Source organism: Tachyglossus aculeatus, chromosome X4, assembly GCF_015852505.1.
Source record: "Tachyglossus aculeatus isolate mTacAcu1 chromosome X4, mTacAcu1.pri, whole genome shotgun sequence".
Lineage (NCBI taxonomy): Eukaryota > Metazoa > Chordata > Mammalia > Monotremata > Tachyglossidae > Tachyglossus > Tachyglossus aculeatus.
Genome location: NC_052098.1, coordinates 32,334,360 through 32,406,448, shown reverse-complemented (window position 1 = coordinate 32,406,448; position 72,089 = coordinate 32,334,360).

Genomic DNA, 72,089 nt, shown 5'->3' with positions numbered 1-72,089 from the left:
GCACCTGTATAGATGTATATATGTTTGTACATATTTTTTACTCTATTTTATTTGTCCCTATCTATTCTATTGATTTTATTTTGTTAGTATGTTTGGTTTTGTTCTCTGTCTCCCCCTTTTAGACTGTGAGCCCACTGGTGGGTAGGGACTGTCTCTATATGTTGCCGACTTGTGCTTCCCAAGCGCTTAGTCCAGTGCTCTGCACATAGTAAGGGCTCAATAAATACGATTGATGATGATGATGCTCGGCGCAGCGCAACCTCAGGAACAGGGGCAAGCATCTCTGGCGAGCAAACTTCCCCCAAAGCAGAGAGGGAAGCGATATCAAGTGGCAGCAGGGCGACGGCTTTTGAGCCCTCAACACCCCGCCAAAAGGGAACAGTTAGGAGGGCAAGGAAGGTGTTACCTCTCCAGGTTGCCCCACCGGTGGCCAACGTGGCTCTGTCCGAAGGGGAGCCGCTTGCCCGAGCTGATGCAGGAGGGAGCTGACCAGGGTCCTGGACTCAGCTGCCGCCAGCTGAACCTGCGGAGGCTCCCCCTTTCATCATCAATCGCATTTACTGAGCGCTTACTACGTGCAGAGCACTGTACTAAGCGCTTGGGAAGTACAAATTGGCAACATATTCCCCCTTTCCCACCCCCAGGCCCCCCGCTCGGCTTTGGCAGCGCCCGGCTCTCCAACCTCGGTCCCGGGCTCACTCTAGCGTACGGAAGGAGAACAGAAAAGCCGGCCCTCCCAGGCGAGGACCCTCAGCCCGCCTCCAACGGAGATCCCACTTCTCTGTGCCTCAGTTCCCTCATCTGTAAAATGGGGATTAAGACTGTGAACCCCCCGTGGGACAACCTCATCGTCTTGTATCCTTCCCAGCGCTTAGAACAGTGCTCTGCACATAGTAAGTGCTTAACAAATGCCATCATGATTATTATTATTATTATTATCCTAGCCCACTCACCTGCTGCAGCAGCAGCACCCCGGTCACAGCTCCCGCGACGTCCTTTGCTCCTTAGAGCAACGGAGGCTTCAGGCGGCAGTGCTAAACGGGAAACCGGACACGATTGGAAAAATCGATCAATCATCACGACGGACACGCATCCATAGACCCCACCCCGCAAGAGTGGTGGCGTTAGGATTGATTATGTTCAATTAGGTATTATTATCAAGGAGAGAGCACTACTCTCCGCTTCCTGCCTCCCACTTAGCAACATCGGCAGCATCTCGGGCAGCAGCACCATGCTAATTCCCACCGGAAAATATTTCCCCCGATTCTGCAATGGAATCGCAGCCATCCGAAGGGTTGGGGCCCGCCTATTTTTTTCTTCCAAAATATCTATCTATTTGGAAAGTTAGCCTCCCCCCGCTAACAATTCCGGTAACGGCATCGCCTCTTCTTACCTTGAGGCAGTGTGAGAATTCTCCTTTATGTCCTTAAACCCAACGAAGTGGATGCAGTGCACGGCGAAAAGTCCGGTGTCTTTCTCGACTTCCAAAACCCCAGTTCCTTTTTCTTTCTCTTTTTAATGATCAAGGGGCGAGGATGAAGACCACAAAACAGGGCAAGCACCTTCAAGCCTTAAGAGTCCGAAAAGAAGGGTTGGCCGTGAGATGGCCACCCCTCCTTAACCCCGCCCTTTCCCAACTTGACTGTATTCAATTTGCTTCTCTCCTTTAAGAAAATACACACCGAGCAATTCCCTGGGATTAGGCGGGACGCAAGCAAAGAGGCTCCCTGCTGCTGCTCCTCCTCTCTTTTTAATTGGCAAAACCCTTTCCTTGTTGCTCCAATTTGATGAACGGTTGTGAGGGAGGTGAGGGGGTGAGTGGGAGAGCGCGACTCCAAAGCAGAGCTTCCCCAACGCCGCTTCCAGTGCAGCCCGGTGGCGAAGCTGCCAGCACCGAGGAAACTTTGAAGCCCCGCTCCCCGCGCTAGGTGAGGATGAGGGAGGAGAAAAGGAGGAGGAGGAGGAAAAGGAGGAGGAGGGGGGAAAGGAGGAAGAGGAGGAAAAGGAGCAGGAAGAGGAGGAGGACGACGACGACTAGAAACAGGGACTAGAAGGCGCTTGAGGACGAAGGGCGGTGGAGACAGAAAGAGAGAAAGAGAGCAGCCCCTTCTCGGGTTATCCTCTACTCCGAGCCGGCAGCAGGCACACGTAAATCCAGCTCCGGAGGAAGGACAGGTGTCCAGGGATCAGGAGTGGATGGAAGAAGAAAAGGAAGAGGAGGAAGGAAAACAATGCAGATTTTCAAAGGAATAAATGAATCACTCCCACTAGTTATCGCGCTGCAAAAAGCGACCCAAGTCTTCTCCACTCCTCTCCCTCTGGCTGGTCCCGTCTCCGACTGCTACGGTTCGTTGGTTGAAGCCAGGCGGCGGATGGGCGGTTTAACCCTTTCCCCTCTGCCCCTCCACGAACCACCGCGAGCAGTCCGCTCTCCCTCCGAAGGAGAAGGAGGAGCCCTCGCCGCAGTTTGCACGGTAGCCGAGGGGGCCCCTCGCAGCTCTCAGAAGAGCGGCGCCGAGCCATCTTTCCCAGGCTGAGGCCTCATTTTAGCCCCCTTTGGTCCTCCCTACTCTCGCATCTCTCCAACAAGTCCGGCTGCCAGCCCTGTTGGGTGGTCGAAGCTAGAGGTTGACAGGGGCGGGGGTTTCCTCCTTTGTTGATTCCGTCGGTAAGCAGAGACGCTTCTGCTCTAAACGGGGCGGGAGCAGGTGCAAAGCTCCGCCGGGAAAGAGGCGGGGTTAGATACAGGAGCGACCCCCTTTAGCAGCCATTCCCAAGGCCGTGGTTGGGAAGAGCGCTGCGCTGGCTTCCCCCTCTTCTGCCCGTCTCAACTTTGTTCTCCCCACCCTGCCGCCGTTGGGCGGGGTCCCCGCCCAGAGATCCAGCAGAAAAAAAGGAAGGAGGAGACTTGGAGCAGAAAGCAGAAAGGATCTTCCAAAAGAGCGGGTTTCCCCAATCAGTTCAGGAGAAAGGCACCCTGCTCTCACTCAGTTCCTCTCGGACATGAATCCCTCGCCTCCAGCCTGCGCCCTCCCTCCAAGCCTAAATACAGTTTCGGAAACGAAACTTTGTTTTCTGGGGGGGCCTGCCTAATATTTTTCTGCCTAGTTCCGTTCAGATCGGTCGGGATCCCTGGTGCCCAAAGTGCTGTCTACAGAGGCGGCGGAGGATTCGGAAGATTATGCTGCAGCACGCTTTCCCCGGGACTCACCGCTCGGAAGCAGAGAAAGGAAAATAGCCAAACTTCATTTGAGCAGAGTTGGGGCCCTCCCAACCCTTGGCCTGCTGCCTTTTGCTCGGGATCCTGTTATCTTGCGGGTAGGTAAGCAGTGGTAGGTGGTAACCCTGCCTAGAGTTACCAATCCAGCCATCCGCCAACGAGTTTGGAGTTTGAGAGCACAAGAGAAGGGGAGATAGTTGACTGTAATCGATGAAACTCTGTAACGAATAAAAGAAAGGAACGGGAAGGAAAAGACTTTTTTTTGGAGGTTTATTTTCCAAGCAGGGCTCTTCTTCACTTAGGAGTTGTGACCTCTTCAATGAAGCTACTCCATCTCGTCTGCTGTTGGCCGGGGAAAGAAAGCAGCCCCGTAGCGCCCATCTGGATCCGAGCAGTTGACTTGTTTCAAAAGGTGGTTTAATTCGGCCCCGGCGAGAAACTTGAGGGTGAAGATAAGGTAGATGCCAGATCGGAGCCGTCCTGGCCGAACCACGGCTAGGTGATGATTAAGTACGCCCATTCCGAGCCACGCGTTCGTGCTGATTATGAAATAGACAATAGAGTATTGATGTGTGCGCGTTTGGTCCTCACTCCCTCCTTTCCAAAACTCAGGACGGAACAGGAGCTGTGACGCTTCTTATTTCAGGGCAGTACGTTGATAAAACAGGAAAAAAAGGGCAAGGGGTTTTAGGATCATATGTGTTTTTGCCTGAAGCTGGATTTTAGATATAATGCGTGAGAATGTATTTGGGACCTGATTTTTTTTTTTTTGCAGTGTCTCACAGCTATGTAAAAGGAACGTTTTTTTAAAAAAAATTATGAATGCCTTTAGATTGCAAGTTCACTGGATTGCATACTTCAGATATTTTTTGATCTGTTCTAAACTGATAAATGACTAGTTTTGTGAAGAATTTTGCTGTCGTGTTTCATTTCAATACAACCCATAGTTTACATTCATATAACAAAGGACACATAAAACTTGTCTTTACAACAAATGGGAGTTTACCTATGAGTAACAAAGTGTCAGAATATTATATATATATATATACATTACATATATATATATATATAAGTACATGCAATTATATCAGTCACTTGCCCAATGAAAACTACTGCAAAGCCATATAAAGTTTCTCAGCAAATAAGGCCTTAGATGTCATTCACCTCACCTACCTATTTTCATTTCCATGCACAGACAAGAAGTACATTCCCATCTTCAGTTGACTGATAGATACTAGGAAGAAAGAAAGGGCAAATATGAAAAAATTCATTACAAATTTTAATTATCAATATATTTAATTATGTTTCATGTTAGGAATGTCGGAAGCTTAATGGTAAAAGATCCACCTTGTCGTTCTTGACTAATTTTCCGATCGACTGTATTTTCCTGCTCTCTATTGAACATATTGCTCTTGGCAACAGTAGTATCAGACATACAATGCAAAAACACCAAATGGCTATGCCTCTTAGCTTTAAAACCACTTTGCAAAATATATTGGTAAACCCACTGTGTGTTTTTAATATTGTTTGTAAGTATATTGACAAACTCTTATATATCATAACATTAATGATGTGAATCTTCTTTCTGGAAAATTATTTCTCTAATAGTTGTGTGAATGCTTAGATCTGTGTTGATAACGATCTCCTAGCTTAAGAATTATTTTAAATGGTAAGAGACCTAATCATTGATTAAATGTAAGACTTTTTTTGGAAGGGAAAATGACTGACAGAATGTTTATAAAATGTAACAAAAATTTATGAAGATGTGTTCAATGGTCAACCGTTCATGTAGGGAGGGCGGGGAGGGTTGGGGGTGGGGGGAGACACTTCCTTGGGATCTATGGCTTGGGACCCCTTGGTCATGGTACAACTACCCACTTTGCTATTCCTCTGCATTATTAAATCATGACATACCTTCTATGAAGACATGCAGAGCATGCCAAAATAGAGGGTAGTGGCTCAGAATAGTTTAAAGGATCAGATGGGTATGGTGTATCATATAAATGAACAAGGTTACTCTGACATAGTCCTTGCTATCCTGGAGTTTACATTCCACATGCAGGTAAAGGGGCATTATATGAATAGGATTAGGGAGAAGAAAAACATTGGACTCAAACTGTGATTTTTAAATTGACCATTCACCCACTGCATTTTTTTTACCCCTTTATTTGACCGAGAAAAACAAGTATATATTTAAAAGCATCCACCCTTTTCTCCAAAGCCCACATACTGAAAGGGAAGAATGAATACCACATTTAGCTGAATTTGAGTTTTCCTTTTTAATGTACCTTAATCCCCAGTCACCACTCTAGCCACAAAACACACACACACACACACACACACACACACACACACACACACACACACACACACACTAAATAAAGGGACAGCAACAAGGTCTTTTGCCACGGTAAGGAATTCATCTGACATTAATCAAGAACATATCATTGCAAGAAGAAATCAAGTGCTTTCTTTGTAATAAAACGTATCACCTTCCCTTGCACAAGACAATTTTACATCTATAAATGCCATTTATACCTTTTCTATGGCTACCAAAAAAGTCCAAATTAGCAATCTCCACATCTGAAAAAGAAGAAACAAGTTTAAGAATATGTTGTTTTGGTTCTCAGTCTGGTTCATTTTTCTCTTATAACCCTCATTAAAAATGATCATTCTTCAAACCAACTTTTGTTGAAACTTGAACAACAACGTAAGTTTAGCAGATTCCCTAGGGTAAGGAATCACATATGGTTGGTTTTCTTGAGTGAAAGAAACCTTAGACATCACTACAGTTGGCACCCCACTTGACCGTACTGCAATTTGGTGTCTACAGATATAGATCCCCTACTATTCTACTCCCTTTACATGCAGGGTTTGGAATACCACTTTTTATAGCACACAGAAAAAAAGACCAAAGGTTCTAAGCCAATTCTGCTATCCTCCAAAGCTCACGTCCATGGCAGATGAACACAGTCACTGGGATGGAGGAATCCGGCAAGCATCTTCAAAGACTAATTTAGGGAATTGGGTATTTGGTCTTTCTGGGATGGGTGGTGAGGTGGCACTTAATATTGTGGAGACAGACAGTCTGGTCAGCTTTAAAGAAGGAACTTTCACCATTTAGGGACAAAGATACTTCCTCAATTGGACAGTAGACCAGGCACTTTATCCCCAAATCCACATTGACAATCAGGGTCATGCCGAGAGATATGACTAACAGGGAAGAGCAAGGGTCAATTAGTAGATATGCCCCTCAATATATTTGACCAAGGACTAGGGTATAAGGTCCCCTCTTGCCTTATTGTAAATTAAGAATCTTTGAGGCTTTGTCAGAGGATTTGGAGGCCAAAGAACAACAATTATCATTTTTTATCCATAATTAAAGGTGGAAGACTACTGAAAAACAATTGAAAATCTGAGTGCAAGCCCAGATCAAGCCTCCTGTGAGTCCCAGAACTATTAATTTTGCAAAGTCCCTATATGATGGGGAATGTCTTTACAACAGACTGAATATGACAGCATCAGAGCCCACCTCCCTGGCTTTGCAGTGAACCTACCCCAACCCAAAGTCACTCTCCAACCCCGTGCAGTGGAAGCTCAGGGGTCCCACTGTTATTAATGGTAATAATAATAATTATGCTATTTGTTAAGCAATAACTATGTGCCAAGCATTGTTCTAAGTGCTGGGGAAGATACAAGGTAATCAGGCTGTACCACATGGGGCTCACAGTCTTAATCCCCATTTTACAGATGAGGTAACTGAGGCATAGAGAAGTTAAGTGGCTAGCACACAGCGGGCAAGTGGTGGAGCTAGGATTTGAACCGACGTCCTCTGACTCCCAAGCCCGTGCTCTGTCCACTGAGCCACGCTCTTACCAACTGAAGTGGTGGTGGCTTGAGAAGCACGGTCCTGAGCTCTGGTTGAGGTCCCTTCCCCCTTGCTTCTTGTCCCTGCATTAGTCCAGTTCTGGCTGAGAGAGCATAATCTAAAGGAATAGAACATTGCCATATTGTAGAAGTCAACAAAAACATATCAAACAACATCCATAGTGCAACTTGAGCAAAACCCATCGTTTGTGATATGTGAAAGAATCCCTAACAACATTCACAACATAGCATAGGAACCCAGATCAGAGTAGCCATGCTGAACGTTTCATCAATGCAACAGGAATCCCAGTGCAACATGAGAGCCAGGAAACTGGGATGCTGAGATCAAGATACCCTTGCAAATTTGAGGTATGAGGGAGGGGGCTGGGAAGAATTAAAAGTAGAGTTGAAGTTTGTAGCACACGTGTAGAGGGCACTGCTTAATTCCATTTTTTGCAAGTTCTTTGTGGGTTTCAAGCAACTGTGTGCATATATGTGCATGTGTATGTATACACAGTTGTTTGCTTGATTGATATATAGTATTTGTAAAGCACTTTGTGTAAGGTACGGAGTTCTAATTGCTGGGGTAGATGCAAAATAATCAAGTTTGACACATTCCCGTCCCACATAGGGATCACAGTCTAAGTAGGTCGAAGAACAAGTATTCAATCCCCATTTTAAGATGAGGAAACAGAGGCACAGAGAAATTAAATGACTTGCCCGAGGTCACAGAGCAGACAAGTTGATGGAGCTGGGATGAGAACCCAGGTCCTTTGATTCCCAGGCCTGTGCTTGTTTCACTAGGCCACAGTGCTTCTCTGAAGAAGAATGCAGTGTGCATAGTGACTTGTAATGCTATGCAAGGGGTGAAGGTGGCTTTGTGAGTAGATGGGTGGGTTTGTAGCAGATCTACATCTATAGATGCAAAGTTGAATCAAAGCTAAATAGAGTGCTGTTTGAGGTATCTTTCTTCCTCTGCTGAATCACTCAACCAAACCAACCATATGTGATTCCTCACCATTGAGAAACTATTGATGGTTATGTTGCTATTGTGAAAGGCATCATAGGAATCTGTAGCAGAAACACACAACCATCTTCAACTGTGTATATCTGTGTTTGCGTGTGTGGGTGTGTGTGTTTACGAGTGTAAATGCATGTGGGTGTGTTAAGGGTATGACAATGCTCTGCTTTGCCTACCAGCTCCCGCTACCACTACAGCAAACTCAGAATCACAATATGGTAAGTCTCCACGTACTCCTAGCTGAACACCAAGTTGAACAGTGGGAATTGTGTCACTTGTTGTGGGATTCCATTATTTTACACTTTAAAGCACATGTAAAACTATGTTTCTCTTTCAAAGAGGAAAATCAGTTAAGTGGGTTCATACTGGTATCAGTCATAAAACATTGCAAAAATGCTCATATTTTAAAATCAAACATTATACATAGACAAGTGTCCTCTTTTCCAGTTGTGTTTTGTGTAGCTTTGCAAACATCAAAAAGACAAAATACTGCTCCTATTCTAAGTCCACTGGCAGCAAGATAAATGTAAGGTTTTCCAAAAGAGTGCTACTTCAAGAGTGTACCTCTTAGTGGATATAAAGCAACATAGCTGTAGACTCAGTAAGTGCTGTCTTAACCACGTACAATAAAGGTATGCCTTTCCCACCCAAAAGGAATACTCTTTGGAGAAATGAGCGTTTTCCATTGATTTGAAAATTAAAGTTAAGCAAGAAATGAAATCTAACTTGAAAGGTTACAGCTGTCCTATGATTATTCAGAAGATGATGTTGCGGATGGAGGGATTTATCAATGAGTTTGAGTGCCAGTGAAGGGCAGTCTCTTCCAAACTGTTTAGGCAAAAATAGAGTAGAAACATCTTCTAGCCACCTAGCCAATTGCAGTGAACATTGTTTTCATTTGTAAGGCTTCTCAACTCTGGCGTTACTATATCTTCAGCCAAGACCCCAAATCATCATCAATCGTATTTATTGAGCGCTTACTGTGTGCAGAGCACTGTACTAAGCGCTTGGGAAGTACAAGTTGGCAACATATAGAGACAGTCCCTACCCAACCAAATGGGGCTGTCTCCTTACAAAGACTTCAGGTTATAGTTGAGAAGTAGGAGAAACAGGATACTCTATTGCAGCAGGACATGAACTTGAGTTATTCTATCTGCTAATTGTGATGAGCTGCACTGAGCCATCCACATGTTCTTACCAAGTTGCAATGACTGAAAGAATAACTAGTACGGAACACAATCATTCTTTTAGTAGAGGACACTACTTTGACTCCACTTTGCACTAGGTACATACCCAGTATTGGGGAAGGATCTTTTTCTCGTACTGCTAAAAATTAATGGAATTTATCAATAATCAAAACAAAAAGACAAAATTAAAAATGATAGAGATAAGGTAGTTCATCATATGTGCCATTGCGTGCTTAAAAACTTTCCTTAAACACCAATCCCTCTTGAGAGATTCCTGACCAAAGGGAAGCAGTGCAGTCTAGTGGATAAAGGCACAGGCCTGTGAATCAGAGGACCTGGGTTCTATCCTGGCTCTGCCACTTGTCTGCTGTGTGGCCTTGGACAAGTCACTTAACTTCTCTGGACTTCAGTTACCTCATCTGTTAAATGGGGGTTAAGACTTTGAGCCCCATGTGGGACAAACTGCAGCCACCTTGATTAGCTTGTATCTTAGTACAGTGCCTGGAACACAGTAAGCACTTAACAAATGCCATTTGAAAAAATGATTTTCCCCTCACCCCTTCTAGCTACAACCTCACCCCCCAGCCTCTCAGGAACAGAATCCAGACTTTCCAGGGGTGCATGACTCCCTCTCCCCACCCATCACGGTACAGACCAGTCCACCCACCCAATTCTGCACCTAGAAATACTGCAAGTTGGATTTATAAAAGGAATTATTACTTAAACATATTTTACAACATATCACATTAATGCTCACCTTGTTGTGCCATGTATTCTATGGATCATAAAGACAGCTGTAGGGGATATGTGATTATTTCAGATATTTTAGTTCGACTTACAATAGATGTTTACCTAAAAGAGTGGTGGAAGAGAGATTAAATGGGGATCGATCATAGCTGGCTATTCACTCAAGCAGATAAGCAGATAATATTTTCTACATGCTCATAAGATCTATAATTCTAGACGTACTTGAGCATATTCCCACTGCTATGCTAATTTCTACCCTGACACTTTCATCAAATGAAAAAGGCAAGTCTGCTGGGGTAGAGAAGAACAGTACTTTTGTCTGGGTTTGAACGTATGCTGTATCTACTAACCATTACTTCTCTACTCTCCCCAGCAAGGCTATTAATTAACAACTTGATCACCTTGTATCCCCCCCAGCACTTAGAATAGTGCTCTGCACATAGTAAGTGCTTAACAAATGCCATCATTATTATTATTATTAAGTTTCTGACCAATCAACTGCCTCTTGCTGAAAATATGGAAGTGTTTTACCATCTCCTTCTTCTGTGCAGTAAACTTGAGTCTTTGCCCTCGATGCTCTCCCATGCCACTGCTGCCCAATATAGGTGAGTTTTGACTTATAGCAGATTGCCTTCGACTCGCTAGCCACTGCCCAAGCTAGGAACGGAATGGGTATGCCTCTGCTTGACTCTCCCTCCCAGAGCCGAGACTGGAGGAGTACTGGGAACTCTCCAGGTGCAGACCTGCAAGGGGAAATCAGATAGTAGTAGCATTAATATTAAACTTGAGGTTTTTCTTTCTCATAAAACATTGTGACCTGAAAAGGAAGAATGAATGTGGACAAGAGTGAAAATACCATTTCAACTGTAGAATAATCAGAATATTTATCACATGAGATACATGGTATTAAATAGAAATTCAAAAATGGAAAAATGTCACCCTTAATTTGACTTCACGGTTCATTTCTATGAACAGCTTTAATTTGCCTTAAAGAGAAGGAATAGTTTTGCCACTCCCCCTCCCCCTAACCCTGCTTGCCAGTTTATCTTGTACACAGTCATCACATTTACATTTAAGATACTGGCCCATTTGACCCATTAAAACAATCCAATAAATGAAACAAACAATTTTGCGTTTTCTCATGAGGAAAAAAAATGTTTTTTGACTTTAATTTTTTCTGCAGAAGCTCTCCATCATTTTTCTTATACTCATGTATTTCAGTGTAGTGCACTTTATTAATGATCATTGTATTATTCCATTAATAAAAATAATGAACTGGTAATCTATTTTTACATAAGTACTGTCCAATGTGCATAAGTATCATTCCTCATCTGCCAAGAGTTGACCAAACAAATGATCAAGCCTTATCTTTAATTTTAATCAGAGGTAGATACAACAAAAGAAGACAAAGGAGGCATCATGCCAACTGGCCAGGAACTGGGCATATGGAATGAAATTTTGCTCTGAAGGCAGTATCCTGCGCACCATGCTCTCCTCAGCACCAGACTCAGAACAAGGACAGGAGTCCTAAAGTTCAAATGACATGCAACAGAGAAGGCAGCAATTTGGACTTTTGGTTGGTACTGCTTCCCTGTGCCATCTGCTTGGCTTTGTGTGTTGCAAAGGGAGCTGGAGGAATGTAAACTTTTTCTTAGCCACACAAAAGCAAGAGGTCTTAGAGAGGGAGAAAATGTGGTCAGAGATTGATTGCTCCAAAAAGGTGGCTACCACTTTGCCCAACATAAAGCACCATAAGAATAATAATAATAATTAGTAACTGTATTATTTGTTCAGCACTTACCATGTGCCAGGCACTGTACTAAGCACTGGGGTGGATACAAGCATTATTTTCAGAGTTGGAGAAGAGTGGAAGGACAGACCTGGTGGGATCTTCTAGACTGTGAGCCTTCTGGACTGTGAGCCCACTATTGGGTAGGGACTGTCTCTATATGTTGCCAACTTGTACTTCCCAAGCGCTTAGTACAGTGCTCTGCACACAGTAAGCGCTCAATAAATACGATTGATTGATTGATTGATCGATTAGCCCTCCTGCTGTCCATTCCAGCCCATCTCCAGAAAGTGTTCCATACACTTGGCTCTTGCTGTGGTCTCCAATCTGCTCCACAAGACACTGAGGGTGGTGGAGGAGGATAGAAATGTTGCTGCTAATGGCAGTTTCATAGGCACCCACAATCAGTTGATCAATCAATTAATGATATTTATTGAACACCTCCTTTATACAGAGCAATGGATGAAGTGCTCAGGAGAGCACAACAAGAGTAAAAGACATGGTCCCTTCCCTCAAGGAGCTTATTATGTGGGTGACAGGCAGACAGAAATTGTATAAAAGTAGTAGGACCAATGTTGATAATGGGTGTATGGAAGATAAATAGATTACTAAAAGTGAAAATATTCTAAGTGTAAAATGGGGAATAGCTGTTACTTCTGCCTCTTAGACTATGACCTCAATATGGGATGGGGACTGCATCTTACCTGATTATCTAATTATGCACCAGAGCTTAGCACAGTAAATATTTAACAAATACTACTATGATGATTATGGTGATGATGATGTTTATTTTGCCAAGGTTTCGCTTACCCTTATGGTTTCTCTGAAATCTGTGGGATGCAAAGCAACCACCAGTTCTAATAATTGAATCTCATAAAATACATAGGGTTACATTGGACACAGGGCATCCCATTTGCATTAATAGTAGCAGTACTTGTGGTGGTAGTAGTAGTAGTAGTAGTAGTAATAGAAGTTATTAGCTTCCACTGGATGCAGTGAATTATACTGTGCTTGACACATAGTAAGCGCTTAACAAATACCATCGTTATTCTTACTGAGTGGTTAGGATGTACAAAACAAAAAAGTAACATATTCCTTTCCCACAAGAAGTTTGCACTCTAACTGGGGAGACAGACATAAAAATATTTACAAATGGACTAATCAAAAAAGTAATCAAATGTACAATTGATTAAGCATGTACACATAAGTGCTGAAAGTGGATAAGCAATGTGTTTTAGTGGAAAGAGCACGGGCTTGGGAGTCAGAGGATGTGGGTTTTAATCCTGGCTCTCCCTCTTGTCTGCTGTGTGACCTTGGGCAAACCATTTAACTTTTCTGTGCCTCACTTACGTCATCTGTAAAATGGGGATTAAGACTGTGAACCCCACGTGGGACAACCTGATTACCTTGTATCTACCCAGCGCTTAGACCAGTGCTTGGCACATAGTGAACACTTAACAAATACTATTATTATTATTATTATCATTATTAAATAAGTATATAAATAGTAGGGATGACTGATGGGTTTTATATGACTTGGGATGCTGGAAATTAATTTGGCAAGGCATGTTGGAGGAGGTGGAATTTCAGCAGATTTTTTAAATGGGGAGAGCTCTGGTCTGTCAGATTTTAGGGAAGGAAGGAGTTCCAGGTCTGAAGAATAGCATGAGTGAGGGGATGGAATTGGCAGAGTTAGAAGTAAAGTACTATTATAAGGTTAGCTTGGGAGCAATGAAGAGACCAAATTGGGGATAAAGGGTAAAGACTGCAGGTATGCAAAGCAAGATAAATTGGTCCAGAGCCTTGAAACTGATTCCGAGAAATTTTTCTTGATGCAGAGGGATACGGGAAGTCAGTACAGGGTTTTGAAGAGTGGAGAGATATGGACTGAGTCATGCTTCAGAAAAATGATCCATACAACAATGTCTAGTATAGACCGGAGGGTTCCATGAAAGATCATCATCATTTTGAATTAAGATCTGTTTATCTGGAAAGGTTCTTCGATCGGTTTCCTTATCTCAATGCCTCATCCATAGTCTAAGTGGTTTAAACAAGTTCATCGCCAGCCAAGATCCTCACCCCCGGATGAGGGGGTGGATCCAGGGAAGAAGGAGCTGGGACCTGTGGTGAACTCTGCTTCTACCCCTCCCGCAATGGCCTCTCTGTTCCCCTCCACCAACACCACCTGTCAAGGAGCCCCCCTTTGCCTATTCTCCATCCTCTGGAAGGGCGGGGCAATGGGGCTGGGACTTATGTAGTGGAATGCCCCATGCAGCAGCAACAGAAATGACAACTTCCCAAGGAATTGGTACGCAGCATGGTGAGGCTCACAGGGACAACCCCCTACCACCACCACCACCACCCCCCCCGCCCCATTCCCCTCTGCCAAGGAAGCAGGACACAGGCATTCTATAGTAAAGAGAAATTGCTGGACTGGAATTTCTTCTTGCCGACTCTAAAGACAAACAGCAATGGGAGAGGAAAACCTTGTGTGAGCAGCAGATGTTCCAATAAATCAGATCCTGTCTACAGGAAACCATGAGAGGATGTGACTCATAAGCAAACCATAAATCAACCCCTTCAACTGAGTGGAAGGTGATCAGATACAGGTGCCCAAGCCCACCTGTAATCCAATAAAACACACTGTAGGCAATTGGCACCCATATCATATACCCAAATGGAAGTGCTTTGCACATAGTAAGCGCTTAACAAATGCCATCATCATTATTATTATTATTGGAGGCAGGGAAACCAAGGAGGAGGTTTGAGTAAAGAGGAAGGGGTGGATCCAGGAAATGATTAAAGTACATGCTCTCTTCTCCCTCCATTCCCCTTCTTCATTCATTCATTCATTCATTCATATTTATTGAGTGCTTACTGTGTGCAGAGCACTGTACTAAGCACTTGGAAAGTACAATACAGTGATAAATCCCTGCCCACAACAGGCCTGAAGTTCCCTTCCTTTGTGTTATCTGGCAACATCATTCCCATAGAATTACAAATCAGAATTAGAGACTTCATTCTGGTTTGCAAAACGAAAATGTCAGAAGCCCAAACCCCTAGCAGTATGGTTGAAAAACAGCCCGGGCAGTGCCAGGAGAGGAAGGATGAGCACAATGCTTCTGGTGAGCATATTCTTGGGGGAGGGTGGGTATCACATTGCCTTGGAACCTGTCCTGGGCTTCCACTGTTTAGACTGGACATCACTGCCAATTTGCAGGAAGGTCCAAATTTAAGAGGTTTTTACCAGAACGGTCAAAGCTGATCCCTAAGAAAGCCTATCAGGAGAGATTTAAGGTGTTGAAATGAACAGTAGCAGGAGCCATGACTGACTGGATGACCTGCAGATACCCGGCTGCTGTGGTGTTGGCTACTGACTCGGCCTCACGCTGTGAGCTGGACATGTTTGTCTGCAGGATTGGGCAAAGTACTAGGTGGGACATTAATGACAGAAATTGTGTCTTCAAAAGCTTTGGCCAGCTGAACAAACCAGATGTTTCTTTCTTTTCAACTACTGAGTGACTGGTTTTTTTTTCTCTTTGTGGACAACGTTCAGTGACTCTCAATTATTATCCATTCCACTTCCTTATGGTTATGTGGGCCGAACTGTAGTTTGTGGACATGGTATGAAAATAGAGCAACCACTAGCAGCCCAATAGAAAATGATTTAGATTAAAGAATATTCCCCACAGAATCACTGACATGCTATTCTTTTATTATTTTGAAATTAAGATTACCGTTTTTAGACTAAATTACCAAATACAGTTTCTCCCTCCTTTGAAATCTGTAAGTAATCTGTGTATGGGTTATCATTGCTCAAAAATTGATCCAGAATATAAAACAGACAATTATTTACAGCTAACATCGCAACAAGTTGCTAAGGTAACTACGGTATGGCTAAAAGCATTTTATCACTTTAATAATTGTATAGATTTTCAGTAAGCAGTACACAAGACACATTAACTAAGATGTATCATTGTGAAAATTGCTTTACTCTAAAAACCAAGCTGCCTAGCACACATTTACAGTAGGTACATTTCAAGGACATTACTTCATAAGGATAAAAGACCGAACATGCCTAAATATGAATAAACATGCCACTTATGATGTAAGACAATATTAAAGTCTTGTTTTCACAATTTTGAAAATTGAACAGCCTGTACATTAGTAACTTGATCTAAACATATGACTAGAACACAGGATTGCTTTTAAAGATTTCTTCATTTAAAAACTCTTTGAACATACCTCTGCTGCCAAAATGAAGAGGGAAGGATGAAAAGCCTTCTGGTGAATTCAGGTAGTACAGATAAACATTCTGGATACTTCAGTATCCAAAATATAAGCTCTTTAAAGGGATAGGAGATAGGCTTCAAAGAGTTAATAAGCCAGAAAGCCACCATTTTTGACCCTGATCAGAAGTTTTCATATCTCTTCCAAGTCCCAGGGTGAGCAAAGCTAGGGGTCCAGCTCAAAAACCCATTGGGGTCCATTGCTCTCATGATGATGGTTTTTGTTAAGCGCTTACTATGTGCCAAGCACTGTTCTAAGTGTTGGGATAGATACAAGGTAATCATCATCATCATCATCATCAATCATATTTATTGAGCGCTTACTGTGTGCAGAGCACTGTACTAAGCACTTGGGAAGTACAAGTTGGCAACATATACAGTCCCTACCCAACAGTGGGCTCACAGTCTAAAAGGGGGAGACAGAGAACAAACCGAAACATACTAACAAAATATAATAAATAGAATAGATATGTACAAGTAAAATAAATAAATAAATAAATAGAGTAATAAATATGTACAAACATATATACATATATACAGGTGCTGTGGGGAAGGGAAGGAGGTAAGATGGGGGGACGGAGAGGGGGACGAGGGGAAGAGGAAGGAAGGGGCTCAGTCTGGGAAGGCCTCCTGGAGGAGGTAATCAGGTTGTCCCACGTGGGGCTCACAGTCTTAATCCCCATTTTACAGATGAGGGAACTGAGGCACAGAGAAGTGAAGTGACTCACCCAAAGTCACACAGCTGACCTTTGGTAGCTCTTTTTACTACCCCTAGCCTACAGCTGGGATACTAAAATGGGTGGTGGAACAAATGAGGTATAATCAATGGTTTAGCAAGCATGCTGGAGACCATCGAATAGCAAACTAGAACAGCAATTTTTCATTTTCTTTTTATGCCATTTTTTGAAGCACTCACTATGTGCCAGGCACTGTACTAAGTGCTGGGGTAGATACAAGCTAATCAGGTTGGGCACAGTCCATGTCCCACGTGGGGCTCACAGTCTTCATCCCCATTTTACAGATGAGGTAAATGAGGTCCAGAGAAGTGAAGTGACTTACCCAAGGCCACACAGTGGCTAGGTGGTGGAGTCAGAATTAGAACCCAGGTCCTTCTGACTCCTAATCCCAGGCTCTAGCCACTGCACAACACTGCTTCTCAATTGCACTAAGGTTGGATCTTGGCCTTTCATTTTCTGTGTATAAGGGTATTTTGAATGTTACCAATAGGTGATCTGGCTTTAGCAGACAGTCTAAATCTCTGGTTTCAAGAGCTCTCAAAAATTTTTAAAAGGACTTTTCGAAAGGCAGAACATGCCATTTTTCCAACCCATCCTTATAATGAAAATCATTTTCACAATTAAGAACATGATTTAAATAGGTAATAATAATTGTGGCATTTGTCACTGTACTAAGCGCTGGGGTAGATACAGGATAATCAGGTCCCACAGAGAAAGTAAGATGGAGAACAGGTACTCAATTCCCATTTTGTAGATGAAGGAACTGAGGCACGGAGAAGTTAAGTGACTTGCCCATGGTCACACAGCAGATAAGTGGTGTAGATGGGAATTTTTTTTTCAAGGTATTTGTTAACACTTACTTTGTGACAGGAACCATACTAAGTGCTGGGGTATGCTAATCAGATTAGACAAAGTCCATATCCTGTGTGAGGCTCACAGTCTTAATTCCCATTTTACTGATGAGGTAACTGAGGCACAGAGAAGGTCACATTGCAAAAGTGGCAAAGTTTGGATTAGAACCCAGGTCCTCTGGCTCACAGGCCTGTGCTCTTTCCACTAGACCACACTGCTTCCCATCCATTCTTTCCTCTCCCTTTCACAGTCTCCTGCCAATATTTTTTTAACTTCTTCAGAAAGAGTTTTCACTTCCCTGTAATAGCTATTCCCCATGGAAGCCAGTAAATATCTTCTTATAAAATATAGTCAGAATTTTATGCAGTTTAATCTACAAGATAGCAAAAAATGACAGTCCCATACAAATGAAAGACAAGATGAAAAACGTTCCCTCAATGTAATGATGAATCATTTGATTCTAAAATACATACAGCAAAACTCACATTCAAGATTTTGTTGAGAGTGAAAACATCCGATTCAGATGCCTCACTCTCTCTGGTTTATTTGAATAATAATAATCATAATAATGGTATTTGTTAAGTGCTTACTAGGTGCCAAGCACTGTTCTAAGTGCCAGGGGGGATAGAAGGTAATCAGTTTGTCCCACGTGGGGCTCACAGTCTTAATCCCCATTTTACAGATGAGGGAACTGAGGCACAGAGAAGTGAAGTGAATTGCCCAAAGTCACACAGCTGAAAAATGGCAGTCAGTATTAGAACCCACCACCTGTGACTCCCAAGTCCGAGATCTTTCCACTGAGCCATGCTGCTTACCCTCACATGGAAATCCTGAATATGGCTTTGCTCTCTTGGACTCTCGGGCACTCTGGCTTGGTATACTCCCAAATTGGCCCTTATAACCAATGGCCCCAAGCACTTGTACCCGTTGAGGGAATGGTTTCACTCAAATGGTTTCAAATAATTTCGCTCCTTAAACTCATTCATTCATTCAATCGTATTTATTGAGCGCTTACTGTGTGCAGAGCACTGTACTAAGCGCTTGGGAAGTACAAATTGGCAACATATAGAGACAGTCCCTACCCAACAATGGGCTCACAGTCTAGAGGGGGAGACAGACAACAAAACAAAACATGTGGACAGATGTCATCAGAATAAATAGAAGTGAAGCTAGATACACATCATTGACAAAATAAATAGAATAGTAAATATGTACAAGTAGAATAAATAGAGTAATAAATCTGGACAAACATATTTACAGGTGCTGTGGGGAGGGGAAGGAGGTAGGGTGGGGGGTATGGGGAGGGGGAGAGGGAAACTACTTCCCTCTGCTCATGCAGATATCAACCATCCTGCATGGAGTGACATCCCTGACTTGGTACACTCTTAGGGACATCCCTATCGCCACACCATGAGAAGCACTGTGGCTCAGTGGAAAGAGCATGGGCTTTGGAGTCAGAGGTCATGGGTTCAAATCCCGGCTCCGCCAACTGTCAGTTGTGTGACTTTGGGCAAGTCACTTAACTTCTCTGGGCCTCAGTCACCTCATCTGTAAAATGGGGATTAAAACTGTGAGCCCCCTGTGGGACAACCTGATCACCTTGTAACCTCCCCAGCACTTAGAACAGTGCTTTGCACATAGTAAGTGCTTAACACATGCCATCATCATTACTATTATTACATAAATACCAGGTAATAACTATGTGAATAAAAACAAAAGAGCAGAGGCTTAGGAGTCAACTAATCCTGGGTCTGGCTCTGCCACTTGCCTGCTCAGTGACCTGAGCAAATCACTTAACTTCTCAAATCCTCAGTTCTCCTTTCCCTTTAGACTGTGAATCCCACAGTATATGTCCCACTCAATTATTTTGTATCCATCCCAGCAGTTTGTACAATTCTTAGCAATGTTAGTAAAAACTTAACAAATACTATTATTATTATTGTTGTTAGTAGTAGTAGTAGCATTTTTGATGCAATGGGCAAGGATGACGGTTTGTGTTTATAATCAACTAGTGTATAATTTTCTTTAAATTAACAAGATTTCTACTTACAGTTTTGTATTGGATTAAAAATGTTTCTCAGTGCATGAATATATTAATATATTCATTCGTTTAAAATACAATTTTTATCATGTGTGGGCATATTTCTAGGTTCTAAATCAACATGTTTTATTCCCAATAATTATATCAAATGTTAAAACCTAGGGACTATAAAAGGGTAAAACTTACTTTCCTATTCTGTAGATTTATTCTTTTTGTGGTTCACTGTATGCTGGAGAAGTTTGGTGCTGCTAAACAGGAAAGAAATACAGATCAAAAAATGATTTTTCCCCCTCATATGAAATTCTATAGAGCTCTGACTGATTATTCTGGCCCAGGGATTGCACAGGAAGGAAAGCTATGAATGATAGAAGACAGAAACAGTTATTACTGCAGATTCTTTATTGGAGAGAGAGGCCATTCCACTGGGACAGTGCTAGCTGTGCTCGAATACTGGGTCACGTTTAATGTAGCTTGTTTTTCCTATAACAACAAAAATGACAGTAGGAAAGTAAAAAAAAAAAAAAAGACCTAAAACACTATTTCCTCTTTAAATCTCAAAGGTATTAGCATGTGAGTGATATTAATAATATAAATCAGTGAAAATCGTTTAAGTGTTCACTATACTATTTCCAATGAGGAAGATTATTTCCATGAAGGAAAACAGAAATGGATCTTTTCATTTATAATTTCAGGTTATAAGTAAAGATTAAAATGCATCTAGTACATAGATTTTTATGATGAGGATTACTGGAATGGATTATTATGAATGCTAAAGGGTTTCATATTAAAATATTGAAACAGGACTTGAGTGATATATGGTTCTTTGACCTCTAAATCATTGTAACACTTTTCAAGTATTTGTCTTGAATCTAACAATTTTTGGTAAAGTAAATAATTGGACCAATGTAGGAATATTAAGCTCTTTCCCTCTTGAATAAACTGTACCCTGACTGGTAAATACAGTTTTATAAATGCAAAGCCTAAATGGGAATTATTTTGAGCAAAAACTCAATAGTCATTTAGTCCTGATTTACTGTTTCCCAAGTACAGAAATGGGAAACATAAACATCAAGTCCAGGTTCTCATGGCCTAGCAGAAAGAGCATGGTGTGAGAGTCAGAGGATTTAGGTTTAATCCTGACTCTACCGCTTACCTGCAGTTGTACCTTGGGCAAGTCATTTAACTGCTCTGTGCTTCAGTTTCCTCATCATAAATGGGGACAAAATACCTGTTCTCCCACCCTTTTAGACTGTGAACCAATATGGAACAGGGATGGGTCCAATCTGCTTACATCGTATCTACTACCTTGACAATTAATATGTACAGAGAAAGTGCTAACAGATACCACAGTCATGATATCTTCAGCAACCACTAAAAGTAGTTCCACATTGAGTTTTTTTATTTATTAACACTATGATAGTACCATTTCCCTCACATACCCCCAAATTATTTTGAAGTATTGATTTATTTTTCGTGAAAAACCTCACCTTTAACCATTATTATCTGTCTAGTAATTGAGGAGTGAAAAATCAAAGCTATAGTTTGAGGTTAAATCACTAAAGGACAAAAATTATTACTAGAATAAAGAGCATTAATTCTAAAGTTCTGTACTTGCCCTGAAACAACATTATTTGAAAACAAAAATAAAAGTATCAACTATCCAAATAATATGATTGATTCATTTCCTTTAAAACTAAATTTGAATGATTTTTTAACTCTAAATATACATTATAAAGAGGAATATATCAGTTCTATTTTATTCATCTTCAGAATACTGCCCTTAAAATAGCATAAGTAGGATTTTTTCTAAAGTAAGCCAATGTGTTCTTTGAAAAAAACATAAGAAATATTATGGGTCATCAAGATGGATCCATTCTTCAGTTATCTGAAAGAAGATTGTATTAGACCTATATCAACTTCATTGCATACATTATAATCAAACCTTTAATTTTCTACTGATTGCAGTTTGTAAAGCAAATTTTACTATCTGGTGGCTACCAAAATACAAATTTCATGATTGATGACCTTTTGCTCCTTTCTTGTTGTTTTAATGACACTACTTGAACAATTCTGTTGTATGGCTTGGTTCTAAGAGTACACAGTCCATTTTTTGAACACCGATTTACTATATTATGCTTCTTGCCAAGAGGCCAAAGGTGAGAAGTATAGGGTTATCAATTGGTCAGATCCTAGAAGTGGATAAATTTCTCCATAGATGTAAATGAGGCATTCAGGGCTGACTTCAGATGTAAACCCAAGAGGCATCTGATTCAGGGTGCACTTGCCAAACTGTTTCATGGAGTTCTTGAAACTTTGAGAAGCAGTGTGGCTCAGTGGAAAAGAGCACAGGCTTTGGAGTCAGAGGTCATGGGTTCAAATCCCTGCTCCACCAATTATCAGCTGTGTGACTTTGGGCAAGTCCCTTAACTTCTCTGTGCCTCAGTTCCCTCATCTGTAAAATGAGGATTAACACTGTGAGCCCCCCGTGGGACAACCTGATCACCTTGTATCCTCCCCAGCGCTTAGAACAGTGCTTTGCATGTAGTAAGTGCTTAGTAAATGCCGTTATTCTTCTTCTTATTATTATTATCATTGAGAGGGTGCAGACCCCATTCACCTGAGTTGGAAGTGGGATTTTGATTAGCAGGGACCTGGAAAGGGAATGCAATGGCTCTGGAGCAAGGTAGGAGGTCAGGGATAGTCCTGATGAAATGCTTGAGGTTTGGGGTTGCAGGTGGACTTCCATATGAAGGTATTATACTACTCTGCCTCTATTACTTACCTTAGGGAGAGGGAGTCAATTTTCTTCCACTTCCAAACAAAAATTTTGCCACCTTCCTAGAAAATATCAAATCACAGATTTGATGCTATTGATGCCTGTCTACTTGTTTTGTTGTCTGTCTCCCCCTTCTAGACTGTGAGCCCGTTATTGGGTAGGGATCGCCTCTATCTGTTGCCGAATTGTACTTTCCAAGTGCTTAGTACAGTGCTCTGCACACAGTAAGTGCTCAAGAAATACGACTGAATGAATGAATAATGTTATCTCAAATCTTTGATTTCTTAGATTATTTAATTTTGCACTGTGTTTCCCCTGGGTTATACAGTCTCTAATGTTCTTTTCTTGTTGAAGAAATGCCAGGGACTTTTGTTGGCACCCCAGATGTCTGAGAAGGAAGTAATGCTCACCTAGGAAAGGGGCTTAGAAAAGGTCTGTTTAGAAAGGGCTAGAAAAAGTAAGGGGCTAGAACAGGTCTTCTCTTATATTTTTGCAGGTGCAGGGTAAAAAAAGACCATTTCAATGGAAGTTCCACATACTGATGGAACTATATTGTCCAAAGCATCTTCTTTGAGCGCAATAAACAACTCCCTCTGCTATAAGATGCACAAACAATAAAAATCCAAAGAGCACTATATTCTGTTCTCAAAATCCACACAAATGCAATGTTTTAACATTTATAGGGGTCTGAAGTCTTCTTATTCCTGACAGCTTCTTACGTTTTAACATAACAACATTTTTTCTTCTTTTCCCAATTTTCTGCAGTTACTACTCTGTTCAATATTTAGGGCCATCTATAAAATGTGTATTCTGGAAGATATGATTCTGGAAGATTTCAAGTGGAAAAAAATGGTAAGGGAGTGTTAAAAACATCTCCCTATTAACCACACAAAAAACGATTAGAAAAGGCAGTGCGTGGTGTAAAATATTTGATACACAAACAGCTGAAAATTTGTTCAGTAAAGAGTGCTTGCACTCTTGTTCTAGTAGCAAGTGTTCTACAAGCCAGCTGAACCTTTAAACTCATCTCAGGCCTCATCAGGCAGCTTTGATAAACAGCTTTTCATGATTAGGAGGAGGATGCTGGAGGCAAGTTTGGGTTCTAGGGCAATTGAAATGCAATGACTGTCACAAATCACTGAAGACCAGTTGTGTCATTTTGTTAGCTCTGAGATAGTAGAGGCTGAGCTATTGTTCTGCTCTCAGACACAGCTATTTATATACTGGGACAGTAAACACTCATTTTTATCTTGGTGTTCTGCCACTATGTTCTAAGAAAAATAGTCCATTTTAAAGAGAGCAGAGATGCTTTAAGATTTTCTGCATTTGCCCTTCTCTTTAGTACTAACAAAGAGAGAAGACCCTCATCCGAGGAGAAACTAAAATTGATACAAAAGCAGATTTGGCGGCCAAATAAGGAAAGGAGGAGAAATTCACCAAAATAAGTGCTCTCTATGGAATAGGAGAGATGATGTGGCATCAACTAACAAAAGCCAATCATAATTTGATTCACTTTTCTAAAAGAAGATTTGCATTGACAAGTCAGTTGAAATGTTCTAGTTCCCAGAACATTATGCTAGTTAGAACATATAACGAGCATTAGTAGCTTAAAGAAACATGGTATCGATGTTGTACATCCTTGCATTTAAGCTTTGCCTAATTCTTTTTGAGGTCCTGGTTCTGTGAGAGTAAACTAAATTTATAGGGCTAACACCAATTCCTTATTTATTCTTTTCACTCCTGGAAATTAAGGCATTCTCAGAGAAAGCTGAAAATACATTTTGAATCCATTTGAACATGATTTGGCAGCTCTTACACCCAACTCTCCTTTTCATTGAGGTTTCTTTCATGGGCTCCTCCTCTGTCTCCAACCCCCTAACTGTACCCTCAAGGTTCAGTTCTGGGCCCCCTTCTATTCTCCATCTACACCCACTTCCTTGGAGAACTCATTCACTCCCATGGCTTCAACTACGAGCTCTATTCAGATGATTCCCAACTCTACATCTCCAGCCCTGATCCCTACTCCTCTCTTCAGTCTCCAATTTCTTCCTGCCTTCAAGACATCCTTACTTGGATGTCCTGGGAGCTTACAGTCTAGAGGGGGATACAGACAAAATAAATTATGGATAACGAATCTAAGTGCTGTGGGGCTGAGGGTGGAGTAGGGTGAATATCAAGTGATTAAAGGGTACAGATACAAGTGTATAAGCAACGTATATATGTTTGTACATATTTATTACTCTATTTATTTATTTATTTATTTATTTTACTTGTACATATCTATTCCATTTATTTTATTTTGTTAATATGTTTGGTTTTGTTCTCTGTCTCCCCCTTCTAGACTGTGAGCCCACTGTTGGGTAGGGACTGTCTCTATATGTTGCCAACTTGTACTTCCCAAGCGCTTAGTACAGTGCTCTGCACACAGTAAGCGCTCAATAAATATGATTGCTTGATTGATTGACTGATTGATTGACAGGGAGTAGGGGAAATGAGGGCTAAGCAGAGGAAGGCCTCTGGGAGGAAATGTGATTTTAATAATGCTTTGAATGTGGGGATAGTGGTGGTCTGTCGGATATGAAGCGGGAGAGGGAGGATATGGGCAAGGGGTGAGTGGCAAGACAGAAAAAACTGAGGTATAATGAGTACGTTGGTGTTCAGGGAACAAAATATTCGGCCTATGTTGTAGTAGGTAAGGGGGGGATCTGATTGAGTACCTTAAAGCCAATGATAAGAAATTTCTCTTGATATGGAGGTATATCGGCAACCATTGGAGGTTCTTGAGGAGAGAGGAGACATTGACTAAACATGTTTTCAGAATAGTGATCTGGGCAGCAGAGTGAAATACAGACTGGAGAAGGGAGAGAAAGGAGACAGGGACATCAGTGAGGAGGCTGATGCAGTAGTCAAGGCAGGATGTGATAAGTCCTGTGATAGTAGCCATTTGAATGAAGAGGAAAGGTGAAATTTTAGCAATGTTGTAAAGGTGGAACTGACAAATTGAATGAGAGAGATGAGACAAAGATAAAGTCTTGGGAGACAGGGAGGATAGTGGTGTTGTCTACAGTGATTGGAAAGACAGGGAGAGGACAACGTTTGGATGGGAAGATGAGGCATTCTGTTTTGGACCTATTAACTTTGAGGTGTCAGTGGGACATGCAGGTAGAGATCACCTCAAGGCAGGTGGAAAGGCAAGACTGCAGAGAAGGAGAAATGTAGATTTGGAAATCATCTGCTTAGAGATGGTACTGGGAGCTGTGGAAGCAGATGAGTTCTCCAAAAGAATGGGTGCAGATGGAAAATAGAAGTGGACCCATAAACAGCATGGCCTAATGGATAGAGCATGGGTCCTGGGAGTCAAAAGGACCTGGGTGCTAATCCTGGCCCTGCCACTTGTCTTCTGCATGACCTTGGGCAATTCGCTTAACTTCTCTGGGCCTCAATTACCTTATCTGTAAAATGGGGATTAAGACCGTGAGCCCCTTGTGGGACATGGACTGTGTGTCCACCCTGATTAGCCTGTATCTACCCCAGTGCTTAGTACAGTGCCTGGCCCATAGTAAGCACTAAACAAATACCATAAAAAAACAAAAAAGAAAACCAAACTGAGCCTTGAGAGCCTTGAGAGGTTGAGGAGGATTAGGAAGAGCAAGTTCATTGCTATAACTGAGAAAAAGACTTGAATGCTATCGTTTAATCTCATTTTCATTCCATTCAGTCATGGTAATTTACGTCTTTATGCCAATAATCAAACTGAGAAGGGCACTAATCAAAGAAATTTCAAATTCTCTAAAGAAGGAAGATTTTTAAAGAGTAGTTGATCACCAAAGACTCAAATAATTTCTGATATGCAGAAATGAATTTGATGAGGAAAATAAGGATATTGCCTTAAAAGTAAAAGATTTGAAATGTATCCTTTGGAATTTTCGTGCATTCCACAAATAAATGATTATAGTTAAAATGGGTGCCTTTCACCAACTTTCTTTGCAAGCCACACATTGATATACAGTAAATTTAACTAATTATGAGCATTTGGCATAGGTTATAAAATATATTACAATTACTAAATATTTATTGATTTGTTGCATATTCTTTTGTATATTTTCCTGCCAGCCATTCACATTAATATTAAACCTTGCTCAAAATAAGAAACATCTGTCACTAATACAACTCTTAATTTGCATGAAATGATACCTAACTTCACATTACCTCCCTTGATGGATGATTGGAAGAAGAAAGTCAATAGAATGCTGAATTTAATTCCTTATAAAAAGTACAGTGCTCTGCACAAAGTAAGTGCTCAATAAATATGATTGATTGATTGATTTATTATAACTACAATTATTCATTCATTCATTCAATCGTATTTATTGAGCACTTACTGTGTGCAGAGCACTGTACTAAGCGCTTGGGAAGTACAAGTTGGCAACATATAGAGACGGTCCCTACCCAACAGTGGGCTCACAGTCTAGTCATGTGTAAAATTATTATATTTTACACATGAATATGATACAGAAAATTTGGGTAAATACTGAAATATATATTTTGGGAAGCATGTTAAAGCATACACATATCCATTTGAAGTTAGCTATTGACAGGGAAGTTTTATCACTGTGTTTGGATGTAGTGATTACATCAATCAGTGGTATTTATTGAGTGCTCACTGTGTGCAAATTAATGTGTGACTGTTAACCCTTCCTTATCTATGCATATGGAGATTGTCCCTGCCCTGTATTTAAATTTTTTTTAAATTGCATTTGTTAATGCTTACTATGTGCCAGGCACTGTACTAAGTGCTGGGGTAGATAGAAGATAATCAGGTTGGACAGTCTCTCTCCCACATGGGGTTCAGAGTCTTAATCCCTATTTCACAGCTGAGGTAACTGAGGCACAGAGAAGTTAAATGACTTGCTCAAGGTAAAACAGCAGACAAGGGGCAAAACCAGGATTAGAACAGAGGTTCTCTGATTCCCGGGCCTGTTTTCTTTCTACTATACTAGGCCATGCTGCTTCTCTAATTTTTCATGACTATGCCATATCATCTGAGGTTTTTGCTTCATTCTATATTTTTCCTCAGAAACCTTGCACAGAGTCCCATTCAATTCTCAATTTACAAGCACTCCATTTGGGAGCTCATGCACTCCCATGCCTTCCATTGCCATTTCTACACAGATGACTCCAGAGTCCACCACTCTAGTCCCAACCTCCCTCCTTCTCTATAGTCTCGCCTGATCTTTTGCCTTCAGAACACCTCTACTCGAATGTCCCACCAACACCTCACATTCAACATGTCCAAAACTGAGTTCCTCATCTTCTCTCTCAATCCCTCTCCTTTCCCCCACTTTCCCAACGCCATTGACAATGCCACCATCCTCCCTGTCTCACAGGGCTGCAATATTGTAATTATCCTTGACTCATCTCTAGTTCAACCTCCATAGTCGGTCATTCACCATGTGCCTGCTGATTCTATCTGCACAACATCTTCAGAATCTATTCTATCCTCTCCTCCTATACGGCCATCTCCCTGGTCCGAGCACTCATCATATCATAGCTGGACAATTGTACCATCAACTTCCTTGCACTGAAGCAGTATGGCTCAGTGGAAAGAGCTCGGGCTTTGGAGTCAGAGGTCATGGGTTCAAATCCCAGCTCCACCAACTGTCAGCTTGTGACATTGGGCAAGTCACTTAACTTCTCTGTGCCTCAGTTCCCTCATCTGTAAAATAGAGATTAAGACTATGAGGCCCCCGTGGAACAACCTGATCACCCTGTAACCTCCCCAGTGCTTAGAACAGTGCTTTGCACACAGTAAGCACTTAATAAAATGCCATCATTATTATGTCTTGCCGGTAACAGAGAGCTGTGGGATTCCTCCAAGATGGCCTCATTAGACTGCTTTTGTGCTCTTTGAATAACTATCAATGATATTTCATTGGGTACTGTACTGTGTACAGAATATTTTACTAAGCACTTACTTGGAAGAGTATAGCAAAATAGATTTGATTGACATGACCCCTGCCCTTAAGGAGCTTAGGAGTTTTATAGTCTAGTTGGGGAGACAGGAAAATATGTTACAGATAGTGGAAACAGCTGAGTATAAAGGCATATGCATACTTGCTGTGGGGCAGGTATTCATTTGTTTAAGAAGCAGTGTGGCTCAGTGGAAGGAGCACGGGTGTTGGAGTCAGAGGTCATGGGTTCAAATCCTGGCTCTGCCAATTATCAGTTGTGTGACTTTGGGCAAGTCACCTAACTTCTCTGTGCCTCAGTTACCTCATCTGTAAAATGGGGATTAAGACTGTGAGCCCCCCTTGGGACAACCTGATCACCTTGTAACCTCCCCAGCACTTAGAACAGTGCTTTGAACATTGTAAGTGCTCAATAAATGCCATAAAAAACCACTCCCCCAAATGCATAGATGATGCAGAAGGGAGGGTGAATAAGGTGGGGAAATGAGAGGGTAGTCTGGGAAGGCTTCTTGGAGAAGTTGTGATTTTAGAAGGGTTATAAAGATGGGGAGAGGAGTAGTCTGACAGATATGAAGGGGGTGGGAATTCCAGGCTTATTGATAATGGTGACATCTTTGAAGTCCTTTGAAATTTCCATAACCAGGTGGTTCCCAACCCAGCTCATGAAGGGTTCAAACAGCAGCAGGAGACCTCTGGGACCCAACTACACGGGAGAGAGTCTGCCCCATCCCCATGCCACTGGGACTCTGATCATGCATGGATGAAGCTGAAGAAAGGCTCGTGCAGTGGCAGTGTATTGTTTCAACTTCTAGAATGGTGGGAAGGCCACCACCATAATCACAGCTGTGACTGATGTTTTGAGCTGGGATGGAGCCTGAAATTCATTCAATTCATTTGAGCATATTTATTAAGCATTTACTATGTGCAAAGCACTGTATTAAGCACTTGGGAAAATACAGTGTAACAATAAAGAATGACAATCCCTGCCCACAGTGAGCTCACAGTGTGGCGGTTATGGGTGGGCAGAACAGACATCAATATAAATAAATAAAATTACAGATATTTACAAAAGTGCTGTGGGGCTGGGAGAGAGGGAAGACCCAAGGGTGTAAGTCAGGGTGATGCAGAAGGGAAAGGGAGATGAGGAAAAGCGGGGATTAGTCTGGGAAGGCCTCTTGGAGGAGATGGGCCTTCAGTAAGGCTTTGAATGTGGGGAGAGTAATTGTCTGGCGGATTTGAGTAGGGAGGGCATACCAGGCCAGAGATAGGATGTGGGCAGGGGCCGGCGGCAAGACAAGCGAGATGGAGGCATGGTGAGAGGCTAAGTATGCAGGCTGGGTTATAAAAGGAGAGGAGGGAGGTGAGGTGAGGGGCGGGGCAAGGTGATGGAGGGCTTTAAAGCCAATGGTGAGGAGGTTTTTTTTGATCTGGAGATGGATAGGCAACCCCCAGAGATTTTTGAGAAGGGGGGTGACACACCCTGAATGTTTTTGTAGAAAGATAATCCGGGCAGCAGAGTGAAGTATGCACTGGAGTGGGGAGAGGCAGGAGGTTGGGAAGTCAGAAAGGAGGCTGATGCAGTAATCTAGGAGGGATAGGATGAGTGATTGTACTAACATGGTAGCAGTTTAGATGTAGAGGAAAGGGAAGATTTTAGCGATGTTGTGAAGGTGAAACCAACAGGATTTGGTGATGGATTGGGTATGTATGTTGAATGAGAGAGCGGAGTCAAGGATAATACCAAGATTATGGGCTTGTTAGAAAGGAAGGATGGTGGTGCCGTCTACAATGACGTGAAAGTCCAGGAGAGGAGAGGGTTTGGGTGGGAAGATTAGGAGCTCTGTTTTAGACATGAAGTCCTACTGCTCCTTTCATGTTAGTCACTGTCTTTATCTCTCATATGTTTGTTGCTCCTTATGTGGCTGTTGTCAACCTCCTCCCCTCTTTCTTAGATTGTACGTAACTCTTGGGGTCAGGAATCATATCTATAGCTCATTCGTGTACTTCTTCCCCAGGGCTTAATACAGTGCTCAGCATGCAGTAAGCACTTAATATCATTACTACTACCAGAAGAAGAGTCTATCCATGTGTCTGATAAATTCATCCTTAGCCATGGGTGAAAGTAAAAAATTCCTTCTACTGGAACAACACACATTGGGCAATTGAACAGGCCAGGAGGCACTGCTGCCATGTGCACGACCCCGAAGTCCCGAAGGAGAACTTTTCTCATTCACTACCTGCCTCCCTTTCAAAACTCATTTCCTGGATCCTTTTCCTCTATCTGTTGCTACTCTTACAACAGCTGGAAGACCCTGGGTCCCGATTCCCCTTCCTTTCCCCAGCAACCTCTGTTGCTGCAGGTATGCCGCTAGAGATGGGGCCTTAAATGAAAAGGGCAGCTCCAGACTTGGCTACCAAGGAGGAAAGAGAGAGAAGGGGCCTTCCTCTACAAAGGGAAAGAAAGCTATTTTACATTACTTAAGTGATGGGAGCTGCCTTTCCTCTCCCTTCCCCACATAGCCTGTTCTTCTTTCCTATCTGGCCACTCCTAATAATTGTGGTATTTGTTAAGCACTTATTCATTCATTCATTCATTCATTCATTCATTCAATCGTATTTATTGAGCGCTTACTGTGTGCAGAGCACTGTACTAAGCACTTGGGAAGTACAAGTTGGCAACATATAGACGGTCCCTACCCAACAACGGGCTCACAGTCTAGAAGGGGGAGACACACAACAAAACAAAACATGTGGACAGGTGTCAAGTCATCAGAATAAATAGCAGTAAAGCTAGATGCACATCATTAACAACATAATTAGAATAGTAAATATGTACAAGTAAAATTAATAGAGTAATAAATCTGTACAAACATATATACAGGTGCTGCGGGGAGGGGAAGGAGGTAGGGTGGGGGGGATGGGGAGGAGGAGAGGAAAAAGGGGGCTCAGTCTGGGAAGGCCTCCTGGAGGAGGTGAGCTCTCAGTAGGGCTTTGAGGGGAGGAAGAGAGCTAGCTTGGTGGATGTGCAGAGGGAGGACATTCCAGGCCAGGGGGAGGACATGGGCCGGGGGTCGATGGCGGGACAGGCGAGAACGAGGTACGGTGAGGAGGTTAGCGGCAGGCCAGGCACTGTACTAAGCTCTGGGATGGACACAAGCAAATCGGGTTGGACACAGTCCCTGTCCTACTTGGGGCTCACACTCTCAATCCCCATTTTACAAATAAAGTAACTGAGGTACAGAGAAGTGAAGTGACTTGCACAAGGTCACACAGCAGACAAGAGGCAGAATTCATATTCATCAGCTCCTTCTTTCCCCATCTCCCTCCCTTACTGTACACTACCCAGAATAGGATGGGTCAACTCCAGTGGCTGGCTTCCCGTCACTGAACTGAGCACTAAATGCAGCAGAATCCCCACCAAGGGAACAAATGCTACAGGGGGTGAGCCACTTAATCGGTGTATTTACTGAGTGCTTACTCTATGCAGAGCACTATACTAAGCACACTTAACAGTTCTTCACCACTGGAAGTACACTTCCTCCTCTCCTGTGCTCATGCCATGGAGCACTACTGGCAGAAAAGCAGAAATGGCCTGACCTCGTCCATCTAGAACTCATGCTCACCTGCTATAACTCTGCCCTGTCCTCTCTGCACAACAACAATACCTCTCCATCCTTATTGACTCCCAAGCCCTTTGTTAAAGTATGTTTTTCTGGTGCATAAAAACACTGTACTAAACATTTAAGCTTACTCTACACTTTCCACTGCAAACTGGTTCCAGTTTACACGCAGAGTAACCCTGAATATAAGTATCTCAAGGAAGATTAGACACCTCACTTGAATTCCCTGTGAATGATTAGGGATTCCCAACCTTTTCCCAGTCCAAATATCTCCAAAGTCACCGTGGAAAAGCCCTTAGATTCCTGGCAATATTCCCACTGTCCTGAAACACTCAGGTTTTTCTCCCTCCAGGATAGTTGTAGTGTGTACAAGTCTCTGGAGAGCCCCCCGCAAAAAAACTATCCCCTCAATTCACTGCTTTCACCTTTCAGCTCTTTCTTCAGATATGTACCTTCAAAAGGCAAGGGATCATTTTTGTTACAGCCTGCCAGTCCCTCCTTCCAGAGGTCTGGGTGCCATCTTCCTCTGCCTGTTACCATAGTAGCACTTCTCTAGCACAAGGTCAAAATCCTACACACACACATACACACACACACACACACACACACACCAAAATTAGTTACAATTGTTTAACAGATAGTGCACAGAGCATATTTAGATTAAATAACAAGAGAACAAAAGCCCCAATCCCAAATCACCTATCCCGTAAATGTTCATACAGTTATTACAAAGTCAATCTTCTCGCTTTCCTAACCCAGACCTTGGCAATTTCCTTGGAGGTAGCTCTCCCCTGATCTGCCAGCCCAGGATCTTTCTGGACCTCTAACTTCAATATATCACTTCGTCAGTGAAGCCCAGCTACTCATGCTTGCTCTTCTTTCTTCAGGATTACAAATGATCCCAAGAGTTTCCCTTTTATCTGGATCCATCCCCCTCCACACAACATCCTCCTCTGCTTTATACCACAGCCAATACTCTTCCTCTTGTTATCTACACCACATCCCTTTCCCGAATCATTTCTCAGACTGGTCCTTTACTGATGGACCAGATGGTTTCCCAGATAATTAACACACACTGTTGATAAACTTTCCTATTGAAAGTGGGCACTGTGGTGTGAATAGCCTCCTCTGCTAAGGAGATTTTCCCTGGGAATGATAATGATAAGTGTGGTATTTGTTGAGTGCCACCCCCCATCCTCCAACACTGCACACACCTTTATGGATTCTCTTCTGAGAATAGTCTTGATGCACCGGGAAGCCATAAGAAAGATGATTGAGCCTTTTGTTCTTTAACTCCCTTATCTATAGCCTAGGAATAATGTATGTGCTACTTACCTAAAAATGATTGTGTGGTGTAATTAGATCATGTTGGTGAGGACTCATAATTGAAGTAAAGCACTTTAGGCTGGGAGTCCAGGGTTACATATTTTAGTAATTTATCATTCCTTTCCTGAAGTAAATGAAGCAGATATTTCTGTAGGCTGAAACCAGGATTGAGCTGTAAAAGTCTACCACACTACAAAGATACTTTCCTTTTACTTTCTATATATCATCTATATAGCCATGGAAACTGTTTTGAACACACACCATTGTTTTTACTTTGCTTCATGGGCAGAACAAATTTTGTGTAAATTTATTGTGTAAGCCCCTTGAGGTCAGAATCATTCTCCTCATTCTATCATACATTTCCAAGCATTCAGTACAGTGCTCTTCACACAGTAAATGCTCAAAAATACTACTGATCAATTGTATCTATTCATACTATTTTAATTATTGTATATTCATTAATATATGCCTGCTTGCCTTCGCCATTAGATTGTAAAAATCTACAAGAGGAGGAATTATATCTTCAACATCATCTGTTTGGCCCCAAAGCCTAATGTAGTATTCTGCACCCAATAGACTCTTACTATCACTAAGCTGAAATAATTTTTAAGAGTAGCATTTCTTCCAACGCAACCACCAAAAGCATAATCACAATGGGGATAATGGTTTCTGTATCCCTTCTCTATTCTACCTCAGGAATAAATAACAATAATGAGAAGGAAACTGCAGTGGAATGGTGGTTGGACTATAGTTATTGGCATAAAAAGGGTAAGAGAATCAATCGAGGGCTTATTGTGTATAGAGCAGTGTATTAAGCACTTGGGAGAAAGTACAATACAACAAAGTTGGTAGGTAAGATCCCTGCAGCGAGGAGTTCACAGACTAGAGCAGGAGACAGACATTAACATAAATTACAGATGAATATGTACATAAGTACTAAGGAGAGACTAATCCAGCACTCAGAACAGTGCTTTGCACATAGTAAGCACTTAACAAATGCCATTATTATTATTATTAATACCTTGGAACAAACTAATATCATGTTCTTTAAGATAGTTTTAGTATTTCTAGAAGGAGCCTAGCTATGTTTTTTTAATTGTTAAATGCTAACCACAGTTATTCGTGGGAGAACACAGTAGCATGAAAATTACTTAAAGAAAGAGAGAAAAAGCTTGCAGCATTCTGTGATGTGTGACAGGTATTTTAAATCTTTGAAAAGTACTATTCATACCAAACTATTCCTCCCATTTTATCCCTAACTGTTTATGAATCCTAAGTATCTTTAGTTAAACCATATGCCTTTGAATGGAAACTCTGGGGGAAATTCAATGTAAAATAAGAAATCGAATCTGTAATCCTCAATTCATTTAGTGTCATCACAAGCATTTTCTTCTTATATATACTCTTCTACAAGCAATACACATTGCATTTGAGTCATTTTCTTCTAGTAGTTCATGCTGCATTTAAAATTATATCTAGTTATATGATGATGATGGCATTTGTTAAGCACTTACTATGTGCAAAGCACTGTTCTAAGAGCTGGGGGGGGGGATACAAGGTGATCAGGTTGTCCCACGTGGGGCTCACAGTCTTTATCCCCATTTTACAGATGAGGTAATTGAGGCCCAGAGAAGTTAAGTGACTTGCCCAACGTCACCCAGCTGACAAATGGCGGAGCTGGGATTAGAACCCATGACCTCCGGCTCCCAAGCCCGGGCTCTTTCTGCTGCGCCACGCTGCTGATCAAACATCAGCAGGGTTCAGGTTAGTAAGGTCAGGAGGCTCCTCATCCTCCACGTACCCCACCACATTCCATGCCACCTGCTTCCTTGACTTCTTGCTCAACCCAACCCAGTGGTGATGCTGACTGAGGTAGAGAGTGGCTGACCTGGAGTGCCAGCACGTAGAACAGTGCTTGGCACATAGTAAGCGCTTAACAAATGCCATCATCATTATTATTATTATTATTATTATTATTATTATTATTATTATTATTATTATTATTTCTGGCAGAGACTGGATTGGGGAAAATAGTGATGATCTAGCATATAGAACTAGTACTGTATCTCTCTCCATCTGAGTAAACGCTGAGCCTTATGGCTAGATGTGGCAGCGGCAAGAGATGACATTGACATTCACACACTCAATGGTATTTATTGAATGCTTACTATGGGCAGAGCTTCCTACTAAGCACTTGGGAGAGCAGGTGGGTCAGAACAGCTATGTCCTCATTAAGAACAAGTCCAAACCTACTGATTTCACTGAGATTGGTGGCCCGCCATTGCCAAGCATTTTTCCCTCAGGTAGAAAATACAGTGTTTCCCTGAGAAAGCACCGTTGTACTGTTCCTGGGAAGTAAATTACTTTCATGATTTGAAAAATGTACTACTTCCTTGCGTTTAGTTGGAACTCAAAGTGATGGATTTTTCTCCATGCTCTAGCTTTCTTTGAAGATATAATCATAAACACCATTCAAACAAATAAAGGCACATCAATTCAATGTTATGATCTTAATGTATTTATTCATTCATTTAATGGAAATTATTGAGTGCCTATTGTGCACAGAATGCTGTACTGGAAAGCCTTTGGAAGAGTAAAGGAAAAGTAAAGGCACGGTCTCTGCCACTGGAGAGGACAGGCAGACATAAATAACTTGCATGCACAAATTGTCTACAGTTTTTAAAAGTGTTGGAATCATGAGCTAGAGTAATGTAGGTATTACAGAAATAAGCCTCATGTTTCAAAACATGTGCATCAGTCTTTTGGCTATCAGGCTTGGATTTCCACTTTTTTTATCCTGATTCCTCTGCTTGTGAATATTTTTATGTCTGTCTCCACCATTAGAGTGTAAACTTCCTGTGTGCAGCTAATAGTATCTTGTGTTTCTGTCATATTTTCCCATGTGCTCAGGACAGATAGTACACTGTATTCAGTAGATGCTCTGTAAATACCATTATCACTACTGATGGAGATCTTGCTTTGTATGTATCTGTTTTCCTGGTGCAAACTGATACATTAAGTGTTTAGTTTCTTCATACTTATTGTTTGTCCATAGGACCTGGTTGATTGTCTTCTCTGGGAAGCAGCCTGGTGTAGTAGATAAAGCATGGACGTGAAAGTCAGAAGTTCATGGGTTCTAATCCCAGCTCTGCCACTTCATTCATTCAATCAATCAATCAATCGTATTTATTGAGCGCTTACTGTGTGCAGAGCACTGTACTGGTATTTATTGAGCACTTGTCTGCTGTGTGACCCTGGCCAGGTCACTTCACTTCTCTGTGCCTCAGTTACTTCATCTGTAATATGGGGATTGAGACTGTGAGCCCCATGTGGGACAGGGACTGTATACAACCCCATTTGCTTGTATCCACCCCAGTGCTTAGTACAGTGCCTGGCACATAGTAAGTGCTTAACAAATACCATAATTATTATTATTATTATTATTATTCTCTGCAATGACTGTCTCCCAGACCTCTGATAATGGTCACAGCCTGTTGTCAATGTTCTGCATTCTAATATTAGTGTTGGGGTCTTTTGTATCCTCCAGCATGATGGCCTAGAATCAAACAATTAATGGTGTTTATTGAGCACTTATTGGATGCAGAGAACTGTACTAAGTGCTAGGAAAAGTACAATACAATACAAAAGCATTGGTAGACATGATCCCTGCCCACACACAAGGAACTTATGGTCTACAGGGGGAGACAGACATTTAAATAGATTATGATCTAGCCCTACTACACGACCCAGCTTTAACTCCTTTGGCTATGGGGAATGGATCAGGCAGGGTATCCCTAGCTTTTACATGATTAGTCATGTAAACAGAATCTTGATAATAATAATAATGATGGTATTTGTTAAGTGCTTATTATGTGCAAAGCACTGTTCCAAGTGCTGGGGAGGTTATAAGGTGATCAGGTTGTCCCACGGGGGGCTCACAGTCTTAATCCCCATTTTACAGATGAGGTAACTGAGGCACAGAGAAGTTAAGTGACTTGCCCAAAGTCACACAGCTAACAGTTGGCAGAGCCGGCATTTGAACCCATGACCTCTGACTCCAAAGCCTGTGCTCTTTCCACTGAGCCACGCTGCTTCTTCATCAAGCACACTACTTGATGATCTTCTAAGGAGAGTCAAATTTACAGAGCAATATCCAGAGTCCATGCAATTTCCAGTTGAACTGATTATATCAAATGCTTTCGATAGGTTTATGAAAACTGCTTTGTTGCCTTGTGTGTTTCCTGTCTTTTGTCATATGAGATGCTGAAGAGATCATACTGTTTGACACTCTGTGGTCTGAAGCCACAGTAAGATTCCAGGAGCATGCAGTCAACTATATTTTTCAGTAGAGTGGTCTAGTGGAAAGAGCACTGACCTGAAAATCAGGGGACCTGGCTTCCAATCCTGGCTCCACCACTCACGCTCTGACTTTCCCCTCACTGTTGACACCACCACCAACATTCCTGTCTCACAAGCCTGCAATTTTGGCATAATCAATCGATCACGATTATTGAGCACTTACTATGTGCAGAGGATTGTACTAAGCGCTTGGGAGAGTACGATATAACAGAATTAGTAAGCATGCTCCCTGCCCACAGGGCGCTCCTCAACTCATCACTCTTACTGAGAAGCAGCCTGGCCTAGTGGATAGAGCACAGGTCTGGGAATCAAAAAGACCTGGGTTCTAATCCTATCTCTGCACTTGTCTGTCGTGTGACCTTGGGCAAGTCGCTTCACTTCTCTGTACCTCAGTTACCTCATCTGTAAAATGGGGATTAAGACTGTGAGCCACATGTGGGACAGGGACTGTGTCCAACCTGAGAGCTCACCTCCTCCAGGAGGCCTTACCATACTGAGTCCCCTCCTTCCTCTCCTCCTCCTCATCCCCCTGCCTTACCTACCTCCTTCCCCTCCCCACAGCACCTGTATATATGTATATATGTTTGTACATATTTATTACTCTATTCATTTTACTTGTACATATTTATTCTATTTATTTTATTTGGTTAATATGTTTTCTTTTGTTGTCTGTCTCCCCCTTCTAGACTGTGAGCCCGCTGTTGTGTAGGGACTGTCTCTATATGTTGCAAACTTGTACTTCCCAAGTGCTTAGTACAGTGCTCTGCACACAGTAAGCACTCAATCAATCAATCAATCATATTTATTGAGCACTTACTGTGTGCAGAGCACTGTACTAAGCACTTGGGAAGTACAAGTTGGCAACATATAGAGACAGTCCCTACCCAACAGTGGGCTCACAGTCTAGAAGGGGGAGACAGAGAACAAAACCAAACATATTAACAAACATATTAACTCAAAAAATACGACTGAATGAATGACAATGAATGAACCTGATTATTTTGTAGCTACCCCAGCACTTAGAACAGTGCCTGGAACATAAGAAACACTTAACAAATGTCATAAAAAAGTGCACATTCAATTTGTCACAAAATGCTGTTGGTCCTTTTATAACATCTCTAGAATCTGCTCCTTCCTCTCTGTCAAAACTGCCACTATGCTGATCTAAGCATTTACTATATTCTGCCTTGATTACCAAATCAGCCTCTTTGTTGACATCCTTGACTCCAGTCATGCTTCACTCTTCAGCCTTGATCGTTTTTCTAAAAAAAAATTGTTCTCTTTATATCAACCCACCCCCCTCTATAACCTCCAGTGGATGCCCATACATTTCTACATCAAGCAGAAACTCCTCATGATCAGCTTAAAAGCACTGTCAGCTGTCTCTCCCTTCTACCTAGCTTCACTCATCTCCTACTACAATTTAGCCCACATACTAATACCAGCCTACTCAGTGTGATTTGATCAGGGAGTCTCCCAACGACCATGGATAAGCTGCATTGTTTGAGAGTGTGCTTCCCATGTCTTTAAATCATTTGTTCTGCCCTCTCTGCTTTAGTATGCCTCCTTAAAGATCACCAAACTAGAGCAGCTTTGTTGGGTTTCAGAGCCTCATTTTGAGCACTCTCGTCCTTTCTTTTGAGTGTGCTTGTAGAAGATACTGGATGTGTGAATGCTGAAACTTCAATACTTCCTTGACTCTTCAACGTGTCATACAATTTGATGCCACCTGTGTGTGTTTGCACACATGCATGTTTGGGTCCACCTTCTTGGCCCTGACTATATCTGCTTTTGTGTGTGTGTGTGTGTGTGTGTGTGTGTGTGTGTGTGTGTGTGTGTGAGAGAGAGAGAGAGAGAGAGAGAGAGAGAAGTGGTAATTGAGGCATAGAGAAGTGAAATGACTTGCTCAAGGTCACACAGCAGACAAGTGGTGGAGCGGGGACTAGGTACTTCTGACTGCCAGGCCTATGGCTCTATCCACTAGGCACACTGCTTCTCCAATTAAGCCTCCCCCTCAAATTCACCTGAACAAGGGGGAAAATATCAGGATAAACAGGTGAACAATGCTGTTTTGGTTTGTTTTCCACAGACCTTGAATTTTACTGGTGCGAAGGAAGCCTGGCAAACTTTAACCCTTCTACTGTACTGTAAAGTTGTTGGTTTCACCAAACATGGTTTTGCCAACCACAGACACTTTCAGGATCCCAATCACAGCAGTTGGCAAGGGGAATTTGTATTCTCAACGAAGAGAATACAAGATTACAAACTACTCCTTGCTACTATCCAAAGACTTGACAAATTTTGCCCAAATTGATACTGAAAACATTTGTCTTTTCTGGTGCTATGGCTGAAGAATTGCTGCTCTTACAAAGTGCCTTTCTGTCCTCTCTCAAAGAATGGTGGTTACAAATGAGGGTTTGGATACCTAGAAAACAATACACTTAGTTATTTCTTTTCGTAAAAAGAGTTATAAATCATTTTACTCAAACAAAAGGTAAATTTGAACATGAGATTAAGAACCAAGAAGCAATGTACAATTTAACAAGAAAGGATAATGTCATTCTGGACAAATCAATGTTATTTATTGAGCACTTACTATGTCCAGAGCAATGTACTAGAGTTTGAGGGAGCACAATACAACAGAATTAACAGAAACATTCCTTGCCCATAACAAGGTTACAGTCTAGAGGGGGAGACAAACATCGATATAAATAGTTTATTATATATATGTACGTAAATTTTGTTGGGTTGGGGCTGGGTATTTATTAAATGTCCAAAAGTCACAGTTCTGTGCACAGAAGGGAGAGTGAGCCAGGGAAAAGAGGACTTAATCTGAGAAGGCCTCTTGGAGGAGATGTGACCTGGATAATGTTATGAAGGTGGAGAGAGTTGTGGCCTGGCATATATGGAGGGAGAGACAATAATTGGGGAAGACCTCTTAGAGGAGATGTCACCTTAATAATATGCTTTGAAGGTAGATAGAGTGGTGGTCTGGCACATATGGAGGGAGAGGAAGTTCCAAGCCAAGCGGAGGACGTGGAAAGGGGGTCAGCAGTGAGAGAGACGAGATCAGGGCACAGTGAGTAAGCTGGAGCTAGAAGCAGAGTTTGCAGGCTGGGCTATAGTAGGAGATCAGTGAGGTGAGGTAGGATGGGGCAAGCTGGTTGAGTGCTTTAAAGCCAATGATAAGGGGTTTATGTTTGATGAAGAGGTGGATGGGTAGCCATTGCAGGTTCTTGAGGATTGGAGAGACAAGGCCTGAATGTTTTTTGTGGAAAAATGATCAGTGCAGCAGAGTGAGGTATGGACTGGAATGAGAGAGACAGGAGGTCAGCAAGGAGGCAGTGGATGTAAACAACTCTCTCAAGAAGTTTGAAGGGAAATGGTAGGAGGGAGATGGTTAAGTTAGGGAGGTACATAAGCGTGTTTGAAAGCAATGGGGAAGAGGCTGTTAGAAAGTGAACAGTTGAAGATGGCAGCCAAGGAGGGACGAAGAGAAGGAGCAAGTGTTTTAAAAAAGATATGAAGGGATGGGGTCAGAAACACAGGTTGGTGGGGGGGGCAGGGTAGATATAGAGAGGAGGCAAGAGAGCTCATCTTCAGTTACTTCAGGGTATGGAGGGAAAGTCGAAGAGGGTGCGCTTAGTACAGTGCTCTGCAAATAGTGTTCAATAAATATAATTTATTGAAATAAGATGATATCCCTGCTCCATAGGAGTTCATAGTCTAGATTGGGGAGGACATATACATATAGAAGAGACATAAATTACAGACAACAAGAGCATTTGAAAATATGAGAATCAAAAATTTGGACATGGTAAGAAGATGAACAGTACTTTGGTGAATTCATCACCATTGTCAAAGACCAGAAGCATTATTAAACTCCTAATTTGATTGTGTACCTGCTGAGATCAGCTTGCAAGGGAGGTATGTACTATTGAGACACATTTGTAGATTTTACTTCATCGTAGGGAACACTATCAAGATATTTTTGTGGGAATTTTCTAATAGAGAATATTGAGGGCATACCATAGGATGTCAAAGAACTGCAATTATTACATTTTTCAAGACAGACAGACAGACAAGAAAACTGACCAGAAACAATCCTAGCAGGTCACAGATCTTATTAACCATGTGCCTCCCTTAAACCACAATGCAGTGCAGAGGACATGATCTTGCAGAGAATTACAATATTACCTTTATACCTTAGTCATCAACTTCTGAAAAACATTTTGATACAATTAGTAAACGTGGGCTCTGGTGGCTCCTGAACAAATCTGAGTACCTTGAGAAATTCACCAAGATTGTGAAACTCTTTCAAGATGGCATTTCTGGTTATACCAGAGGTGAAGGTGCCCTAGCTGAAAATTTTTTTGGCCTGGCCAATGGTCTGAATGCAACAAACATTAACTGAGCTCCAGGGTTGTGGGGTCGAAGCCCAGTAAAATAACTAAGAGGTCAGATGACAGCTTGACTTTATTTCTAGGGTGAGAATCCACTACACATGTGATAACAAAATGAGAAGGAGACGTTTAAGCCTGAGGGCAAAGGTGCTCTCACACATGGTGGCCAGAGCACGGGCCTGGGAGCCAGAAGGTCGTGGGTTCTAATCCCGGTTCTGTCACTTGTTTGCTGTGTGGACCTGGAGCAAGTCACTTCTCTTCTTTGTGCCTCAGTTGTCTCATCTGTAAAATGGGGATTAAGACTGTGAGCCCCATGAGGGACAGGGACTGTGCCCAACCCAATTTCCTTGTATCCATTCCAGTGCTTAGTACAGTGCCTGGCACATAGTAAGTGCTTAACAAATACCAGAATTATTATTATTATTATCATTCTTAAATGCATGATGGAGGCCCATAACCTTCCACTTCTCAGAGACCTGAAATGGGGGTGGGTGAGAAGGAGGACAAATTAGGGTCAACAAATATAATCACATTTGTGTGTACATATATATGTATTATCATTATTATTATTATCATGGAACTTGTTAAGCACTTTCTACATGACAAGCACAGTTCAAAGCACTGGGTTAGATATACGTTAATCAGGTCAGAAATAGAACCTGTCCCACATGAGGCTCACAGTTAAGGGGGAGAACAGGCATTGAATCTCCATTTTAAAGATGAAGAAGCTGAGGCACAGAGAAGTAAAGTGACTTACCTAAAGTCACACAGCAGGCAAATTGTGGATCTGGAATTAGAACCCACATCCACTGGCTCTCAGGCCCATGCTCTTTCCACTAGGCCAAGCTACTCCTCATTTATGTAGTCATGTGCTTCAAACTAAAACTCTCAATAAAATCAAGCTTAGGACTTTTACTCTTTTTTTAATGGTATTTGTTTAAGTGCATACTATGTGTCACGTGCTCTTCTAAGCACTGGGGAGATACATCAGCTGTGTGACTTTGGGCAAGTCACTTAACTTCTCTGTGCCTCAGTTACCTCATCTGTAAAATGGGGATGAAGACTGCGAGCCCCACGTGGGACAACCTGATTACCGTGTATCTATCCCAGTGCTTAGAACAGTGCTTGCAAGGCATATAGTAAGCGCTTAACAAATACCATCATCATTATTATTATACAAGTTAATCAGATTAGACACAGTGTCTGTTCAACATGGAGCTTGCGATCTAAGTAGGAGTGAGAGCAAGTATTGAATCCCCATTTTATGGCTGAGGAAACTGAGGCACAGATAAATTAAGTGACTTCCCCAACGTTACACTGCAGACAAGTGGTGAAGCCAGGATTAGAACCCAGATCCTATGACTCTTAAGCTCATGCTTTTTCCACTAGGCCACACTGCTTCCCATCACAGAAGAAGCTATGTGACCCCATATATATTATTGTGTGTAGCTAAATAGTGTAGCTAAAACCATCTTCAACAGAGACAAAGACAAATTCCTAGACAGGTGGTACACAGAGCATGGTGAAGCAATGGGAGAGAGATGATTATGGAAAATAATGGGGAATCTCACCATTTTCCACTCCCAGCAAGATCCTGGCTAGAATCCGTCTGAAGAGAAAGCTTCATAACTTAGTCAACTAGGCACTCGGTATAGTTCTTCTGTGTGCTTAGAAGATGCCACTATGGATGAAATTCACCTACTGGAGCGTGTGTGGGACAGGCTGATAAAGCCAATACACAACTCTCACTGTGTTCACACAAAGAGGGTCTCTTGTTATGCTGCTGTCATGATTGTTGTTTGCAACTGTTTGTACTATTTTCACTTTTGAACACCTCCCTGACTTGAAATTCTTGCTTGTAGAGAGCTACTTCGCTTTTTTATTGCAGTGCACCAGGCTAGTCTACCTGCGGTAACTGATTTTCCATTTTCATCTGAAATGCAGCACTGAAGTTCGTTTTATTGTATCCTTAAAATGCTTTTTCTCTTTTCCTTGCCTTCAGTTTTCCACTTGCAGCTTACTGCACATTGGCTGTTTGGATAGCCTACTGTTGTCCATTTTCCTTACATGGCCCAGCTAATGCAAGATGGGTTGTGATAAACACAGCTTCGATGCTAGGAGATGGTTATCAATCTAGGACTTCCTTGTTTGTGATTCTGTATTGCCATCTGATGCTAAGTATAGCCCAAAGCGATAACGATTGAATTGCGCAGGGAGTATTAAACTGTGCCCTACCTGAGTCACAATGTGATTTTAGACCCGAAACCCAGGACAGCAAATATGATCTTTGCAGCATGACGTAAACCGGAAAACTGCCAGAAGCAATAACTAGACCTGTATACTGGGTTCATTTACCTTATGAAAACATTTAATACCATCAAGAGACCAGGGCTCTGGAAGCTGCTAAGCAAATTTGAGTGTTCTGAGAAATTCACCATGAACTTTAGGCTACTTCGTGAGGGTTATGGTTGGACAAGTCCAACTAGAAGTTTCCCCCTCTGATCCTTTCCCTAACACCGTCAAAGTTAGACAGGGTTATGTGATAGGCTCAGTCCTGTTCAAACTGTCCTATGGTGTCATACTTGAAAATGCAACTAGAGATCTTCTACCTGGCATCAGGATCTATTTCTACACTGTAAGCTCATTGTGGGCACAGAACGTGTCTACCAATTCTGTTGTATTATAGTCTCCCAAACGCTTAGTACAGTAAGTACAGTACTCTACAAACTAAGCACTCAATAAATACCACTGATAGATTGATTAATGTACTTCTGGAAAATGGGAAACTACCAGCTAAACGGGCTGTGAGCATAAGCAAAAATCACTGAGTCACCAGGAACTACTATATGCAGCTGTCTAAGCTCTATAGGTACATATCCAAAAAGTCTTATAAATGATTACAAATTGCTCTGCAGATTCAGCACAGCACTCTGGAGTCTTGGAAACAGAAACAGGCCCAGCATATGACGAACCCATTCATGTAGGAAAAGACTACCTTAACATATACACTATTGAGGTGGTCACAAATCAGTCTTTTCACTTACACCCATGCATGTGGCTAAGAACTCACCATCATTAGCATCATCTTTGAAAATAAAGGACAGCCACACATGCATACACACACATGCACATACATACACTCATTTTATACATGTCTAAAACATTGTGGATATTTTAAAATGCCTTAAATCAATCAAATAAAGGTTTTACGCTTCCTGCCTCCCTACTCCCTATGATCTATTAATATCTTTCAATAGCTCCCCAAAACACTTTCTTTGTTATGCATTATTTACTTAACTTTCTAATTCGTGCATTGGCTCAGAGCTATTGATTTTCCCAAGTTTTTGGTTCTAGGTCTATCTGTAAATACCCATGAATAGAAGGGAAATTATTTATGTACTTCCTTTAAGATCAATACCTTCTAAGTCTGAGTGATTCCCTTCTTCAAACACTGCAATATTTCATCATGGAAATCTGAGAATAACTTTGTAGGTGCTGCATACAAAATTCTATCAACTATCAACTTTCTGATGTTTTTATTTTCTATTTATTGTAGAGAGGTACCTAAGGAGAAATGTAGGTCAAATACATTTTTGTTGTTGTTGTTCTCAGAGGGAGAATCACAAAATCATAATCACTGTATTTTGCTCTTCTAGAAAGAGGGATGACAAGTGAAAGGAGAGGGAAAACTGTATTTTTACTGAGCTGATATTGCAAGTACTGATAATCTGAACTTTGTATATTATAATGGATTCCCATTATCCTAAGCTCATATTGATTTCCTAAGGTGGGCTAGCCAAGCCAGGCAGGGTAGGAGAATGCTATCTCCCATGGGCTCATGGGTGAAGAGTCACTCGTGTACTGTCCACTGGCACCATGGTCAGTGATAGTGATCATGAGTGGGCTAAGTACTAGGCTGGAAAACACAAGAGCAGAGGTGAGTTCATCTGCTGTGAAGGGGCATTGCAAGTAGTTATTACAGGTCCGATACAATCCAGGTGGCAGTCAAGTTAAATGGTGGCAGTGAAGGTGAAGAAGAAAACCAGATATAAATTCAGTTCCATATTTCTTCTTCTTTCCTTGCCCTCCACCCCATATCTCTCTCTCTCTCTCTTTCTTCTCTCCCTTCTTTCCCATTCTCCCCTTTGTACACATGCCAGTAAATCAAAATCCCCCAAGCCCCTCCTCACCCACCTTCTGGCACTACTATTGACTGGTGGTTTTCCCTCAATCGGTCTAGAATTTGCTGGAGTGGAAAAATGATAGGAGCGGGTGCTGTGGCCTGGATCTATAGTCTTTTGGGGTTTTGCACCTGACCTCATGAAAAAATGGCAGTCTCTAGGTGGGCCTCCTGTTGCTAACTCCCTCAAACAGTGGTATTTCCTGAGGCACTTACTACGTGTTGAGCATTCGTACTAAGCACATGCATTTAGTAGACACGATCCCTGCACACAACCTCATCATACTCTTCTCACCTTTCCCCCACCCTTTTTTCCTCTTCTGTCTTTCTCTTCCCTTCTCATCATTTTCCTTTCCTTTACCATCCCCAGATTGCATATAGTTTATGTACCTTGGAGGAAGCAGGGCAGGCTCAACTAAAAAAAAAGGGTCACTTCTGAAGTTCCTGAAACAGAAAAATTTGCTGCTTGACGGTTAACTGTAATTCTCTCTACTTTTCCAATTTTGATATAACTCAAACAAAGGCAGGTACAAAAACACAATCTCTCAGCGTAAGCACTATCCCTACAACATCTGATAAGTGTTGGAGGGTGGAAGGGGGCAGGGGTAGAATATTTGAAATGGTGAACAAACTGCTAACAAAGAAAGCTTGCCTCTCTTTATAGTCCAACATCAGCTACAGGGGCTGAAACAGTGAGAAACAGTGAACTAACTGCTAACAAGCAAGTCAGTCTTCCCTTAATAACCCAAGGCTGGCTACTGTACATAAGGCTTTTCCTATATCTTGTCTTTGGAATAAGAGAGACCACAGGGGGAAGGAAGCTACACAAAAAACACAGTAGCTGCCCAGCAGTGACTGAGTCATCTTAAATAGAGATTGGTCCTGTGCAATCTCTGTAGCTTTGCATGTTGACCAGAAAATTGGGGATAAATGTAATTGGGGAGGATAAAAAGATAGAAGGTACAGCCTGTGAATCTATGACTCCCTCGATAATGAATGGTTTCTGGGCAACTTTTGTTTTTCTAACTCCTCCAATTAAAACATTGGTTTATGATCTAGCCCTCCTGCCCCTTCCTCTGATTCATGAGCAAATCCTGCCTGTTGGGTGCTTGCCATGCCTAGGCCAGATCAGATTGCTGGGCAAATCTGCTTGTTCTTACTGCTGCGCCAGTAACCCCATCTACCTCTAGTTGAATGGTGGAGGTGCAGCAGTAGAGGGGCACCATGGGGCTGCTTATTTTGGGATTATTTCACCCCCTTTCCTTATACACTCTTGTGTCCACTCTTACAAAGTGTCCCTCCAGACTGCCAGCCTAGCTCCCTCCCTCAAATACACAGATCAGGATCTTAGTCTCAGTCGTCCCTCTATCATATCCTGCTTCTCATGTTAGCAGAGTGAGTTTGAGATGAATCACACTAGCTCAGGACCCAGGCTTCCAGCTCATGAAACTTTGAAGTAAATGGGTGGCCTCCAGGGAGATGGGGGTGGGACTGAGCCCCGTTCCCATCCAAGGTGAGTTTAGAAGAGCCTGACTGATAGTTTCTTCCCTCCCGCGTCCCCTCAAATCTCCCAGAAAAAGCTGGGCTGGTTGCCTGGCTGCCACTGCAGTTTTCTTCCTTGGCTGGGGGAAGGGCTGGGGAACGCAGGGAGATGTGAACAGTCTTACATTTCCAGGAATACTGGGGATATATGGGTGGTCTCCAGGGAGGGCGGCCCTGAGGCAGAGGTAGCAGGGCTCTATCCCACCCTGCCTCCTCCCTCTGTCCCCTCTTTGCTAGGAATTCCAAAATACAGCCCTATAACCTTAGTTCACTTAAGCAAAGGAATAATTACTTTAAGTAATTTAAATAATTACCTTGAAAATCCACCTCAGTCTTGGGGAATTTGCCAAACCAGAGGATCTCTGCCAATAAAGTTGGATTAGTTTATGGTATCTTCAGGGCTTCCTTTTCCTTGGTATTTATTTAATACTTAATGCTAGCATCAGAAAAATTTATGAAGCAGACCATAGTTGAAATTAAAATGATATTGGTTAGCATCCCTATATCCGTTCACAATAATCAGCATCATATCCCACAAAATGCTGAACTTAATACATTCCATAGATTGGGAAAGCTGAACTGCATAAATCTGGGTCCGAATCCGATGGCTAGTCTAGATTTTTCAAATACTCCTTCTATTTCCCATCCCCAATTTCCCTGATTATGAATGGAACACTGCATAGGGTTCTTTCTCTCCCATACTCAAAGCCTTTCTAAGCTATGTGAGAAGCAGTATGGTCTATTGGAAAAAGCACAGGACTGAGAGTCAAGAGACCTGGGTTCTAATTCTGATCCACCACTTTCCAACTGTTTAACCTTAGGCAAGTCACTTAATTTCTCTGTTCCTCAATTGTCTAATATGTAATGTGGGGATAAAGTGCCTGCACTCCCTCCCCCCTTATCAAGCAATAAATGGTATTGAGTGTTTATGGTGTGCAGTGCACTGTACTAAGCATTTGGGAGAGCACAATACAATAATGTAGGTAGACACAATCCCTGAACACAAGGCAGTTATAGATTTAGACTGCAAGCCCCATATGGAACAGGAGCTGTGTCTGATCTGACTGTACTGTCTCCAACACTCTGACACTTAGTACAGTGCTTTGCAAATAGTAAGTGCCACAGTTAATATTATTATCATTATTATTATCCTAAAATCCAACCTCCTCCAACAAGTCTTCCCCTATTAATTTTCCAGCATTCTAAACTGTATATATCCATCAACCAACTCTAGCATTCATGAACGTATTTACACCCAATCCTCAGCACTCATGCATAAATGCTTATTCAGTTATTTATTTTGACCACTCTTATGTACGATCAACCTTTTATGCCTGTCTCCCCTATTACAGTGTAAGCTCTTTGCGGGCAGAGAACATGCCACTTCTCTATCCTGGACTATTTCAAGAGCCTAGTACACTGTGCACTGAACCAAGAGGTGACTCAATACAGGTACTTTCCAGGGGATAGAACGGGAGGAAGTTTAAAACAAGAGCTGGTAGCTAGACATCGCCTTCCCCTTCTGCCCTCCCCCCAAACCAATGATTTATACTATCAATCACGGTTTGCCACTGCTCCTCTTCTCTATGCCTATTATAAGAAGCTTAAGAATGCTCAGAAAAGCTCTCATGTCAGAGACCAAGGAGGTATCTGATACTGGGGAATACAGTTTGCCCTGTGGACTAGTGTAAGGCTGATTAAAGAGGAGAATCAGTGAAGGGAGAAAGATCCTCTCCCGCTGGGCTGATGGGAATGTGCAGTTCCCAATGTGAAGAAAATAATCAAGCACTCTTTTTTCCCCATAAACATCGCAAATAGAGATCAAATTCTGAAAACCTTCATTTGAAAGGTTGATTTAGGAGAATTTAGAGCCCTAGTTTCAAATCTCAGAGGCACAGGTATTTATAAACAAAGTTAATTCTCCCCGTTGTTTTGAAGTACCTATGAATTTCTCAGATGAGGTATTGTTACTTGGACAAGTTTTTGAAAATATAAACACAACAAAGAACATCAAACCACTTCAACTGCACTAAAATTAGGTAAGATGCATGCTTGACCCTGCAAGCTTGGAAGAAAACACCTTAATACGGGTCAAGAACAGAAAAATTACATCAGCATACCCAAATCAGACTTTTGGCTATTAGCTGAGGTGAGCCATTTAAATATACTTGGAATGCCAGTCAGCCTTCTTGAGACTGAATTTGTCCATCTGGAGCCCTCACCAATAGGAAGCTGCCTTTACCATTTCTCTGAAGAGTCAATTAATTGATGTTTCCTGGATTGACTTCAGAGCATTTCCAGACCACTTCTTCATCCAGGAGGAGGCCAGGCAAAAGCCGGAATAGCTCTCATAAGGTGTAGGAGTAACCTCATGGAATCATGTTCTCCATGGATTTTGGATGATTGAGAAAATTACAGGTAAAACTGAAAATAGTTCCTGAGAGGAGAAAGAGAACAGGTTTATTTTTAACTTCTTCAAAATGTACCAACAATTTCAGATTCAATGACATGATCCATTTCACTAATATCCAGTTTGTATCTGTCAAAGCTAGTGAGTAAACTTATTACAGTGCTGTCTCGTGAATCGCTCTGACCACTAAAAATCTCTTTTTGAGTGGCACTTGTTATTAACTCTGTTTTTTGCTGTCAAAGTGCCAAGTGGTAACTGTACATCTTCCATTTTTTTCTGTAAATAAGTTTGGTTTAGGGTTTTAGACTATGCACTTTCACTGAAATCTTTTCATCAAAACCACTGAATACATTTCTATGACAACCGTTCTTTAATTGGGATTATTCTTTTTGCTAATCTCTGAGATCAATTTTGAATTCACAAAACACTATCCAGCCCAAGTACTTTCCTACTTTAGCAGACAAGGAAAAAATATACTTCTCTGGCGCTGCCACTGATGAGTCTGTGGGTAATAAAAGCACATAGTCTGTTTTTTTCCAATCACTTTGTCACATTAAATATTCTGTAAGAAGAACACATATCCTCAAATGTTTCTTCGTTCACTCCCATTCTGCCAATTATCTTCTGCAAGGCTGAACAATGTATTCTTATGAGGTGAAGAGGTGAGATTAGTTTCCACTATCATGTCCTATATTCTCTACTGGAAAGGCTTTTATACCTTCCAGTAGAGATTTATTCTTAATAACAATAATAATAATGAGGGCATTTATTAAGCGCTTATTATGTGCAAAGCACTGTTCTAAGCACTGGGAAGGTTGCAAGATGATCAGATTGTCCCCTGGGTGGCTCACAGTCTTAATCCCCATTTTACAGATGAGGTAACTGAGGCACAGAGAAGTTAAGTGACTTGCCCAAAGTCACACAGCTGACAATTGGTGGAGCTGGGATTTGAACCCATGATCTCTGACTCCACCGACTATGCTCTTTCCATTGAGCTGCGCTGCTTCTTTTAGTTTCCATCTTTTCTTTTTCCACCTTAGTTCCTGCACATTTAGCTCCTAACCATGCATTTGGAAGCTGTTAGGAGGAAAGACAATGAACTGTGAGGCTGGATGCCATGCCCCTACATCTCAGTTTACCCCTGAAATACTCCAACCAGTGCTTGGACTATTTCATGCCCAGTGCAGGAATATGGTGTTTTCCCACCTCCGCTTAAACATGTGGAGGGAAAAGATTGCACCTCCAGGCACCTTCAGCTCTCCATGGAGAAAATTGGACTAATTATTCTATTTATCACATGCAGGTTAAGAAGGGTCTTTCTTCTGACTGTGGTGCTGAATTAAAGAATCTGAATTCACAAGCTTCTTTCCCAAAGACTTTGACTTTTCCATGGCTCTTCCAGTATTACCCTCTCATTTCGAAGAGGACAGTTATATCAGAGGTTCTTTGGAACAAGAGTGTTTTAAGATCCACAGGTAGTTTGTGAAATTATCATTACTCTATTTCTACTTGTCAAGTCAGTGCAAGATTTCAGGATTCCTATTTCAAACTATGAAAAAGATGTGCTTAGCTAGCATATGCTCTATGTGACCTTGAATAATAATAATAATAATGGCATTTATTAAGTACTTACTATGTGCAAAGCACTGTTCTAAGTGCTGGGGAGGTTACAAGGTGATCAGGTTGTCCCACAAGGGGCTCACAGTCTTAATCCCCATTTTACAGATGAGGTAACTGAGGCACAGAGAAGCTAAGTGACTTGCCCAAAGTCACACAGCTGACAATTGGCAGAGCCGGGATTTGAACCCATAACCTCAGACTCCGAAGCCCGTGCTCTTTCCACTGAGCCACCCTGCTTCTCTTCAGGCAGCAAGAGGGCAACAAGGAGAATGAGCTGCCTTTCTCTTTACGCTGGCCTTTTCTTTTGACTTTGACGTTACTATATTCAATTGTAGGGTGTAGATAACATTGAACTGTCTTGTTCAAGACAAAGTCAGGAGAATATAGAAACCCAGGCACATTTGATAATGAATCCACTGCCCAAATGGCCAAAGACATTTGGGTTTTTAGGGCCAAGGAGATGACTCACCCAAAGAGAGAATTTTTAATGTATATACAAAGACTATTTTGTCTTTTAAAACTAAGAACTATGAACTGCTGATATTAAAATTCACATCACTGACACTATTAGACAATCTATATCTATTTTTATCTACTATGTTAACAAAATAGAATTTGCCAATGTAATTTCAGAAATGAAATTCTTGAATTGACCTCACCATTTTCTTCTTTCTGACTTCCTAATTCACAAGAACCTAAAGAACTGCAATTAAAGAAACAAGAGGACTCTACTAAAGGTGAAGAGCTCCAAACCCACAAGTGACACCACTGTACAATATTAATTGCCACAGGAACAAAGGGAAGAGGGAACCCCCCTGCTCTCTTATATTATTGAGATACAATATCGGTGGTTCAAGAGGCTAAACTAGGGCTAACGCAAGAGAGGCTCACCAGTTACTAGCATTAGAAGTGGGATAATGCTTGTAAGAGACCTTGAGTCTTAGTCTCTGCTACCATGAAGAAAGTTAATTTGGCAGTGTAAGGCCTTGTTTCATTGGAGGCTTGTCACATGGAAATGACAGCAGCTACACCATGGTGCAGAAATACACCTCTGTGTTCAATGGTCATATGCTCCAGGCTTAGTCACAAAACCATTTGTCCACCATTTACAGACCATCTGGGATGTGTTGGCTTCTGGTTCCACTCTAGGATATCCTCCTTTTAGGTTTTCAGTCCTTGATCTTGTCCTTTTTCAAAAACCAATAGAGCCATCTGTTTGAACCAAAAACAAACATCGATAATTATGTTAAAACTTTGCAAGTCTACAAATCAGATGTCAAAATATAAACCGAGACATGTAATTTTAAATATAAATACAATGGTTCTTAATGAAGACAACATATTTATGAGCATGAAGCTGACATTTGCCTGGTAAATACCAAATAATAGAATCTTAATCTGAGACTCTCAAAAATTGTCAATTTTTATTTTAGAAAGAACGAGCCTTTGGATTCCTGTGTAGTGTATACAAAGTATATTGCATACTTTGCATTTCTGGTCCACAGGTTTTCTTGCTTTAAACCTGCATGACCCTTAAGGTCAACCTGACAAAATTGTCATTTTTTTCATGGTATTTCTGATGAAATAAAAAAAATAAAAATCTGTGCCCCTGGGGTATATGAGGTTTAGGTAATAGGTGATGGTCACAACAGTAATTAAAAGGTATTACACATACATATGTTGTAAACTTTAAGAAAAAACATAATTCAGGGAAAGATACTTATATAAATATATGGATATTTATGTGTATATCTATGTAAAATTCAGCCAATTTTTCAGAGGAGAAGGGGACAGAAAAATAATTACAAATGAATGAATTCCACACAATATCTTCAAACTAGGTTCTAGCTACAATTTCAATCCTCATCTTTTCCCCAAATTTTTTTGAGAACTGCTTAAAATGGGGTGTGGTCAATAAGTGTTAATCTCAGAGTTAATGACCATTCAATAAATTGATCAATGAACTGTCTCTATGGAGTGATTACTACACACAGAGCACTGTACTAAGTTCTTGGGAGAGTAAAACATAACAGAGTTGGTAGATATGCTCCCTGCCCATAAAGAGCTTGCAGTCTATAGGAACCATTGTGTAGCTTCATTAGTAATCAAGCAAAACCTGCCAGTTTTATTAAACTATTATATTTGTTTTATTTACATGATTTAATTATAAACAACTGAGCCTCTCTCTTGTTCAGTTTTGTTGTTTTTCCCAACTCCCACAACATTTCTTCTCTCAAACTCCCTCTTAAAATGAAATTATCCAAACGATTTTACCCTTAGAAATATAATTGATATTATCCCTATCTATTATTGTTGTTGTTGTTGTTACATATATTAAGTGCTTACTTTGTGTCAAGCTCTGAACTACATAGCCCCTGGTCTAGTGGAGGCTCACAATCTTAAACAGGGAGAGGGTAATGCCAGACATACTGTGAAAGAGAGGACAGGGAAAATTCTATCTAAAATAATATTTCAACAACAATAACAAGAAACCATAGAAACCATAACAATAATGGAAGAACTGTTAGCAAGGTTACAGACTGTGGCAGAAGATAGGACGTTTTGGAGAAAATATATCCATAGAGTCTCTATGAATCGGAAATGATTGAATGACATTTGATGATAATAATAACAAGAAAAAAGCCATGCATCTCAACTGGAGAAACAGTCTTTGGAGTTATCACCACTCCACTCAGATCCATCCTTGTTTTGAACAGTTACAGATACGTTGGCAGCAACAGCTCTCTCCGCCCTCTTCCCCCCACACCACCAAAAAAAAAAAATCCTCCAAGATGTATGTAATGTAACACATGCTATTCCGGCTCACAGTGTGACATGGGGACGTCACACAGATTCCACTTTGTGGAAATCCTCTGGATGGGTCTGATCGACCTGAACATAGAGAGTTTATGCCCTTTCAATTCCTCCACAACCCTTGCAATCCCCTTCCAGGTCTATGTTTAAGCTGGAAAGACATCTGAGCTGCAAAGATAAAAGTAAAAAAAAAAAAATAGATGTAAAAGCTACTATTATGTCAGAACTGGATAAGGGACAGACCACCTGAAAACTAGACTGCCCAGTATAATGCTGGACCTCTGGCCACCCTAGTCACAACCTACAGTGTTTGAACATGCACTGGTGGGTGGGGAGGGTGGGAAAGATGCTACAGCTTCAGGGCTTGTCCCCATGGACCATGTAGGTCCAATGATAAAGAGAAGCTGCATGGCCTAGTAGAAAGAATACAGGCCAGAGCGTCAGAGGACCTGGATTCTGATACCGGTTCTGAAAATGGCTTGCTACATGACCATGGGGAAGTCACTTAACTTCTCCGTGCATCAGTTGCCTCTTCTGCAAAATTTGGATTGAATCCTCCTTCCTCCCACTGAACTGCGTCCAACCTGATAAACTTGTATCTACTTGAGCACTTAGAACACTACTGACACATAGTAAGCAATTAAGAAATACTATTAAAGAATGAACAAACCTGGAGCGTGTTGGCAGAAGCTAACTTCTGCCTGTCCTACTCCAGGAGAGCAAAATATTTCTTTGTGATAATGATTAACTTCTCTGGTGGATGTAATTGAATGATTTTATTTAAGTACCATTTATCTATCCACTTCCAGGAGGTTTTGGTTTTCCATAGGTCCAAATTTCTTATTCCAATTATTATTTCTACTCAGATGAAATAATTGGTTAGCATTCCAAAATTCCATTAGACAATTTAAGCTCTGTGAGGTTGAAAATGCTTCATACACTCTCTGCTCTGTTAAACAAAATTTGAATCTTACAACTGTCTCACGATTATTTGGGTACACAAGTGCTGTAATCTCAAACTACTAGACTTTAAGTTATTATTTTCTGACATCTGTTGATTCAAACCTTTAAAACACGAGGCACGCTTTCCTCCTATGTTTAGGAATATTGATACTTTTCATAAATCCATTTTTCGATTTTGTCCACTTGCTTTCAGGAATAAACCAAATTCCTGAATAAAATGTTTCTAGTCACAAACATCATTTGCAGTCAATCTTAAAGCCTTATATGCTTATGCCTCTTCCATATCTAAATAGGAATCTTTTCTCATTTACAGGCCTGCAACCTGCTTTCAATTCACTCATGGTACCATGTTGTGTATCTGCACTTATAGTCAAGTTAGTCATTGCATGTTTTATTAAGTAGCAAATAACTGGTTTATTTAGATGAGGTAAATACTCATAAGTGAATCTCTTCCTTGCTCCATTCTTCTGCCTTCGTCTGTTTCCCTCAACACTCTCGTCTCTCTCTAGAACTTCGCCTTTTAAAGATAGATACATAACTTTCTTTACCAACTCTGATATTTCGAATCGGCTCTGAGTGTCTATGCCATTTTGGCTAGGACCTTATATCCTAATTACATGTCAAAATTTGCCTGTTCAACCTGAAAAATCCCCCTGGCTGCAACCTGCTGAAATTCAGTGCCACAATTAATCGTGGGAAACACCATAACAATAATAATAATAATTATGGTACTTGTTAAGCACTTACTATATGCCAAGCACTGCTCTATCACTGGAGAACATATAAACCAATCAGGTGGACACAGTCCCTGTCCCACAATGGGCTCACAATCTTAATCCCCATTTTAAAGATGAAGTAACTGAGGCCCAGAGAAGTGAAGCGACTTCTGAGAGTCCTTCTGAGAGTCAGAAGGACTTGGCTTCTAATCCTGACTCCACCACTTGTCTGCTGTGTGACCTTGGTCAAGTCATGTCATTTCTCTGTGCCTTCTTAGTTGCCTCATCTGTAAAATGGGGATTAAGACTGTAAGGCCCAAGTGGGACACGGACTGTTTTCAGTCTCATTAGCTGTATCTGCCTGAGTGCTTAGTACAGTCCCTGGCACATAGTAAGTGCTTTACAAATACCAAAGAAAGTAAATGCTGTGTTGTGAGTGTGGCAGACCAGCAGTCAGTTGCCAATATTGCCGCTTTGGTAGTTGCTGGTCTTCACCACCCACATAAACCAGCTATTTTTCAGATTCTTGCTGCGACTTCCCTCCATGCAAGATGCCCTAGATGGTTCCTTTGTCAGAAAACTGTCCAACCTGATTAGCTTGTATTTGCCCCAGCGGTTAATATAGTGCCTGGAACATAGTAAGTGCTTAACACATACCACAAAAAAAACAAATAATTTCACCATCGGTAGCCTCGTCTCAAGCAAGTATTCCCCTTCCTCCGACTGCTTCACCACATCTCCACTGCACAATATCGTGTATGGTGGTGTGAGTTGGCCACTGGAATAGGACAATATGAATAATGAACAGCACCAAATTACAACTGTAAATTAATAAGAGGAAATGAAATGTTCAACCATCTGAATTAAGACCATTACAATAATGAACTAATACTATCCCAAATGCTACGTTGTAATCTTACACCTGCCCCCTAAGGGCCTCAATATTGCCATTATCCAGCAGCATGGCTCAGTGGAAAGAGCACGGGCTTTGGAGTCAGAGGTCATGGGTTCAAATCTCAGCTCCGCCAATTGTAAGATGTGTGTCTCTGGGCAAATCACTTCACTTCTCTGGGTCTCAGTGACCTCATCTGTAAAATGGGGATTAAGACTGTGAGCCCTCCGTGGGACAACCTGATCACCTTGTAACTTCCCCAACGCTTAGAACAGTGCTTTGCACACAGTAAGCGCTTAATAAATGTTATCATTATTATTACTATTATTAATCACCTCTAGTACTTTTCAGATAAGAGAGAGGTCTTATGGATGCACCCCATGCACTCAATGTGTAAACAGTGGCATCTCATAGTTATATCATCATCTGTCAGAGGGACTTAAAGGGTGCACAGATCATTTCAGCAATGTAAGATGTTGAGAGCAAGACTGACCTCTGGTTCATATGATCCCAATCTCAGCTAAATCAAAAGCACTAGTCAAACCATCGAGAGGACTAAATATCAATCTCGTGGAGAATAAAGAACCTCTCCAGCTGCCCTGTGATATCACAGTAACCCTTTGGGACAATAGAAAATGGGTACTTCTCTGAAACAGTGTCCATTAGGACACCATTAGGATTGTAAATATGGCAAGGATCAGAGATTAAAAAATGACTTGCAACAAAGCAAGAAATACAATATCTTGTAGTTCTTAATGCTTACAATGAAATGTGGGAAGGCGTGGTTTAGTGGAAAGAGCATGGACTTGGGAGTCAGAGGTCATGGGTTCTAATCCCGGCTCTGCCACTTGACTGCTGTGTGACCTTGGGCAAGCCACTTAACTTCTCTGTGCCTCAGTTACCTCATCCGTAAAATAGGGATTAAGACTGTGAGCCCCACATGGGACAACCTGATTACCTTGTATCTACCCCAGTGCTTAGAACAGTGTTGGCACATAGTAAGTGCTTAACAAATACCATCGTTATTATTAAATGGAGTCCTAACACAAGACACCCAAGTAACTGCTAAATGATAAACTGAAAGAGAGCACATGCAAGCAGGGAGGGCAGAGTAAACGATTTAAAGAAATAATCACACATCTCAAACAATGTGACATAGGAGTGGGCTGTTGGGAGATTATCATGGAAATAAGACCAGCTGGGTAATGGCAAGATATGGTCTTCTCAAGCAAAGGCTTGCAACAATTGGTATACTAAGAATCAAGACCCAAACAGATAGGGTAAAGGAGAAATGGGTTTGCACAGTAACGATCTCTTCTCACATGCAACTAGGTAATGGAATGATGTGCCGGTCATATATCAAATCTTTTCAGACCCACTTGCAAACATGAATAGGATCTTGCTGTCTGAAATAGTCGGCAGCATAGCCTTCAAAAATATAGTACATCTAAATATGGTTCAAAACACAACTTTTCCTTCACTTCTGCAGGAGAACAAAAATTAACAGATATTGTACACTGAGTGAGGGCAGGGATTGTGTCTACCAACTCTACTGCATTGTACTCTTCCCAGTGCTTAATGGAGTACTCTGCACAAGCACTTAATAAAAACAATTGACTGATTAAAAAAATATTTGCACTTGTTTCCTTGTATCTTCTTTTTAGCTCTTTTCATCTTTCAATCATGCCTATATAATTCATCCTTGGTCATCTTTTGGACTTGCTATTGTCTTCTGGGTCTGGCCTTTACCTGTACCTAAATATCTGAGTGGACCTTGAATTTTCCACTGGTCAGCTATTTATTGTCCTAGTTATTTTTTCATTACTTTGTGTTCCATTTTATACTGCTTTGAAATTTGCCATATTTCACACAGCAATAGCATCTCTATAACCAATAAGTTTCAATTTTGAACATTTCTCATATTCCAGCATCCAGGCCCTTTCAGCAGCATTGGCATAACAATGGCCTTTATACATTGAGTTCTCATTTTTCATTCTTTTTTCTTCAAGACCTTATGCTTTGCCAGATGCAGTGATGATTTGCTGACTATTTTTAAATAAGCTTGATTCCACATTTTAGTCCTACTTCTAGGTAATTTTTTCATGACCTAGTTCTTTAAATCATCTCTTTTCTCTCTCGTATCATAGATTTTACATTTTCCAATATAATCCCAGATTTTTTTCCTGTGATCATTCTTGTCAGTTACTTTCTAAACATCGTTGATTAGGACTAGAAAGTGAAGACGCTGTCCAACTTGTATCTACCCCAGGGCTCAGTACGTTGTTTGGCACTTAGTGCTTAACAAAAAAAAAATCACTATCATCATTATTATCCTTATTTGTGAAACTTGCAAGAATAAACTTACTTGGTTATTTCTATTTTTTTCTCATCCAATTATCTCTCCCCTACTCAATTCCATTTTCCAAATTGGATGCTTTCCAGTCTCTGGAAGGACAGAGATGGCGTATAGTAATCAGAATTCTATTTGAGATTCAGCTATCACTGCAATAGTTGAAGGTTTATACTCATCTCCTCCCAGGTAGCAACTGAAAGCCAAGTGTTCTCTAATTACCTTATGTCTTTATCATAGATTGGCACAACATCTATTCTTTTTCAATCCCCAGACTCTTTTTCTGTTTTCTGCAAGTTCTCCAAAAAATGGCTAGTGGGTCTAAAGGAACCAAATCTCTAAGTACCTTAAAAAGCTTTATCAATCTCACTTTGCTTAAATACCTTAGGTAGGTTTTTAATATTTCTTTCTTTATGGTTTTGGAGAGTAATGGGAAATGGACAAAAGAAAAGGGCAACCAAATTAGATTGAAGAACCCCCGTGCACAGACCGCTTCACAAGCTGCTTTTAAAATTTGCATTTCCGTTCCATCCCTTTTCCTTATAGCCATCTTCAGATGGGGAGTGAATTCATCTCAAGATCTTCAGCTCCTCAATACTGAGTGTCAGCTCCTTTGTCTATATGTTGAGATTGCTAAGGTTGAGGAAGAAGAATTGAACAGCTTCAGAAACGATATCAACTCTAATGATAGTCATTGTAAAATTTGCCAAAGATTTACTGAAGTCAGGGAGGATTGGCATACAAGCCATTAGCCTAGGATTTATTTGTGTAAAGAGTAATTACATTCTGAAAGTTAATCTTAATCGTAAATGTTTTAATTTGCTCAAGCAATAGCTCAGATATACAAAGTAAATTTAACTTGCACTTACTGATGCATATTACACTTGGGATCAAATACACATGAGCACTTTCAAGCAGAGAATGAAATGTAACGTGATATTGGAAGCATGCAAACCCACTCCATGGGCAAACACCTCCAAGGATTAGGCACTGTAGGAGTAATTCCATGGGCTTCACTCCCACAGCTTTTTGTGAAATAAAGGTAGCCATATTAGCCTGTCCTATTCTTTGAGACTGAGAAAGGACCAAAGATGGCGCCTACATGGCAGCTAAACTCCTCCCCAATAAGAATTGGCTGGTGGCCTAATCCAGACAGAGTAAAAGAGGCAGAGTATAAGAATATGTACATAAATGCTGTGTGGTTGGAGTTGGGAGATAATCAAAGGTTTTAAGAGGTAGAGAGCCAAGTGTACAGGTAGCATGGTAAAGGAGGGCCAATAACTGGGGGAATTAGGGATTAGTTAGGAAAGGCCTCTTGCAGAAAATGTGATTTTTGTGGAGCTTTGAAATTGGTGGTGTTTTGGATATGAGAGGCAGGGAGTTCCAGGCTAGAGGGAGGACATGAGCAAGGGGAGGTCAGGAAGACAGATTGGATCAAGATACAGTGAACAGAATGGGGCAAGAGGAGCAAACTGTGTGAGCTGGGTTGCAGTAGGAGATTAGTGAGGTTAGGTAGACAGGAGAGAGCTGATGAAGTGCCTTAAAGCCAATTGTAAGGAGTTTTGGTTTTCCCATCCATTGCCACATTAACCATTGGAGGTTTTTGAGAAGTGCAAAGATGGGGACTAAACAGTTTTATGAAAAGTGATCCAGTCAGCAGAGTGGTGTAACGACTGAACTGGGGAGAGACAGGAGGCAGGGAGGCCAGCAGAAGGCTGATGCAGTAGTTGATACAGGAAATAAGTGCTTTGATCAGCATGGTAGCAGTTTGGAGGGAATGAACGGGTAGATTCTAGAGATGTTATGAAGGAAGAACTGATGGGATCTGGTGACAGACTGAATATGTAGGTTGAAAGAAAGAGCAGACTTTATGTAGGTCAATAAGAAAAAAAAACCCTCGAGAATACCAAATCTACTTGCTTCATCATTCTGATTAAAAGGAAACATTTGATGTATTGGAAATGAAAAAAGTTTTCAATATGTTCACAAAAGGTAGAATGAACCCAGAATGCAACCTAGGCTGGATAGACCTACAGAAAGGAGTCAAGAAGCACTCCACAAATCTCACTAAAATATTTCAACCATGCTAGAGTTGCTCGTAAGCAAATTTAATTGCAAAGAGAGAATCAGTATTGATGAGGAGCAACTGCATTTTGCTGACAACTGCATTATATTTGTAAATGATGCAACAGGATTTGTTAGGAAATGCAAGAAACACAAGAATTGTAGATGCAGCACAAAAAGGTGAGCTGAGGATAAAGCACTAAAAAGTTAAAAGCCATATGTACTCCATCCAGCAAATAAATACAGCCAATACATTTATAATGACTATGAAAACAGGAGAAAAGCAGCACGGATCTGTTTCAATAAAATCAGAAGAAGAGTAATTTAGTGGAAAGAGCACAGGCTGGGAGTCAAAGGACCTAAATTCTAATCCCTACTCTGCCATTGGCCTGCTTGTGACCCTGGACAAGGCACTGAACTTCTCAGTGTCTCAGTTACCTCATCTGTACAATGGAGGTAAAATATCTGTTATCCCTCCCTCTTAGATTGTGAGACAGAGACTGTGTCTGATCTGCTTGTATTGTTTCTTCCCCGGTGCTTACAACAGTGCTTAGCACTTAGTAAGGGCTTAATAAATACCATTATCAGGATTACTATCATAATTGTTGGGTGATAAGATGTCAACAAAGAAGACAACTCTATAACTTCACTACAGGCATGTCTTGGGTTATAGTGGCCACAGAAAAATCACCCTGAGTATAACCCTATATTGTATGATGACTTATCACATAAAGAAACTTGATTGGCCCCAACGTTTTGGTTCAGCACAAGTGAGTTGATTCCTTCCCTCAGTCTCTCCCTATCTTTTTTTTTTTAAGTGGTATTTGTTAGGTGCTTACTATACATCAAGCACTGTTCTAAGTGCTGGAGTAAGTACAAGTTCATCAGGTGGGACACAGTTCTTGTCCTACATGGGGCTCACAGTCCAAGTAGGTAGGTAGACTAGGTATTTAATCTCCATTTTACAGATGAGAAAATTGAGGCACAGAGAAGTTAAGTGACTTGTCCAAGGTTACGCAGCAAGAAATTGGCAGAGACGGTATTAGGACCCAGGTCCTTCGACTCCTAGGCCTGTGTTCTATCCTTTAGGCCACGCTGCTTCCTCACTGTCATTCATAGATGAAACAACAAATGAATATCCTACCTAATACATTAGAATGCCCTCAAAACCATAAAGCCATGAGAGCCTGATAATTTGATGTACATATACAATTACAAAACATTCTGGTCAGAGATGATGCACTGTGTTTGAGATAGTATAGAAAGTTGATGACATGATTATGGAGGAATGAATCAGGATGTTAGATAAAACATTTTAAAAAATGAACCTAAGTTTACTCCAGTGGAGAAGATAGCTGAGTTGTAAGTGAAATTCAAGAGTTCTGTACTTTTTGATTTATATTTCTATTTGATATGTATACGTGTATATCTCCTATCATATGCCTGTATCATATATTTTAGATTTTAAATATTTTGCACCAATTTCCATTTGACTAGACTAAGTTTATGCTGAAAAGATTTTGTATTCTTTCCAGTGCCAGGTTTTGATTCTTATTATTATGTGACCCAACATTGTTTCAATCAAAACTTTGATGAAGCTGTGCTGTTTTGGGTAAAAAAAATATATATATATAACACTAGATGTAGTAAAATGAGATTTGTAATGTATATTTCAGTCAATTACCATTTAAGTTAAAAATCGGACGTGAATTTCTTATCTTAGTTACCAACTGGGAAGAACTGTTTCAAAAAAGTTATGTAATTAGCAAGTAGTGTAGTGTCATACTAATTTTTATTGAAAGCCTATTTATTTCAAGACCCTAATATTGAAAAATATAAGTAAACACTTGATTAAGAGTATTGTAGTACAGATTTTCTTTATACATTTATTTTGACAAGTGACAACCTGTTCTAATTATGTATACTACCACTTCACAGTAGTAGAATAATTTTATCATAGTGTATTTAGTCAAAATAATGAGGCCTTAGAAACATGAGAACTTCCATAGCATTTTGTAAATGAGTTTTCCCTGAAATGTGAAAGTAGATGGCTCATTTTATCAGGAAAACTATCAGGTTTCTGGATCAGTATAGTGAGAATTAGCTAGGTGCTGCTGAATTTGTTTTGTAGTTTTTGACTTTAACTGGTAAGTATCAGACACGGCAATCCAAGACATAATTAAAGAATATCAATTCTACATTCCAAATTACAGTCTGGGTTGCATAAATACACTTGTATTTTAAGGTAACTGATAAATTAATATTTTTCAGGGCACACCTTTACACTCACATTTCCACAGAGTTTTAAGTAAAAGCCTTAAATTGCATTTAAGGACCCTGAATTAAGATTTTAATTGCAAAATGTCCAATTTCTAATGTTTACCTAGTTCAGTTATTTTTTTAAAGTTGTATCCTAAAGAAAATAAAAATATTATTGGTGCACTAAATTTCATCGTGTTGTTCATTCAATTGTATTTATTGAGTGCTTAGTGTGCAGAGCACTGTATTAAGTGCTTGGGAGAGTACAGCGTGGCTCAGAGAAGCAGCATGACTCAGTGGAAAGAGCCCAGGCTTGGGAGTCGGAGTTCATGGGTTCTAATCCCAGCTCTGCCCCATATCTGCCGTGTGACCTTGGGCAGGTCACTTAACTTCTCTGTGCCTCAGTTCCCTCATCTGTAAAATGGGGATTAAGACTGTAAACCCCACATGGGCTCACCTGATAATCTTGTATCCCCCCGAGCGCTTAGAACAGTGCTTTGCACATTTAACAAATGCCACCAGCATTATTATTATTACAATATAACAATAAACAGTCACATTCCCTGCCCACAGTGATCTTATAGTCTAGAGGGGGAGACAGATATAAATATAAATTTATAAATCAGAAATATGTACATAAGTGCTGTGGGCCTGGGAGGGGGGATGAACAAAGGGAGCAAGTCAGGGTGAAGCAGAAGGGAGTGGGAGAAGAAGAATGGGAGCTTAGTCAGGGAAGGCCTCTTGGAGGAGAGTGCTTTCAATAAGGCTTCGAAGTGGGGGAGAGTAATTGTCTGTTGAATTTGAGGAGGAAGGGCATTCCAGGCCATTGGCCAGATGTGCTTGAGAAGTTGGCGGTGAGACAGACGGGACTAAGGTACAGTGAGAAGGTTAGCATTAGAGAAGCCAAGTGTTGGGGCTGGGTTGTTGTAGGAGAGTAGTGAGGTGAGTTAGGAGGGGGCAAGGTGATTGAGTGCTTTAAAGCTAATGGTGAGGAGTTTTTGTCTGAGCGGAGGTGGATGGGTAACCACTAAAGTTTTTTGAGGAGTGGGGAAACATATCCTGAACATTTTTGTAGAAAAATAATCTGGGACGCAGAGTGTAGTATAATAGTGGTGAGAGAAAGGAGGCTGGGAGGTGAGCAAGGAGGCTGTTACAGTAATCAAGGAGGGCTAGGATAAGGGAAATTCTAACTAGGCAGGGAATGTGTCTGTTTCATTGTTATATTGTACTCCCCAAGCCCTTACTACAGTGCTCTGCACACAATAAGTGCTCAATAAATATGATTGCAATGAATGAATGATAAGGACTTTTTGGAGATGCAGCATAGTCTAGTGGATAAACCATGGGTCTAGAAGTAAAAAGACATAGGTTCTAATCCTACCTCTGCCATTTGCCTGTTATGTGATTTAGGGCAGGCCACTTAACTTCTCTGTTCCTCAGTTTTATCGTAAGTAAAAAGGGATGAAATACCTTCTCTCCCTCCCCCTTAAATTGTGAGACCCATGTAAGTGCAGGAACTGTGAATCATCTCTATCCCTAGAGTTTGTATAGTACTTCAATCAATCAATCAATCGTATTTATTGAGTGCTTACTGTGTGCAGAGCACTGTACTAAGTGCTTGGAAAGTACAAGTTGGCAACATATAGAGACGGTCCCTACCCAACAGTGGGCTTACTTAGCACCAAGTAAGCACTTTTCATTACATTATTATGATGATTATTGCCAAATCAGTATTTTCAACCTCACTGGCAAAGATGACAATACTTAACACATAGAACATGCTGAATAAATATCATTATTATTATTCACTGCTGGTATTTTCAAAATGAAAGGCAAGTCTAGCAGATGGAAAACTGAGTTGTCTTTTTATAAGGCATTTGTTAAGTGCTTACTATGTCAGGCACTGTACAAGCTAATCAGGTTTGACACAGTCCATGTTCCACATGGGATTTGTCTTAATCCCCAGTTTACAGGTGAGATAACTGAGGCATGGATGAGTTAAATGACTTGCCCAAGGTCACACAGCAGATAGGTAGCAGAGATGGGATTAGAACCCACATATGACTCCCAGTCTTAATCCACATAAAATAATAGAAAAAAAGTCTAAATTTTGAAATTAGAATCTCCTGATTCAGAGTAAATGTAGAGGAATTAGCATTATCCTTCAATATAATGTTAGCTGCTTACTTAAATATCTATGAAATTTTTGGTATATATAATTCGATTATGTTATTAACTGCTTCCAGTTGCATCACAGAAGAATACTCATGTGGCTTTGGTGTCACACCTGTTTTGGTTTATTTGATTTCTCTCTTTTGGGATTTTAAGCAAATGAATTTTGCTGCTTTTTGAAGTGCTTCAAAGGCACTCTGAACAATTGTTCCAATGAACAATGGAACAATTTCTAATCAGGATGCTTAATAAACACTACTACTACTACAGCTCCAGGGGAAATTAAAATAAACCTCCTCAGGTCTATTCCCTCCCTTGGATAACTTTTAGCAAGATGGACAGCTACAGTATAGGTTGTGTCCAAGCACAGGATTCCAAACAGATTGGACACCTGCCATTCATATTTAAAAGGTGTGAACCCAAGAAGCTTCCCGACATGTTTTGCATAATTAGAAGTGGAAAAGGCCACACAGAATAGAATTCTCAGTGGTGGGTGTAAATGTAGTGCCATTGCCCTCTGCTGGGTAGCATGTCAATCAAATGGAAGTTTGTTAATGTTCAAGCACCAATTTATGTCTATATACATTATCAAATAGAAATGGTCTTTTAAACACACATGGAGCAAGAAAAGAAATTAGGAGCATTCACTGTCAAAATCCAAGCTCGATTTCAGTAATCTGAGCCATATGTATGTCAATATCTAAGTAGCAATACAACTTACATGCAACTGAGAAAGTGTCTAGACAACAAGAACCAACTATTTTGGAAAGTGGAAAAAATTATCTCATGGATGTAAGTGGAACGTGGAATTGAGTTCTACTTTCTGTTTCATCTCTATTTCAAGTTTTTGATTCTGCTGTATTAATAGACGTTCTCCACACAAAGCTTCCTGATCGACTGTTCATGGGTCAAGTCCCAACCTGCATTATCTTTACAAACCCCCTCTTGCATCACATAGATGAACAAAACAGAAGGGAAGGAGTATTGTGAGCATAGCCATCTACCTTGTGTAAACTTACCCTGAGGTTTTCAATTCACGCTAAAGAGAATAATGCATTATTATGTACTTTGAATATAAGCATGTGCTTGAAATTCAAAGCGACAGAGAGAAATAGGGTGAAAATGTTAGTGTCACATGATACTGACTAAATGCTTAAAAAAGAGTAACGCTCTGCTCTAAGAAGCCCTGAGTTAATTCAAACTACCATTTGTCAACAATTACAATGAGATCTCAGTTTGGATTAAAACTTTCAAGTTCCAAAGTCCTCTAGATCAAATAGGTTCCATCATAAGCAGTGCTTCTTTTCCCAAGTCAGACTAAAAGCTAATTAAGGTACTTTAATTACACATTATTTCAAATGGCCAAGGTCACCAACAGTAGATTTTTATATAGCTTTGGGCCATTTCTAGGCTAAGCCTTCCTGGAAGTTAATTTTAGCTACCTTGCTCACCTGGACTGTTCTTTGAGTATTTCCCATTATTTTTAAGTCTTCAGAGAAACATTAATCACCACTCCAAATTTGCCTATCTAATTATTTTAGGCATTTAGCAGAAATAAACAGAGCACTGATCTCTATGAGCTTTCTAATGGAAAAAGATAGACAAACACAAGTTGTTCTACTCTAAAACAAAAGCCCACAGAGCTGAAAAAGCCAACAATGGCTTTACTTTCAGTCACCTTTCTCTCTACACATCACAACTGGTGAAGTCACGTTTCAATGATCCTCACTGTGAGCACCCTAACACAGTAAGCGCTCAATAAATACGATTGATTGATTGATTGATTGATTACCATTTGATATTAGCTATGACACTGATCCCCTTCTCAGGGTCACACCTGGAGAGTTTCCAGTGCTCTACCAGTCTTGACTACAGGAGGGAGAGTCATGCAGAGGCCTAGCCATTTCATTCCTAGCTTGGGCAGTAGCTAACAAGTGGCAGGCAATATGCTACAAGTCAAAACTCACCTGTGCTGGGCAGCAGTCGCATGAGAGAGAGTTGAGGGCGGACACCCAAGTTTACTATGCAGAAGGAGGCAATGGTAAATCAATTCCGGATTTGTACCAAGAAAACTCTATGGATACACTACCACAGTGATTGCAGATGGAGGTGGGGCATTCTGGGAGAGATGTGTCCATGGTGTCGCTATGGGTCTAAGATGACTTAAAAGTATAAGAGAAGACAAGGACACTGATGAAATTGTATGAGAAGCCAAATGTGCCTAGTGTGCTAGGTCTAAGAATCATAACCATAAAAGGTTAGACAATGCAATAGCTTTGTAGACCCACCAATCACTCATGAATATTTTTTGAGCACCTCGTGTGGAAAACAATGTACTAAGCTCTTTGGAGACATTTAGTTTGGGATCAAGCTATATACTTATTGTTACCACACTCAGTCTATCACCCAAGGGTCATATTGGACCAATTGATTAGATTTTCAACTTCTTTCTCTACCCAAGAATTATGTTAAAATAACATCAGCAACAATGTGATACTGGAAGGAAGTCAGCTTTCTCTAGCACTGAGTCAACACGCAGCGCAATAAAGCTTTGCTTGTTGGGAAATATGAGAAGAATGGATAATCACAACTGCTATATGATTGAATATGTCCAATTTCAACACACACAAACAGGGAATAAAGAGCAAATGTTTTCAAGACCTATTGAAGCACTGTCTCAAGAACACTATAGTATCAGCAGGCTGAGAGATATTTGCATATTGCACATTTTGGGTGTTGTGGGGTGACTGAAAAGGACAACACAAGAACCAGAGTTCTACTCAATCTAATCTAATCCCTTCAAAGCCCTACTGAGAGCTCACCTCCTCCAGGAGGCCTTCCCAGACTGAGCCCCCTATTTTCTCTCCTCTTCCCCATCCCCCCGCCCTACCTCCTTCTCCTCCCCACAACACTTGTATATATTTGTGCAGATTTATTACTCTATTTTACTTGTACCTATTTACCATTCTATTTTGTTAATGATGTCCATATAGCCGTAATTCTATTTGTTTTGACGATTGACACTTGTCTACATGTTTTGTTTTGTTGTCTGTCTCCCCCTTCTAGACTGTGAGCCTGTTGTTGGGTAGGGACTGTCTCTATATGTTGCCAATTTGTACTTCCCAAGTGCTTAGTACAGTGCTCTGCACGCAGTCAGCACTGCAATAGCAATGATGGAATTGTTCAAAAAATAGGATGTGGCATCTATGGGGAGCCCAAATGTCACAGTTGTAGAGAAGGTTGGCAGCATTACAGGTCTACAGAACTTTCACTTGATCTGGAGCTCAATATCACACTGTCAGATATATGTGAGTTTCCCAAAGGATGTACTTGTCTTCATGTTTTATTTTCTATTTCCTAGTCTAGGGTGGCATTACCTAGAAGGGTTCTGCATAGGTAACAGAATTCTGTAGTGGTTGTTAAACTCTGTGTTGTCAACATAGATATTTGGCTCGGTATATGGCTTACCTGCTTTCATGTGCTTCTAGAGTGCAGTTTTTTGTATAATGCAATCTCTTCCATGGTCCATATGTTATGGTCTAGGGCCGATCACCTCCTCCTGGAATATGGATGATTAAATGATTACACTTAATACTTGGCAATATTTTCTATATTTGAGCCCCTACTTGAGTATCTATTTCAAGGATCTGAATTCAGAGGGTGCTAATATAATACTTGAGCTTGGAATATTATGGATAGCATGTAAATCATAGTAAGTTGCAGCTATACTAGAATTCTCCTATTGAAATATCTACTTTGTTTCCCCAAATTCTATCTATTTTGAAGGCAATTTCTTTATCAGGATGATAAGGTGAGAAAAATCCTCTATGTAATTAAACTTTGTATATTTGTCCTCATGACTAAATTTTCCAGAGGCAAATATATACTTCAGTTAGGTAACTAGGAAGCTACCTGAAATTTCCAGATAAATACTTCATTGGAATGTTTCTGTAGTGCAGAAATAAACCATTTGGTCAGTAGTAATCTACAATTTATTTCCACTCTGTTCCCACTCTCTTTATAACTGATATTTTAGATTTATTGTATATTTGCATAATGTTCTTTAATCATAACATTTCAAATCATTAGTATTTATTCTTCCAGAATATTTTTGAGATAATTGAAAAAATATTCTTCAGAGAACATTGACAAAGACAGGTATTATTTATTTAGTTAATATCTTTGTGTCCTTGAAGATTAAAGGGAAGTGTAAAACTTAAAACTGTAAATTAAAATTTAGCTTTAAGCAAGCAGCAATTTAAATTATATTGATTAGAAATACTTGCTTGGGGTTAGATTTGCAAAACGGGGCACACTGTGTAGGTGGTAGAGCTTTGAATTTTTTTTTCACTGAACCATATATAGGTACAGTCTACTTTTATAGAATGCCTCATAATCTTGAATTCATATCCCCATCATTCACCTTCCTATAGTGGCAGATTTTGGTTGTGTCCTGGTAACAATGTAAATATACGTAATGATAAGGTTATGTATGTAAGGATATACATACACATATGTATCAATTTGAAACGTGTTTTCTGACTCTAATGGTGGCAGTAGTGGTAGTATTAGTAGCATTTATTTTGGGCTCACTTAGTCTGGTTCAATATAGTAGATGCTTGGGAAATAGTAAATAAAAAGTGACATCTCCTGTCTGCAAGGACTTTACACCTTAAAGGGGAAAATAAGCATAATATTTACAACTAGAGGTGTTGAAATAAATGAGTACACATACATACATGAGTACTAAGGAGAGTGAAAATGAGTTGATAAAGTGCTAGAGTTGGCTGAAGGAATCACACATCTCAGGCTAAAGATCTTTTCAGGCTAAGAGGTAATGATAGTTTAGCTTTCCTACTTCAGATAATCATAACATTATCTTTGTTTCAGATAATAGTTGGCTGATCAATGATATTACAAAATAGATTTGGGACCCTAATGCTTATGTCATCTCAATATTAACAGGTAAAAGAACAAAATCTGTAAAACTCATTCCTTGTTACTTGTACTACCAACATTGCTACAATTTCATTACTAAAATTATCTTGGCCCTAGATTGACACCTTACAATTGATCTTAAATCACAAAATAATTATCTCATCTAATAATATTTCATTGTTTAAGGTGAGGTATGTTTAATTCTGCCTATCATTCTTAAAGATAGAACGCCAAATCATTTGACTTGATATTTATCATTTCCATGGAGGAAACAAAAGAAAAAAACAAAGATGTGCATTTTCACTATTTTGCTATATATTTATTCTATCTAGGCATCCCAACAATTTTGAATGGTGGGACTGCTCCTTACACTTTATATGATTAGCCTATAGTTGATACTTAATATTTGCTAAAGTTTTTAAAAAACCACACCAATTACCATTCTTATCCACATATTTATGCTGAGGGCTGTGTTTTGATCCTTATTAATATTTTAATTTTCATTCCAGTAAATATAAAAAAGAAATGATTTCCTTTTAAATACTCCTGTGCAGGAAAGTGAGGTAATTGTTCATAGACCAATAGCAAGAGGAAAAGGATATCTTCTGACTGGTTGACAAATTCAAATCAGAGAGAATGCTGAGTTCAGTTTACCAAAGTATATAGTTCACAGAACAAAGGGAGTCTTGCATGGAAAAGGTTTTACGACATATGCCTATTTAATCCAATACTTGGTGGGGGGGAATAACTAAGTAGCATATTTTTGCTCATTTTATCAATGAGAAATTGATGTATAAAGTGGTTAACTGATTTTCCCAAAGATCACACAGCAAATCAGTGGAAGATATGACTACTTTGTACAGCTGAAGATGTGAAGTTCCTAATTCCTTACAGTATATCAGATGCTTATACAGAGAGAAATCAATCACTGATGCCAAAAAAGAGTTAGTAGATGAAACTCAGTTG